Genomic DNA, 72,089 nt, shown 5'->3' on the forward strand with positions numbered 1-72,089 from the left:
TAAGTTTAAGGTGTACAGCATGATGATTTGACTTCCATACATCATGAAATGATTCCCATGATGTTTAATGAATATCCATCATCTCATATAGATATAAAATAAAAGAAAAAAATTTTTCCTGTGATAAGAACTCAGGATTTACTCTCTTAACAAGTTTTATATGTAATATACAGCTGTGTTAATTATACTAATCATGTATATTGTACATTACATCCCTAGTACTTATTTATCTTATAACTAGAAGATTGCAACTTTTGGCCACTTGTCATCATGTGTGGACACAAATGTGCTGCTTAATAAGCAATATGGGTGGAGTGACTCAATATTAATTTTACTAAGTTTAAGTTTTTATTATAACTAATGATGTGATCTTTTAAAAAATCCATTTTAATAATATTGGATGGACTTCCAATTTACATTATGGATTTACGTAGGGGGAATTTTATCATTAAAACTAATAATCCAAAAAGATTTGAAAGTGAATATGGAGAAAATAAAGCTGAAGTAGGAAATGGATTGTTTTTGTTTACTTCAGAGAATAAAGGTTTACATAAAGTAAAAATAATAAAGAGCAAATAGGATAGAAATAGTTAATGGCTAACATTTATTAGCTTATTAAATTGATAATATTAACTAACATTCTGAGTGCTTACTATGGGCCAAGTAACAGACATGCATTAATTCATTTACTCCTCGCAACAATGACATGAGATGAGTTCTAGCATTATTCCTATTTTACAGATGAGGAAAAAGAATTAGACAAGTTGCATAATTTACCTTAGGTCATCCAGGCTAATACGTAACAGAAACAGATATGTGGTATGAAACCATGTCTGTGTGACTTCAGAGCCAGCCCTCAATCTTTATGCTGTCACTTTATTTTCTGAGGAGTTTCCTCTAGAAAGATCATCAGTCATAGGGTTTAAGATTATGAGACATCAGAGTGGCCATCCAGTATGAGGACACAGAGAATATGATGCCAATCACTGATGAGGTCATTATTTTAGGCTAGATAATACAATTTAATACTAGTATAAAGATTGAGAAAGGTCATAAATAGTTTTCTGCTATAAAAAGCACAAGAACATTATCTATAGAGTGACCAACCTGAAACAATTCATCACATTATGCTCAGGCTATGTTGAGGCAATGATGTGAAGATAACTGATGCAAACAAATGTAATTATAACAGATATTTCACACAAAAAAAGATGGCTAGTACTTTTCATGACTCTGCCACTATTTCATAGAACATATGTTTTTTAGTTGGATAAAGTACAAAACTAGATCTCTCTCCTTGCAGTTGGAATTAAGTTTTAACAAGACTTATATTCTCAGGACTATTATATTTCTTTAGTGCATCACTAGATCATGAGTACAAAGGATTAACAGAAGCAGTGTTGTAAAATGATAAAATCCTTTCAGAAACTTGACAATAACTTGGCAAAATTCAAAAGCATTAAAAGTTTTCATACCCAGCTTCCTTACTACATACCAAAAATCTACCAAAAAAAAGGAAAAGAAAAAAAAAGATTAAAATCTAAAATGCAGAAAAAAAATTGTGAACAAAGAATTTCATCAAAATATTTATAATGTTGGAAACATACTACATTTGCAATATCAGAGGAATATAGCTAAGTGAATCACATACCCAAATAATTTAATAAAATACAGCCATTTATAATTTATCTTTTAATGTTTTTAATGATGTAAGGAAATCTTTATGCTATATCCAGAATAACAAAACAAAAAAACAAAAAAGTCTACACACATACATAAGATCACAACTATATACATGCATATACAGAGACTGGAGAGAAATATAGTATAATCTTCTTCATGAATATTTAAGAATAGTAATGATATATTATTTAAATATTCCTTAAAACTCTTAACTTTCCAAATTTTTGACAAGTATAGTAGACATGTCTGTCACTTACTTTCCTAGACACTCATTTTCTAGAATCTACTGTAACCATAGACCCTTGAAAGGCAGACCTTACAACCTTTTCACTCACCTCCTCATGTCCAACCATGGATAATCATCTATCCCAAAGCCAGTCAAGGCACACTGGCAGCCCAACGCTAAATATTTCATGAAATGAACTGAGACAAAGAGATCAAAATCAATTACTAATAAGAATAGATGCTGAGCAGTCATAATTTAGAGTTGTCGCTGGTGGTTCTAATGGGCATTGAACAATAAGAGTAAGAAGGTGGTAAGAGATAAAGAGAAACCGAGTAGCACAACAGCAGATAGAAAGGTAGAAAGCAGATTTTAGAGTTCATAGGGCTTCTGAAAATAACAGAGTGGTCTCAGTTCCCGACATCCCAAATCCAAATTCCATGAAGCCCAACATTAATTATTTTCATTCTTTGGAATCCTGAGACATCTGTGGATTTATAATAAACAACTTTTTACTTGACCTAGTTTAAGTTGGTTTCTGTACCTTGAAACCAAAAGAATTTGACAGAATAAATGAAAGAAAATGTAGCAGAACATCTTAATATACTTCCCTTCTTATGAAAAAATGGAATGGGAGTATCAACTGGAAAACTACAAGTTTCAATTGTGTCCCTGTGAATACAAAATTCAATTGTATTTTGCGTTGCAGAGTTAACATGTTTCCTTTTATATGACTAGTTGAAGTTTCATTTAAAAGCAGAAAAATGAGTCAGAGAGACTGACAGAAGGGGAAGTCCAAGAGATTCCAAGCATGAGAAGTATTCAAAACACTGATGCTGGTTCTGATATGTAGAAGAAAAAATTCCTCTACCTAATAGCTAATGTCAACCCCCAGCTGACAGGAAATGAGGACCTCTGCCCTGCAACCATAAGGAATTAGACTCTGCCAACAGCCTGAATGAGCTTGGAAGTGGATTCTCCCTAGAGCCTTCTCATAAGAACTCAGCTACCCAGCACATTGATTTTGTTCCTTATGAAATCCAGAGCAGAGAAACGAGCTGAGTAAATTTAGACTTCTGACCTATGGAATTGTGCGATAATAAATTTGTGTATTTTAAGCCTCTAAGTCTGTAGTAATTTATTATGGTAGCAATAGAAAACTAATATACTATCTTAGATCATCTGTACCCAGTTGAGCATTCAGATGACTACAGACGCATAAGAATCACAGCTGAGCCTAGCTCAATTGCTGATCCACACAAGTGTTTGATGTTTTAACCCACCAAATTTTTGGATGATTTGTTAGGTAGTAAATAATTGATATAGAAATAAGTACTGCTGTATTAAAAGTCAAAGCAAATGGCATTGACTTGGAGACTGGGTGAAGAGTGGAGCCTTGAAAAGTAGAGAGTAAATTGTTAGTAAAGGCTGAATATATGGTGATGAAACTGCAACAGGAAGCTAGAAGTAGAAATCAGGTGCCTGATAATATATTACAGTAAGAGTATGGATAGTGAGAAGAGCATAGTTAGATCCCTGGGAAACAGAAACACTTAAGGGATTCGGAGAAAAAGAGGCTATCAGTAAAGGAGATTGACAAGTAGTGTTTGAGGAAATAGGCAGAGAACCAGAAAAGAGTGATTCAAGCAAACTGATAATGATGGAGGGGCCAGAAAATTGTTTGTGTATATTAATGTGTGTGTGTGTATCAGAAAAAAAATCTATAAGTAATACAGTGAAATGGTAATGGTAATCATCTTTGAATAATAGAATTACTATTGATTTTTTTCTCCTTTTTATTAACATTTTCTAATTTTCCTATTAAAAATATGTGTAAGCCAAGGGTTTTCTTTTTTTTCACTTTAACATTAATGAAGGTATCTTCCTCTACAAAGAATGCTCAGAAATACTAAAATTCCACAGAGAAATAAATAAAAAGGAAAAAGAAGTGTTCACTTGATCTGGCTATTAATAGATTTTTCACAATTTAAAAACCATTTCATTTATCAACAGAGGAATGGATAAAGAAGATGTGGTACATATATACAATGGAACATTAGCCATAAAAAAAATGAAATAATGCCATTTGCAGCAACATGGATGGACCTAGAGATTGTCACACTGAGTTAAGTCAGAACGATAAATATCATACGATATTGCTTATATGTGGAATCTAAAAAAATGGGTACAAATGAACTTATCTACAAAAGAGAAATAGAGCTACAGATGTAGAAAACAATCTTATGGCTACCAGGGGGTATGGGAGAGGAAGGACAAATTGCAAGATTGGGATTGACATATACACACTACTATATATAAAATAGATAACTAATAAGGACCTCCTGTATAGCACAGGGAACTCTACTCAATACTTTGTAATGGCCTATATGGGAAAAAAATCTAAAAAAGATTGGTTGTATACATATATGTATAACTGATTCACTTTGCTGAATCACCTGAAACTAATACAACATTGTAAATCAACTATACTTCAATAAAAATTAAAAATAAAAAAAGGAAGAAAAAAAATTTTTTTAAGTAAAAAAAACATTTCATTTGAATTTGGAAGATGAATGGAGGTTGAGGAATGAATGGGAGCATCCACTTCCCAGAGATGTCATAAGCAATAAACAAGAAAAAGTGGGTAAAGAGCTTGACCAGTGCCTTAAACATATTAACAGAGTAAGCACTCCATTAGTGAACACCAGTTAACAATTTTAGGGAAGGATGACAATACCTATATCATGGTGGACATGTTTTGGATATAGGTTACCTTCAGTAAATCCTTTGGCCTCTTTTAATCTCAGTTTCCTCATCTATAAATTGAAAATAGGGATATCTACATATATTTCCTCAGACAGTTAAGAATTTGATAACATGTGCAAAGTTCAAGCTCTAAGCTTTGGCTTAGAAATATTTCTGAATTACTGAATAAAGAGGTGGAGAGAGCAAGCCTGTAACAACCCTTGCAGGAAGTCTGGCTATGAAATAAAGGAGTGATTGTGATCAAGGTACACAGAGCTAAGGGAGAGTGTTTCAAGATAGGAGAAATTAAGTATATATATTTATTTTCAGAAGAGAAGGAAATAGTGAAGAGTGGTAAGATGAAGCTATGAAAAAAGAACCGATGATTAATTTGTAAAACAATATTTTTGAAGAAATGGGACTGGATGGGCTCTAAAGCATGGGAAAGGCATTTATCTCAGTGATCTTTCCTGTGACACAAAATGTAAGGATAGGTATCAATATGGAGAACCCAAATCTAGGAAAATATTTTTTTGGTGTGTCCCAGCATGAGTGGGCTTCCACCTGAAGCTTGGAGAATATTCATTTTTGACCCCACAAGTTTGAAAACAATAACAAAAATAATAATTTCCTTGTTTTCCTTGGTGTATTATAAAAGCATCCCTTCCCCCACAAAAAAAGGGAAATTTAGAAAGGTATTTTATTGAATAAAAAAATTGAGAGAAATATATTGACTTACTTGAGTAGTGCCTTATATAAACACCTTACCCAAAAATTATTGCTAGGTCCCAGATATCTTTATACAATTAAGCCTCAGTAATTTGAATTCCCACTTCATATACACACTGGTTGACACAAGGTACGTGCTTGTTCCCTTAGTACGCTGAATTAACATTTTGAACACTTAATTTTGGGGGTTCTGTAAAAGGAATGTTTTTAAGGTATTTTTGGCAGGTGCTTTGGCTAGCTTCACTGAATCTATTCATTAGTACAAGGGAGCATTTTCCACTAGTTACAGACCAAACCTAAGGTAAAGCTTTACTGGGTAAACATTCCTGTTTACTTGTCATGGTAAATTATTTGATTTATGGTTGAACTAGTCTGCTATACACAATAGTTTTGCTTGATAAATTAATAAATAAAATATAGGGGCCAAGACAGATGGCTGGTAATATGTTAAGGACAATATAACACTGTGACGTTTTAAATAAAGTGAATGATAATATAATTTGTATAGCTATATTGCAATTATCATCACCATCATCTTACTTTCATGTGGAGCTGAAGTTTCTCCTAGACAATGAATATGAACATAATTCATATTTAGTAACTATTTTGGTTATGCCTTTGTATTGGCCAGGGTTTTCCCTGAATATATGAAGAGATTTGTTTTAAGAAATCGGCTTACCTAATTATGGAGGTTAACAAGTCCAAAATATGCAGGGTGGGCTAGGAGGTTGGAGACTCAGGGAAGAGTCAATGCTGCAGTTCAAGTCGAAGGCAGAATTCCCTCTTACTTCGGGGAGGTCTGTCTTTTGTTCTATTCAAGCCTTCAGCTGACTGGATGAGACCCATCCACATTATGAAGGGTAATCTGTTTTACTCAAAGTTCACCAATTTAAATATTAATCTCATCTAAAAACACCCTCACAGAAACATCTAAAATAATATTTGACCACATATTTAGGCACCATAGCCCAGCCAAATTGACACATAAAATTAGTCACTTTGCCCATTCTTAATTGTAGTCAAGTTTAATGCAACTTTTAAAATTGAGCTAGAAGGATACATACCTGTCAGAAATAGAGTTGAGTGTAATAAATCACTACCAGGGAGAAAGCTGTCAGATGCCCATACTCACCTCAATCACTTCTGCTATTCCAGATAAATAAATTGTCCACAATAAATTGACTGTCTCTGATCTCCACCCCTGCTTCCCAACCCCTACACCTACTGGAAGAGCCACCAATGTTAGTCTTACATCAGGCTTATTCAAAATGCAAGGAGGCAGTAAGTAGCCTGTTCTGTTTCTCCCCTCCTCTCACTCCCCGTCTCCTTTCCTCTGCTTCCCTCCTCTCCCCTCTTCTCTTTGGCAGCCTCTAAGCCCAGAGATTTGGGATCACTGGCTCTGGAGAGATGTGTTTGACATCTAATACCTTACACAGAAAGGAATGCAGACATGACAACTGGCCCAGTCAGGCAAGGGCAATAATAGCACCAAACTCTTAAGATGGTCATTCCTAGACAGGAGAGTGCAGAGGGTAAAATTTCTGATTTCTTACTCAATGCACAAGTGCATTAACATACATATATTTTGTAATTTTTAAAAATATGTAAAAATGTAGGCCATCTAATTGCAATAACTCAGATGAACAGGATATGCATATTTATGATACACATGTCAAATACACTATTACCAATGGCACAAACAAGACAGAAATTTATTCTCACACAAGTTAAAGGCCGATGCTGGTATGGCAGTTGTACTATACAAATTAATCACAGGGTCAGCTTCCTTCTATCTTGTGGTTTGCCCACATATAGGTTCCTAGATGATTCACTACCACCTATACAAGAGTAAAGAGGAAAGAGGGAAGGAAAGATATTTCCCTTTTCTTTAAGGGTATTACTTACAGGAGGCAGAGATTATGTCTGTTTACATGCCATTGCCTAGTACACAAACATACCTTGCTTGAAGGGAGACTGGGAATCTTTAGTCTAGATGACCTTATCGGTACTATAAGAAGAAGGAAAATGGATAATAGGGCGTAAATAACCAGCAGTGTTGACCACATATCTAAACATTAGCTTAATTATATACATGTGTATATATATATATAATTATATATATTTATATTATTTATATATAATTATATTATTTATATATAATATATATAATTATATATTTTATATTATATATAAATATATGTAAACTATATATAAATATATAATATAAATTATATATATATATATATATAATTAGGAGCTTTGCTTTAGCCTAATTATCCTTTTCACAGTGGTCAAAAGATACAAGTAAAAAATATATATATATATATATGCATGTGTGTATTTGTGCATGTATACATATATACATATCTAGAGGAAAAAATTGTATGATTCATAGCTTGAAATTAATTAAAATTATAAATACTCATCTGCTATTATGGTGATATAACATAACTCTGTCAATAAGAATTTGCTTTATGTCATGAGGCATACTAGATTCATTTTGATTGATTTTGAAAATTTATAAGCACTAGAAAATTTCTCTGTGGGTATAAAATAAACTGTGAGGTTTATTCATTAACTATTCACATGAAAAAATCTCTTCATAAATAAGTACCAACCATTGCCACAATTGGGCTTGTAACAAACCATCCCACAACCCTGATCTACAAAATAACAATCATTTATTCTTGCTCACACATCTGTGTGCTGGCTGGAAGTTGGCTGACTTAAACTGAACTTGGCTCCAAGCTATAAGTTAGGTCCAAGTCTGCTCCATATGTCTTTCTTGGATCAGTGGGACTAGTGGGCTACCTGGGACATGTTCTTCACGTGACAATAAAAGAAGCACAAGAGGGCAAACTCAACTGCTGCATTATTTTTTTAGGCCTCACTGTGTCATGTGTGCTTAACAGTTCATTGGCATTGCTAGTCAAATGATCATGACCAAAATTAAGGGCTGATGAAATACATTCTGCCCACCTTAAGGCATGGCAAGGGTGTGGATATATATTACTATTAATAGGAGGCAAAAATTGGGACCACTCAATCAATCTACCATAAGATGTTATTTTGTACCATTCCAAAGTGGATGTAATTTCACTTTGTGTATTAGACTTATTTCTATAAACTAATTCATTTATTAAATCCTTACTTGACTGCTATTATATATGAGGCACAGACTTTTTTCAGAAACAATTGAAGATACATCTCGTGCTTTATAGAAAATCAGTCTGGTGAAATATTATAACAAAATCAACAGAATTATAGCATAATGTGGTAAGTTCAGTGATAAAGATATGGAGAAGATAATACACAAACATGAGGAGAGGCATCTCTTTCAGCCTAGAGAAAAGGGAAGAGTATTGAGAAGATTTCCCGGAAGAGATGTTTTAAAAAGCCCTGTGGAAAACAAGGGAATTAAATTCTATCAGTTATCTTTTGATGTATTAAAACTTCCCAGAAAACTCTCAGAGGAATTTTACTCACGTCTTTGGGTTTGCTGGGGTGGTTCTGCTTACGTATTCTCCATTCTCCGTTTGGAGCCAGTAGCTAGCCAGGGTATATTCTTCTCATGATGATGGCAAAGAGCTAGAGAGACAGCATAAACACATGGTGTTCCACCTTCTAAAATTCCATTGTCGAAAACAAGTCACATGAGTGAGCTCAACATCGAGGGGTAGGGAAGGAAGTGTACTCCTTTTTTGTGTGTGCTGGTAGAAATTGAGAGGTTGCAGGGCAAATGATTACAGGGAGGGGGGAAAGAATTGAAGCAAATAATTCAACCTACCAGACAAGTAAAAAACTCACCCCAAATCCAATTTCCTATAAATACTGACCTAGCTAGCTAGCTATCTTACAATAAATAAAAAAATAAATATATAAAAGACATAAATACATAAAAATAGGTATTTAGTCCATATCATGTGATTTAGTCCATATAATGTGATAGGCACTATATGTTTGGACATTAACAAATATTTATTATTAATATGCACCACACTAATTCTTATAGCATTGGGAATTCTCATTGATTCCATGGTCCATAATGACAACATTGATTTAATATTTAGTTATAATTTTTATATCATTTTTCTATATTTTCACAGAATTAATTTGTAAGATAAATATATAGATACATCAATTAAAACTTTTATTAGGGCTTCCCAGGTGGCGCAGTTGTTGAGAGTCCGCCTGCCTATGCAGGGGAAACGGGTTCGTGCCCCGGTCCGGGAAGATCCCACATGCCGCGGAGCAGCTGGGCCCGTGAGCCATGGCCGCTGGGCCTGCGCGTCCGGAGCCTGTGCGGGAGAGGCCACAACGGAGAGAGGCCCGCATACCGCGAAAAAAAAAAAAATTTATTAAATTCTCAGGACAAATTTTCATAGTGTTTTTTTTTTAATTTTGTTAAACATAGTAACCTAGGACTCAATTTTGTAAATTGTCTTTATTAAAGTGAAGTACAGTGACCATTAACAGCTAGCATGCATTGAGCTCTTACAGGCACTTTATATACATTAATTCATTAAATGCTCACAGAAATTCTTGAGCTTGATATTAAAATTATTTTACAGATGAGGTTCAGAGAAGTGAAGTTCCTCATGATCACAAAACTAATAATAAAAGTTTTTCCTTACCCATTTATGCCTATCTGTAGTTTAATATCTTAAACATAAATCTGCTTTTCTTTAATTATCAAATATTTCTGGCAACAATAATCCAGATTTTTTTCCTACTAAATTATAATGCCCTTAATTATTTTATTCATTTATTCATTAGATGTTAATTGAACAGTTACAATGTGCAAGAAATTACCATAGGAATTGGGGACAAAGACATTAAAAGGATGATATAGTCCATTACCCTCATGAATCTTTTAGTCTAAAAGGTTTAACAAACATGCACTGACTGAATGGCTGACTAATGACTGTGGGCCTGCCCATCTTTCCCCTTCAAATTTTGTTTTCTCCACTATTTGCCTGAAAACCACAAAATGGAGAGTTTTCAAATTGTTCATAAACTAAAGATATGTATCTGAAATAAGAACTAAATAAATCACCTATAAATAAACTAAATCAATCAGTTAGAATTCTTTTGATTGTGACAGGAAATGCAATAAAGTTGGAAGCCGCAAAAAAGGAGGGGATACTGGCTAACATACAGAAAAAACATACAGTGTTAGATCTATCTTCAGGTCAGAAACAAAACTGCACCAGGATCAATTCTCAGGCTTTACTCCCTTTGGAGGCCCTGATCTTATGCCATGCCCCTCCAATTAACAAAAATGCTTCACTATTTCCAAGCCACTCATAATCATAACTAGTGTTGAAGAGAGGATCTGCTCTGGCATTCACAGCAAAAGTCTTGAAGTATACTTTAATTCGACCAGTACTTCTGCTCACCCCTGAAATTAGCTCAGTGACTAGATCAGGATTGCTTCAAGCCAATGAGTTTAGCCCTGAAACAGAGAGGGGTAACTCAACTGAAACCTCATGGCTGAGAAATGCAAGTTCCCCATATGAGTGTTAAGAGACTTTTGCAAATATTTTTTGAGGGGTGGCTAAGCTTTATTTTACATAGAATAGGTTGCCAATTTGCTTCAGTTGAGGTATTATTGAATAATTCTACTGACCACAATCATTCATTTAGCAAATGTTGACTAAATGCCAGACTTCTATTAGTTAGGTATACCATAAAATTACCCAGAAGAGAATAAGATATTGGTTTTGATCTTAAAAAATATATATTTTCTCTGACTTAATAAACTGTAATAAACAATCTAGATAAAACTATCTAGAAGTATCTACTGATAAAAATAAATAAATCTTTTTAAAACTTGATAGGATAGAAGCAGAAGAAATCTTTAAGTTAGCCTTTCCTTTTTTCTATAAGTGGAGAAAAATTACCTGGACTTTTGATTATAAAAATGTAAAGCAAAGGTTTTATTCTGGAATGAAAAGTTTAAAAAGAGGTGCTGTATTAATGTTTATTGTTTCCTTCATGAAAATGGATCTTTGGTAAACTTGGATTAAGACAATGTTTCTCTGAAAACTATTTGGGGAAGATGTGATATCCATGTGTCTGTCTATCCTTATTCAAACAGTTACTCATAAGGGATAGATAAAACCAAGACACTAGATAAAGGCAAGAAGGAAAAAATTGACCTCAAGCACATGGGGCAGGACCAAGAGTTCTGCAGTCCAACCTGGATAGTTCACCTGTAACTTTCTCACATGTTATTATTCCACACTGGGAAACTTAACAATGTAGAATGATCATTGTCAGACAATGTTTTAGTTTGAGAGTGAGGCGTTAGGTTCATGGGTGTTCATTTTATTATTATTAGGCTGTAAAACATTTATGTCACATATATTCTTTCATAACCATCTAATACTGTATTTTAAGATACAATAAAGGCAAATAATAAAGAAATTGGTAAAATCAATGCATTGGGATCCTATAAAACATGATTTGAAGAACAATGTATCATCACACAAAAATAAGTCTGCAATACATTACTAAAAATTACAAACTCATATGAATCATAATATTCAATTTTTACAAATACATGTGTATAATATAGGTAGATAAAGGAGTAGAGGGAATTATACAAAAAATGCTAATATAAATTATTAATAGTTGATGGGGTTACACTTTTTCTTTCTTTCATTTGCAAATCAGTATAGAATTTCAACAATAAATATATACTACCTTTGGAAAATAGTAATATATTAATCTGAACTAAGTTATAGTTGTTTCTAAAAATGTAAGTTCTTAGATTGACTAAATCTAAGATATTTATAAGACAATAATATATTTGGAAAATTTACTTGGAGGATGCCTTCTCACTAAAATAGGTCAACTCATAAATCCTCTCTTAAGTTGAATGTAAAACAGTTTTATGAGTCTGGTTTGCAAGAGAAGTTGGGAATGGGGTAGAGGGAATAGAGAGGTGGTCTAAGTCAATGCAAGACTTGGAATTTATACTGTTAAGTCTTCCCAAGGTATAGGAAATCACCATCACTGAATGTTTTTTTCCACTTTGAACCATTTAACCTGAGAAAGACTATCAGTATATCTGAACCTCTACCAACATTGCTAATTGTTGCTAACGAAGATCTGGGTTAACTTGGAAAAAAATGTTAACAATTAAATAATTTATATTCTTTTCATTTTAAGTCATTCTAGTCAAGTAGAGAATTAAGCAATAATTACCTTTCTTACTAAGTAGAGAGAAGGAAGGAAAAAATCTTTCCTTTAGCAGTTGAAAGAAAATTAACAAATTTTCTGTCTTTTGGCCAATAATATGTCACATAAAGGCACAAAGGGAAAAGATTATAAAGAAATAAATTATTATTTATAATTATTATTTATAAGTTTTTACAAAAGTCAACTTTTTTCAGTAGTTAATTTTTTCAAAAAATAAACAAGAAAATAATTATACTGTCTAAATATTACTATAATGAAAACTTTTTCTACTGTCTCAAAGTACTATTATTCATTTTTACATGTCCACATTTTTCATTTATTTTGGTAAATTTAATTTACCAAAGAATATGCATACATTTAATCAATTTAATTAATTGATATTTATAAAATTAATTTCCAGAATTCCCCGCAAAATTGATCGTTCAGAAGTTGACTATCTAATTTGTAGGCTTTCAATACTTTCTTTTCTACCAGGTCCTTATTGATAATTTTGCTAAACAAAGGTAAAGTTAGACAAAGCATAATAGCATTGAACCTAACTTGTTCTTTCCCCAAGATGGTACACTAACTGGAGAGATCAAAAATGGTATTGGGAAAACTAGACAGCTACATGCAAAAGAATCAAACTGGACTACTTTCTTGCACCATGTATAAAAAGAAACTCAAAATAGATTAAAGACTTAAATGTAAGACCAGAAATCATAAAACTCTTAGAAGAAAACATAGACGGTATGTTCTTTGACATGTTTTAGCAATATTTTTTGGATATGTCTTCTCAGGCAAGGGCAACACAAGCAAAAATAAACAATGGAACTACATTAAACTAAAAATCTTTTGCACAGCGAAGGAAACTATCAACAAAATGAAAAGGTAACCTACTGAATGGGAGAAGATATTTGCAAACAATATATCTGATAAGAGGTTAATATACAAGACATAAAAAAAAACTTAACATCAAAAAAAAGAAACAACCCAATTAAAAAATGGGCAGAGGACCTGAGAAGACATGTAGATGACCAAAAGACATATGAAAAAATGTTCAACATCACTAATCATCAGGGAAATGCAAATCAAAGCCACAATGAGATATCACCTCGCACGTGTCAAAATGGTTATTACCAATAACAAGTGTTGGCCAGAATGTGGAGAAAATGGAATCCTTGAAATTGATGGTGGGAATGCAAATTGGTGCAGTCACTATGGAAAACAGTATGAAGTTTCCTCAGAAAATTAAAAATAGAACTATTATACGATCCAGCAATTCTACTTCTGGGTATTTACCCAAAGAAAAAGAAAACACTAATGCAAAAAGATATATGCAAGCCTACGTTTACTGCATAATTATTCACAATAGCCAATATATGGCAGCAACCTAAGTCCCATCAACAGATGAAGGAATAAAGAAGCTGTGATACACACACACACACACACACACACACACACAATGGAATATTACTGAGTCATAAAAGAATGAAATCTTGCCATTTGCAACACACGGATATACCTAGAGGGCATTATGCTAAGTGAAATAAGCCAGACAGAGAAAGACAAACACTGTATAATTTTACTTATTGTGGATTCTAAAAAGCAAAACAAATGAACAAACATGACAAAACAGAAACAGAGTCATAGATACAGAGAACAAATAGGTGGGTGCCAGAGGGGAGAGGGGTGGTGAGATGAATGAAATAGGTGAGGAAAATTAAGAGGCATAAAGTTCCAGTTACAAAATAAATGAGTCACAGGGATAAAAAGTAACATTGTGGGGAATATAGTCATAATAATATAACATCTTTGTATGGTGACAGATGGCAACTAGACTTATTGTGGTGATCATTTCGTAATGTATAGAAATATCGAATCACTGTGCTGTGCACCAGGAACTAACATGGTGTCGGATGTCAATTATACTTCAACAAAAGAACAAACTCATAGAAAAATGATCAGATTTTTGGTTACCAACAGCCGGGGGTTGAGGAAGGGGGAATTGAATGAAGGTGGTCAAAAGATACAAACTTCCAGTTATAAGATAAATAAGTGTACTAGGGATGTAACGTTCAACATGATGAATATAATTAACACTGATGTATGTTATATATGAAAGTTGCTAAGAGAGTAAATTCTAACAGTTTTTATCACAAGAAAAAAAGTTCTTTTTTCTTTCTCTTTTATTTTGTACCTATATGAGATGACGGATGGTCACTAAACTTATTGTGGTAATGATTTCATGAAGTATGTAATTCAATTCATTATGTTGTATACCTTAAACTTATACAGAACTGTATGTCAATTATATCTTAATAAAACTCAGAGAAAAAAATAATAAATTTATATACTTAAAAAAGACATGTGCTTCCCATGAATGTTGAGTGACCAATAATCAGAAAAAAAATAAATAAATGAAAGACTTGTTCAAGAATGAGGACTAGAGGATATAAGATATAGAGAAACTTATGTCCCAGCCAAAATCATAAGATTTTGAAAACAGCAGGTAAAGGGTTTGAGGTTGAAAAAATTAGGGAACTCTTGTTAATAATGAATAGTATAAGAAACCTTTTTAAACATTGTTTTTAACAGAAATTATGAATATAATAAGAGGTCAGTGGAATGACAGAAACGCTAAAATGCATTATTATGCAAAAGATGAGCTTGTCAGAAGGGTAGAAATGAAGCAGAATAAAAACAGGCAATTTTTATTTTATGCTTAAACTTTCATCTTCCTATATCATCTCACCAACCTAAGAAACACATATGTGACATTTCCCCCTACCTTGCACCCTCATTCTTCAGTTTGATGGTTTAACGCAAACACTTGCCTTGCCTAGGACAAGCTTGCCATCTAGTGACAATGACTTGTAACTACAGAATATGGGAACGCACTTAGTGCACACAAACATGCATGCATTGCCTCAAAACTTCAACCATTCTTTTTTTTTCCCCCAATAAACATTTATACAGTTCCTATTATGAGCTGGGATGTGGAGATACAATGATTGGAAAAAAATTAATGTGCTTCCTAAAACTGTAGCGGGAAAGATAGAAATTATTCAAATAATCACCAATTAAATATAAAAATAACAAATATAACCACTTCTATAGCACCGACTCTGTGCAGAATAATTCATTTAATACTTATAACAATGCTATGATAAAGACATTATCTTCATTTTACATATCAGAAAACTGAAGAAGAGAGGTTAAGTAACTTCCCCTAGGTGTGAGAGTAGAGCAGGATTATAAAACTCAAGACTGTTTCACTCCCAAATCTGTGCTTTTAATTGCCTCTGAATGTAAAACTGAAACTGTGATATATGCAAGCAAGATAATATTAGGACTGGACAACATTCAATCATTCAACAAATATCTACCAAACTCCTACAATGTACCAGATAGTATGTTTGGCCTGTAGATAAAGAAGCAAATAAAACAAAGACGAGATAGACACTCTAATGTCATGGAGCTTATATTATAAACACATACAGGCGTGAACACACAAACACACATAAGAATTAATATATAATTTCTAGGCTGTTATATGCCAAGAAATTAGTAAGGCAAGTAAGTGATTAGTGATAGGTAGGTGAAGAGGCATGCTATTTCCAGAGCAGTGGCAAAGTCCTCTCTGAGGAAATCTGTAGTGAGTCCACTACAGATTTCCTTAGAGAAGGGTATAAGCTTAGAAGTGAGATTAGTATTTTAATTGGACTGAATGATGATAAATAATGGTTTGTTTTTAAAATCAAAATGAGTAGGAAAGTTAAGGAACAGGTCAGGGAAGGGAGATCCAATAAAACATGTTTGAAGCTGTAAAATATACATATACTTGTTGCTGTGATTTATATTTTGAAGAAATTGAAGGTAAAATTTATTTAGAACTGTGTTATGTCACTGAACTGGGATTACGGTAGATTTACATGTTATGAGCAGATGTCAGTACCCACATATTCATAATACAAAGATAGATGATTATATCAGCCAAAGGTTTTGCAAAAATAGATCATGGTTTTTCTGTTTTTTTGGTTTTTGGTTTTTTTTTGCGGTACGCGGGCCTCTCACTGTTGTGGCCTCTCCCGTTGTGGAGCACAGGCTCGGGACGCGCAGGCTCAGCGGCCATGGCTCACGGGCCCAGCCGCTCCGCGGCATGTGGGATCTTCCCGGACCGGGGCACGAACCCGTGTCCCCTGCATTGGCAGGCGGACTCTCAACCACTGCGCCACCAGGGAAGCCCTCATGAATATATTTTTAAGTGACAGTTTTATTCCACATTACTTCCAGAGACTTGAACTCATTTATCCTAAAAGAGAAATATTAAATCCATAAAGGGACTGGTAGAATTATGTATGCATAAGGTTCATGTGCAGAAAGCTAGCTTACTTACCACCGAGTCAACTCAGCTGTAGAGTGACAGGTATAAGTTGTTAGGTCTCAAAGGAAAGCTTGATTTGGGTCTTAGGGAAAAAAATCAAATTAATTAAAAATCAAAAAAAAAAAAGAAAAAAATATATTTGGTAGCTCCATGAGATTTCAGTAAGTTAAACCAATGAGCCAGCTGTTTACATACAAATGTTTTTATTTCTATAAGGTAATTCTGCTGTGGACTAAATTATGCTCCCTCAAATTTCATATGTTAAAGATCTAACACCCAACGTGGTGGTATTTGTAGATGGGGCCTTTGGGAGGTAATTAGGTTTAGATGAGATCATGTGGGTGGGGCCCTCATGATGGAATTAATGCCCTTATAACAGTTACTCCAGCACATTCTCTCTCTCTCTCTCTCTCTCTCTCTCTCTCTCTCTCCTCTACCATGTGAGGACACAGCAGCAAGGCGAGCCAGGAAGAGAGCTATCACAAGAACCTGACAATGCTGACACTCTGATCTTGGACTTTGAGCCTCTAGAACTATGAGAAAATAAATTTCTATTGTGTAACCCACTCAGTTTATGGTATTTGTTATGGCAGCACCAGCTGTCTCACACAGATTCTGAAAATTGAATTGCTGGGTTAAAAGGCAGGTTTACATGTTATTTAAACAAATATATATATATATATATATATATATTTTTTTTTTACCGTACGCGGACCTCTCACTGTTGTGGCCTCTCCCTTTGCGGAGCACAGGCTCCCGACACGCAGGCTCAGCGGCCATGGCTCACGGACCAAGCCGCTCTGCGGCATGTGGGATTTTCCCGGACCGGGGCACGAACCCGTGTCCCCTGCATCGGCAGGTGGACTCTCAACCACTGCGTCACCAGGGAAGCCCTAAACAAATATTAAGGATTATTTTTCTGAAAGCTGATGACAAAAATTTGCCCTCATATGCACACCAACATAAGATTTCATGGCTATGTAAATTGTTTATTTTACACAGGGAGTAAATCTACAAATGACTATCCGTGAGATCCACACATAATCATCACTCAGTAAGTAACACAGAATAATACTGACATTTTGTCTTTGACCAGTATGATAATTTTTCAGTGAACTCTTTAGCCTGGTTTCTTAAAGTCATCATGCAAATCAATGAGTATGCAATCGCTAGTTGCCAGGAGGATATATTTTAGTTTTTTGTGAGTAATATTAATTTACATGTTTTAACATTCAGTGACTACTAATACTTCTCAGGCACTATGTTAATCCTTGGAGGATACAGAGATGAATACAGCAATTCTTATCTTCAAGGAGCTTACCAGTAATAAGGAAACTATATACGCACTCAAATTTATATATGATGATTTCTAGTATAAAAATAAATGTAACGAAGACATAAATTCTGCCTTGAGAAAAGGAAAAGTCTTTGATAGTGGTTGTATTAAACTACAAAGTTTTGGGGTGATTACACAGCAATAGACAACAAAAATAATGAAAAATCTAGTTTCCTGTGTTTCAGCCGCTGCAACACAGAGAACAGAACAGAAGAGGCAGAGATGGTGTTGACTGACAACGAACAATTTAGTTAAAAGGTAACATTTGAGCACCTGAAGAAAGGGAGCCAGAATGCAGATATCTGTGGGAAAAGCATGTTTTCAAAGTTTTAGCAAGTACTACAAAGATCTGAGTCATGTGTCTGAAGAGTTCAAGAACAGCTAGATTAGTATGTCTATAGAGAAGTGTGAAGGAGGGGGAAAGAATAAATGAAGCCAAAAAAGTAATACATTGGCGGAGCCAGATCATATAAGCTCTTAGAAATCAAAGGAAGAATTTTAGCTTTTAGTCTAAGTGAGAGGAAAAGCCACTGGAGAGTTCTGAGGGCATAATAGAATCACTCTGGCTGTGATAATAAAAACATATTGAAGAATATATTATATATAGTATTACACATGTATAATAAACTAAAAATTTATAAATAAAAATAAATAACATTTTAATTTATGTATATAATTTTTATACATGAATCAATTTAAATAAAAGTATATTTAATATTTATTATATTTATATTTTATAAAAACAAAATATAAAATATTATATACTTATACATTAAAATATCATGTATTTATTTATACATGTATATATTTATTTATATACTTTTAAAGTATAAATATATATATATAAATAAAAGGGTATTTATCATGAGGAATTGGCTCATGTGATTATGGAGCCTGAAAAGTCCCATGATCTGCCATCTGCAAGCTGGAGATCCAGGAAAGCTGGTTGTGTAATTCAGCCTCAGTTTGAAAGCCTGAGAACCAAGGGGAATTCATGGTGTAGAACCCAGTCTGATTGTGGAAGATGAGATGAGATGTCTCAGCCTAATCAGTGAGGCAGGAAAAGAAGGGTGATTCTTCCTTTCTCTACCTTTTGTAGTATTCTGGCCCTCAATGGATATATGATGCCCACCCACATAGGAAAGGGCAATTTACTTTACTGAGTTCAACAGTTCAAATGCTAATCTCATCCAGAAACACTCTCAGAGACACACTCAGAAATAATGTTTAATCTGGGTACCTTGTGGCCAGTCAAATTGACACATAAAATGAACCATCAGAGTGTATTTTTACTGGTGAAAGAATGGGCCTTGCTATGGTAAAAAAATAAAATTGAAAAAATAAAAAGAATTAACCCTAAACTATCAGTGTATTCACATAATAAAAGCTAATAAAAGTTATTTCTTACTTATGCAAGGTTTGGAGGGGGTCAAGCACTTTTGTAGGGAAGTTGTCATTGATGTGGTGACCAGGTATTCTATGCAGTGTTTACCTCACAGCTCTTTGACCTCAATATGTGGCCTCCAGGATCACTGCTTTCACACCCCCTCTTCTGTACTATAGTCTGGAATTGACACATGTTGCCTTCGTAACAGCCCACTGACCGGAATGAATCGCACGGTTGCACCTCACATGGGAGTTGGAAAAAGTAGAGGAATATATGGAATAATTGCTGAACCTTACTGAGTCAGCCCAGGTGGCAGTGCCTCTTAAAAATCAAGGGGTAACAGGAAACAAGGTGGCACCTAGGGATGCTGTGAAAAAAATTACTGAGACAATAAGGGCACCAGGAGCTGAGAAAGTTTGGGAACCTCTGGGCTATACCAAGAAAAGGAAATGAGAAAAATGCAACTCAAAGCAGACCACACCCACTTCCACTTAAACATGGCAGAGATGAAAGCAATTACATCTTCTTCCTATCCCTCAGGTCAAGCCTTATATGAGGGGAGGGTAAAAAGCATGACCTTATTAGAGTTTGAAGTTGACATTTCAAATCGACTTGGACTGTTAGTAACTGAAAATGACCAAGACATTTTGAAATCTGCCTGAGCTATTGTCAAGGGAAGGATAAGGCAGATTTAATTGAGTACAACTAAAAGTAATTAAGATAAAATAAAATTCTCTCATGTTCCTATTTCACTGAGCTGTGATATCTCAATTATAGTAAAGACCACTAAACTTACCTTGATGACCCATGTAGCAATTCTTGACCATAGGTGGCAGTGGTAATATTAAAGTTAATCCATTCATGTATTCATTCATTGAACAAATATTTATATATGTCTACTATATGCTAATCATACATAATAATAACTATAAGAGATGCAGGGAAAAGCCTGTAAAGGAGTGTTTAAAGTAGCATGCCCTCTCCAATCAGTTTATCCCTCTACCCTGGGTCTATTTTTGTCTTTTTTTCCCCTCAAAGCACTTATTTACTCTCCAAAAGGAACTCATTTACTTACTTATCTACATGTTTTAGTCTGTCTTTATTACTACAGTGTAAGTGCCAAGAGAAAAAGTATTACCTTGTTCTTCCTCCTCTCAATTTCTCAACACTGGCATGCCCCATGGATCAATACTGGTCCCCTTTCTCTCTACCTACACTCTTGTACCTTGGATATAAATATTATATGTGTTGATGTTACATATGTATCTAGTGTTGATGTTTCTCCAAAATGCCATAATTACACATCCAACTGCTTACTTGAAACATTGGATACTGAATAGATACTTTAAATTTAATGTGTTCCTTCCTCCCCTACAGTCTCTAATCTAGCTACACTTTAGTTAACTCTTCTCATGCTCAGTAAATAGCATCATCATCCACCTAGATGGTGGACAGTTGGGGTTCAAGCCAAAACCTCAAAATTTATCCTTAATTACTCTTCTTCATCTGCAAGTCTATCAATTCTACTTCCAAAATACATCTCAATTCCACTTCCAAAATACATCTCAATTCCACTTCCAAAATACATCTCAATTCCTGTTCCTTTTCTCCATGTCTACTGTTACCTAACTATTTCTAGCAGTGTCTTGCCTGGGCTACTGCAATAGCCCAACTGGTCTTCCTGCTTCTACTCCATTTTCCACACTGCAACCAGAGAAATTTTCATACCTAAAATTTAATCATTACATACATATACACATACACACAGACCTCTACTAAAAATTCTGTCAGTTTCCAATTGCTCTTTGGTTTAATCAAGACTTCAAAGTAACCCACAGAGCCCTCATGGTCTAGCTCTATATACATGACATTTTGTGGAGGGGTTCTCCATAGTTTTTCAAGTTTTTATTAATGTCTGTCCCTCTCTTGTTCCCCAACCCGTCTTCCATGGGAGCCAAACTTTGATATGTTGTTTACTGCGATACAGTTACCATCTAATCAAGTAGCAAATAAAAAGAGCAGTTAAGAGGCACCTTGGGCCTCCAGACTGTAGTAGCTGCACCTAAAATAATACCTCTATCCAGAATCCTCAATGCCCTCTTTGTATGGAATAAGGAAGACTTCTCTGCCTCGCTCCATTCAGAAACGGGTTAGAATAGTGTAAAGGCCAGTCACACTAGCAGGGTCAAATCCCAGTTCGGTCATTTAATAGCTGTGTGACTTACACCTCCCTGTATTGTACATCAGAGTGCTCAACTGTAAAATGGGGAGGAGTACCTACACCTTAGAGTTGTTGATGGGGTTTATACTAGGGCATCTCTTCCTAGAGGCCGCTAATTCCGTGAGAAGGAACCACGGCCAGACCGTATCAGGCTGCTGCTACGTGTCCGATGATTCAAGAAAACAAGTGTCTGTCTCAACTTTTTGTTCCTTAAAACTGAGTTCGCCTGCCTACGTGAAGGCTACTGAGCCAAAGAAAGAATGTGCAATCCTTAGGCATTATCATCCCGAATGTAGACACAGAACCGGTATTCCCACACCAAATCCCAGCCAGCCAATCAGACGCACTTTGCAATCTCCCAGGATTAGAAACCCGGCTATCGCAACTCCAAACCTCCCTGGCGCCACGCCCAGACCCGCTCCCAGCTAGCACATGCGCAGCAGTGACTCCATCCGGCCTTGGGGTTACTTCCTCTTTCGTGAACGCGGCTTAAGTCTCTCACGCGTTGACAGTTTTTTAAAATCCTTACACCTATCTCGAGGGAATTTTTGTTTTTAATGCCGTCATCAACTACCTGAAATTTGAATCGTTTTGCTTTCCCATCACCGTGGAACCTTGCCCTTCACTCTGAGGTACGTGTCTCCGAAGAGTTGGCACCCGTCCGTGGTGCAGGTCTCGCGAGAAGGCGACAGCTCTCGCGTTACTTCCTTGTTTCCAGAATCCTTAGCGCGAAGTGGGAAAACACTTACTTAGCTCAGCTTTTTATGATCACTGCGGTTTCTTTAGTGGCTTCCCTGTTGGTTCTCCGTGACAAATGGCGGCTTCGGAACAGCCGCTGCCGTTGTCGAGAGGATGTCAGAGCTCTGCTTCGCTTTCTCCGCCGCGGGGCGACCGAACCCTTCTAGTGAGGCACCTGCCAGCCGAGCTGACTGCTGAGGAGAAAGAGGACTTACTGAAGTATTTCGGGGCGCAGTCCGTGCGCATCCTGTCCGATAAGGGGCGACTGGTAAGGGCGCGCCAGTCCCGAGCCTCCGGGGAAGGCCCTTGGCTGTTGACCTGGGGAGGGGGAGTTCTGACAGAAGGAAGAAGACAGAAAAGAGTGAGGGAAATGTGCTTGTGTAGTGGGGGCTTCCCAGTCTTTCCTCCTTCATATCAAAATAGTCCCAAGTCAGGTTTTAATTGGCTCGAGCCTAGGTTAGTCGCCGCGCTGCGGAAAAGGGCAAGTGAGAAAGGCAAAGAAGAAAAAATGAAAAGAGAAGCTTAGTTATGTTCCATTTTCCCATCCTGGGAATCTCGAAACTCCTCTGAATTTGGAGGTATTTCTCTTAGGCTCAAGAGTACTCTCAGAAATATGTAGCGAAGGACTGTTTAAAAATCTTGGTACTTATAAGCCAGCGTTAAGACATTCATCAAAATAGAGGAGAAGCTACAGTAGTCGGTAACTTGAGTAAACTAGTTACAGGATTTCTACTAAGTTTTTGACGAGGATGTTATTCATAAAAAATTTCCAACGGAATCCTTCAGGGAGCAATATTTTAAGACTGTTCAAAGTCCAACACTGGGATGTACACAATTACTTTATTCTCCTTTATACCTGAAGATGTTTTAGATGAGTTCTCTCCATTAAAATAGCAGTGGTGATGTTAAGTTTCTGCCAGATGGCCTGTGATGGGGCAAAACATCAGTGGTTGAAGTCTCCCCACGTGTTTCTAATAATGCAGCCAGGGTTGAGAATTACTGAGTTAGGAGAAAGACCAATTTAAACTTTGCATTTGGCTATATAAAGGAAGGTTTAGATCGTAGATGCGTTATACATGGAAGATATTTTATATGTTTGGATGGTTTAAGGGTGGTCCTCTGTGTATAGTAAGGGTTTTTAAACTTATGGACTGTCGAACTACTTGAAAATATATGTAAAACATGCTGTGTGTGTGTGCCCCTTTATATGAGAAAATCTTTCATCTCAAAGAAGTTTGATCCTAAACTGATTCAAAAGCAGTGTACTGAATTTAGTAATCAGGTAAATGATCTGGATTTTCTGTCCTTTTCTGTGATTTTATTAATGTGTCAAATCACTGTCAGCTGGTAAAATATCAGACTTCCTTATGAGAAATTATATTTGAAATAATTTGTACCTTCTTTTTCAGAAACATACAGCTTTTGCTACTTTCCCTAATGAAAAAGCAGCTATAAAGGTATGACTTTTTCTTTTCTATTATTAACAATTTTCTGTTATCCAGTTTTAAAAAATGGAGCATAATTTTAAACTATAGTTTTTAAAAGCAAAAGGGTTTGTATTTTCAAATACAAAAAGGGTTTGTATTTCCATAGGCTACATTTGGTTTGTCATTTGGCAGATTTTGCCCAGTGTTTGGACATAAGACTTGTAGATTAACTGGAACATGAATTAAAATTGAATTGTAATCTCATATGTAATTAAAAGTGACAAATTCTAAAGGATGCAAACATTGATAACTATCTCTGTAACTGTTGCAAGACAAGATGTTTTAAGCATTATATGGAAAATATATATATTTAAAAAAATTTGCAAAGGAGGTGACCTTTGAGGTAGACCTTTAATGATTAGTTAGATTTTGAGAAGAAAACAAAGGGAGTTGGACCTTCCAGGTTTAGAGAACACTAAATAAAGCTGTGGGGCATGGAAAGTCCTAAGTGGAGCAAAAACTAAGGGTTGAAATTGAAATAGGACTTGGAAGATAGGTTGAGTCTAAATTTGGGTGGAAGGGAGGGAGGGATTGAATTTTGTTTAGTAGTTATTCTTAAGGCACTTGATATATTTGAGCTGACCAGTAGTATGGTCAGATCTGTGAAAGACATCTGGTAGAGTTCATGTAATGGATTGGATATGGAAAAAGATTAGAGTTAGAAAGACCAAATGGAAAGCAAAGACAAGAGAAATGTTATAATGGCTAAGGCAAGAGAAAGGATCTGAATAAGGCAGTAAGAAGACAAAGGAAGAAGTAGATACAAATTTGGTAGAGATTGTGTTTTTTGGTCCTGTGATCCCTGTAGATGTAGTGGTTGAGAGAGAGGGAATACTTGGAAATTTTTGGACTGAGTTATTGGGTTATTACATTAGTTGACAGGGGCAGGATTCAGAGGATGTTTGCAAAGGTAGGTAATGAATTCACATATTATCTATTAATTTTGTGGAGTTTGTGGGCTACTTCTGTGGAAATATTTTAAAAACAATTAAAAATATGGACCTAGAGCTGAGGCAGGGTTAAAAATAGAGTTTCCTCAACAAGGTAAATGGATATGGTTGCCCAAAGGGAGAAGAGCCAGCAAAGAAGACTGGGAGGGAGAAGATAAAAAGGAAGTAGAACTAGAAAATAAATTTTCATGGATGCAAGGAGAAGAGAGTTTTAAGAAGATAAGATCCTGTGATGACACAAGGTGAAGAACGAACACAGTCTATTAGTAAAGTATTTTTATTGTGAAACTATAGAAATGACCCAAATTCTTATCAATAAGAGGGAAGGATACTTTAAATTGTAGTATATCCATACACTGGACTACAACCCTCAGAGAATGAGCTCAAATGAATATGTATTAATAAGGAATGTAGCCCAGATAGAGTACATGAATAAAGTTGCAAAACATATAATATGTAACCTTGGAATTTTGGAAAACTAGTATCAATACTGTGTATGTTAGTTTATGCATAGAACAAAATGTAGCAGAGCTATACACCAAATTGAATAATAAATGTCTTTCTCCAAGGATGGGATTACAGAGGACTTTCACATTATATGTATTAAAGTATAGGAAAAATTTTTTTTCAGAAAAGACCTTTTGAAATATCGCATAAAAAGTGTTTAGTATAATATGGTAATGAAAACCACCTTGTTTTAGAGTCAAGATTAACTTGGAGGAGAGGGCATGGAACCAGTCATTGTCTAACATTAAAACTTAAAAGCCATAACTTTGAAAAGAATGTGTGACATAGATTTTGAGAGGAAGAAACTTAAAGCAATTCAGCTGTATTTCAGATAATCAAAGGCTCACTGATAGTAAGAGGTCTAGGCTGATTTAAGGACTTGAAAATTATTGAAACGTATAGAAACTTGCTTTGTATAATGGAGTCGAATAAGGATGCATAAAGATGGTAGAATAAAATTATAGTCCCTGTTGGGCTTCCCTGGTGGAGCAGTGGTTGAGAGTCCGCCTGCCGATGCAGGGGACACGGGTTTGTGCCCCGGTCCGGGAAGATCCCACATGCCGGGGAGCGGCTAGGCCTGTGAGCCATGGCTGCTGAGCCTGCGCGTCCGGAGCCTGTGCTCCGCAACTGAAGAAGCCACAACAGTGAAAGGCCTGCGTACCGCAAAAAAAAAATTATAGTCCCTGTTAAGGCCTAACGTTCCATTTGTTCAAAAAATATTGAGTGCCTGCTATGTGCTAGATAGTGCTTTAGGTCTTGGGATATATCAGTGAATAAAACACAGATTTATGCCCTCATCGGAGCTCACATTCTCAAAGGGGAGACAGACCATAAATAATAAACTTAATGAGTTTAATATTTTAGAAAATGATAAATACTATAAAAAAAAGAACGATAGGATCAGGAGTGCTGGGTTGGGAGGATTAAGCTACAGTTAAGGTAGTTATGGTCATATTTGAGCAACACTTCAAAGGAAGTGAAGGAAGTTAGCTAAGGGAATTTTGGGGAAGTGCATTCTAGTAAGAGGAATAGCTGGCATGCACTAGCTTGTGGCTAAAGCAAAAAACATGAGGGGAGATATTGAATTTGAGGTCAGAGAAGTAAGAGGGCCATATCATGTAGGTACTGTAAGGACCATAGATGTTACTCTGAGTAAAATTGGGAGCCATTGTAGTATTGTGAGCAAAGCAGTAACATAATTCACCTTATATTTAAAAGTATCACTTTGTGTTGAGAGTAGATAGAAGGCAGGGAAGAGTAGAAACAGGGAAATCTCTTAAAAGGTTATACTGTTAATTCGGTCCAGAGATGATGGTCGCTTGGACCATGATGGTAGCAATGGAGATGGTAGGAAATAGTCAGATTCTGGATATATTTTGTAGGTAGAAGCAAACAGAATTTCTCAGTGGCTTGGATATGCAATGTGGGAAAGAGGTGTTAAGGATGGTTCCAAGATTTTTGACATGAGTAAGTGAAAGAAGGGGGTTACCATTGGAAGGTTCCCTATGGAGACCATTTGAGGGGGGATGGGGAGAGAAGATTCAATTCCTGAAGTCTTAATTTTAAAATATTTAAAATTAAGAGAAGCTTTCCAGTAGTTTGGATATATGTTCCTGGATTTAAGGACAGAGGTTTGGGCTGAAATTATAAATTGTGAAATCATCAGCATAGAGATGGTTTTTTAAATTAGGGTGCTGGATTAGATAGAGAGGACCAATAATAGACCTCTGGAGCATGACAGCATTAAGAGTTTGAGATGGCATAAGCCACCGTGATTGAGAAGTAGAAACAAATGAGCTGGGAAGAAACCTGTAGGAAATTATAGTGTCTAGACACCAAGTGAAGAACATGTATGAAGGAGGGAGTGGAGTGATTGCATTAAATGCAGTAAAATGAAGATTGAGAATTGACAATTGTTGTGGCAGTACAGAATTTGTTGTTTATGACAAGCAGTGTCAGTGGACTGATTAAGGCATGAACCTGATTGGAGTGAGTGTGAGACTGGATGGGCAGGGAGGAATTTTAGATAGAGGGCATAGATAATTCTTGAGTTTTACTGCAAGAGTAATTTAAAGCGAAGTGAGGGTGGGGGCGGGTGGGCGAGAGTGATAAGTTGGATCAACAGATGAAGAAAAAATATTTTTTAGGATGGGAGAAATCAGACTATGTTTGTATGCTGATGTCGATGATCCAATAGAGGACAGAAAATTAGCAATGTAGGTAGGAACACACCCTGTACAGTTCCAGAGAGCATAAGAGAGGCTGGGATTTAGTATACAAGTAAAACAACTAGATTTAAATAAAAACATGGATTGTTAACATGTGATGACAGATAGAAGATAGAATATGTGGATGCAGAAGCTGGTAGATGGAAACTTATGGTGGGAAATCTGAAGTTCTCATCTTGTTGCTTCAGTTTTCTCAAAGTAGGAAGCAGTATCCTAGGCTAAAATAATGTGACAGGAGTATTGTGAGGTTGAGGAAGAAGGAAATAGTACAAAATATTGTCTTAGAGATTGGTAGAAAAAATGAACTAATATATTTGACTGTGGCTTCCTTAAGGGTCATCCTCAGATTTGTGGTTATGAATTTAAAGTGAGACTAGCCCAATTCATTATGTTGGTTTTTCTAACCATTTTCAGCTGCCTGGGTATAGGCAGCATTGTATTTAACCAGATCTTAGTTTTCCTAAGTGATTGGAAGCAGTTGCTTAATAAGTAATGAAGTCTTGGCAGCCTGAGATGAGAAATGGGTAAGAAATAGCCAAGGAAATGTTACGAGCGTTAACAAAAAACATGTATAAATTATTTATATATGGCCTCTAACAAATAATTTTGGTACAGTTATTAATTTTTTTTTTTTACTCTTCCAACTGAAGGCATTGACAAGACTTCATCAACTGAAGCTTTTAGGTCATACTTTAGTTGTTGAATTTGCAAAAGAGCAAGATCAGGTTCATTCACCATGTCCTTCTTCAAGCACTGAAAAAAAGAAAAGGTATGTAGATAGGTTTTCGTACATTTTAAAAGTGTTTTTTTTAATCCGTTGTATTGCTCTTGGATTGTTTTCAGACTAGCAGGTAAATAATTTGAAACAGTAAATGGTTATATCTCCCTACTGAATCTAGTACATTAAAGCAATGTATTTGTTCATTCCTAATTGTGCATTAGGAACCTGAGTATTGATTTAATATTAGGAATTAATCAATGTGAAGTGGGAAAAGAGTAGGGGGAAAAGCATTCAACTTTAAGTGGAGGGAAGGTAACTAGTATAAAGTCCTTGTGTTAGATATAGCAAGGTGTCGTGAATAGGCGTGGCCTGGTATTTGGGTCCCAGCTGTTAATTCTTTGTAGTTATACAACCTTTATAAATTTGCTTTACACCAGTGGCTCTCAAAGTATAATCCCTGTACCAGCTACATCGTCTAGGATCTTGACTGGAAGAAAGATTCTTAGGCCTTAACCTCGTCCTACTGAATCAGAAATTTGGGGTATTGGGGGTGGGGAGGAGGATAGGCCCCAGCAGTCTGAGTTTTAACAGACCCTCATTGATGTACATTGAGGAAATTTGTGTGCCACTGATTTATACCATGTGAACTTCAGTTTTGGTGGGGTGGGGGTGTCAGTGAGATTTATCATACCATCTTCATAGGGTTGCTGTGAAGAGTAAATGAAAATGTGCCATGCCTTCTATAATATCTGGAATAGATACTCTTTTTTATTGGTGTTTACTTAACAAATAGTTGAAAGTTTTACTTATGGAACTGTTTTCATAATGCCCTGTTTAAAAAGATAATATGTCATTTTTGTATGCAATTTTTCATTCTATTTCTAAAGGTAAGATCAACTTTGATTCTGTATTTCTTAGGTCTGATGATACTGTGGAAGATGATAAAGAAAAGAAAGAACTTGATTGTTTAACCATAGAAAATGGAATTGCACCAAACCATGGGTTAGCATTTTTTGTTTGTATTTCATTATTCTTTTGGTTTTGTTTTGGATAGGTGGTATATGTGGGGGATGTGTGTGTATTGCAAATAAGATAATTTTTTAAAGAACATTTTATTATATATCGTGCATATTTTTAATGTGTTGATTAAACATACTGAGCTCTAAGAGTTTGTCACTGAATTTGGTTCCATTAAAATGTTCAAAGTTGTAAGATATTCTCTGATAAGAAATGCCGTATTGTTCTATAATGCAATCAGAAGGCAAGTTTCTTTTTAAATGTAATCAATTGGATCTTTTAGGAACAGAGTACTCTTACTGAATCATTTGAGCAATTTGTATGTTATTAGGTTACCTAAAATGAGTTATTGATATGAAACTTATTAAAACACAATAAGCATTTTTAAATATTTTTTTTAGGCTGACTTTTCCTCTAAATTCATGCCTCAAGTATATGTACCCACCACCTTCAAGCACAATTCTAGCAAACATAGTAAATGCTTTGGCAAGTGTGCCTAAGTTCTACGTACAGGTAAGTAGAATAAAACGTTCCTCAAAGTAAATACTTGTATAACCTTATATGTTACTTTTCATGCTAATTCTCAAACTTTTTTTAATAATAGTATTACACTAATTCCTGTAGGGACAATGATGTTTCAGTATTTTAAAGGTGTCTTAGTTTGTCCTGCTATAACTAAGTACCATAGCCTGGGTGGCTTTTAAATAATAAAAAATTATTTTTCACAGTCTAGAGGCTAGAAGTTGGAGATCAGTGTGCCAGCACGGTTAGGTTCTGGTGAGGGCCCTCTTCTGGGTTACAGATGGCCGTTTTCTCTTTGTATCCTCATGTAGCTGAAAGAGGGTGAGAGAGCTCTCTCTTGTGCTTTTTATAAGGGACGCTAATCCCATTTATGGGGGTTCTACCCTTATGACCTAATTACTTCCCAAAGGCCTTATGTCCTAATGCCATCCCATTGTGGATTAGGATTCAACATAAGAATTTTGGAGGGGGACACAAACATTCAGTCCATTGCAAAAGGTAATAAAAAATTACTACATTCAAGTAAAGGCTTTTATAAACTATAGCTTAAAAATACTAACATGTTTAGTATTAATAATACTAATAAACATAAGCTAATTTGGGAAATATAATTTCTGGTAATTCTTCGTTACTTTAGCATACACCTTTTCCTTTCTTAAAGGAAAGGACATAGAGGACCCCTCAGCAAATGCTTGAAAGTACTGACAATAAAACGTACTTTTAAGTACAAAATATAGATGATACTTATCTTCTTTGTTGTACTTCTCTGTGTTTCATAATTTCACAATAATCAAGGGAAAAAAAACAGTTCAGTAAATTTTTATGTTGTAAGAACATGACATTTTTAATAATGAGAATAATTGTATTTGTAGAATTGACAAATATTTTAGGAAGGCTAATCTTCTGAGATACACCAGTGCCTGAGATATACTAGTTTAGCCCTGTCCTGGGATTATAAAGGCAAGAGGTGGTCTTTCCTTTGCACTAAAGTAATGAATAGTGTTATTGCAAAGTTTTTAAGTACATAAAATATCAGATATGAGTTGAATCATCATTTTTCTATTTTATTTTAAATGTTTTACCACTTTTATTAAGGTGCTTCATCTTATGAATAAAATGAATTTGCCCACACCTTTTGGACCAATTACTGCAAGGCCTCCCATGGTAAGAAAGCTCTTAGAATTTTCAAGATTCAAAATTTCTCTTCTTGAGGTGAAATTATTGAGGCTAAATTTTACAAATGTTGTGTCAGTGACCTCTAATGTGTATTGAAAATGAACAAGTGTAAAGTTAACATAATAATAGTCCAGTGGAGAATTGAAAGTGGGAGAAAGCCAGAACATTAAAGAGATGCTTTAATTTATGCATCATTTCTGCCAGTGTTGTTGTTCAGGCCTTTGACCTAGGATGTTGTGCTATCCTATAGGACAGTTACATTTAACATACTGAATTGTCTAGAATTTCTATCTTTCTGGTTTTATTTAAAAGGTTGATGAATTTTTATTAGAATTTACTGTGCAGATCTATCAATAATTTCAATGGTAGGCTATGTCTGCTCTTGAATAATTTTAGTTATTATTGGGTTGGCCAAAAAGTGCCTTCAATTTTTAAGTAAAATAAAAGACACATTTTTCATTTTCACCAAGAACTTTATTGAACAGTGTATTTACCGTTTTGTTCCACTACCTTCTGCCATATTTCAGGCAACTTCATAATTCCATCTTCCCAAAACTTTTTATCTTTTTGAGCAGAGAACTGTTTGTTCCAGATGCCTTTTACAGTCTTCCAGGGAATTGAAATTTTTTCCATTAAGAGAATTTTGTAAAGACCAAAATAAATGGAAATTGAAGGTGCAATGTCTGGTGAATACGGTAGATGAATCAGAACTTCCCAGCCAAGCTGTAATAGTTTTTGCCTGGTCATCAAAGAAACATGTGGTCTTGCGTTATCCTGATAGAAGGTTATGCATTTTCTGTTGACTAATTTCGGGTGCTTTTCGTCAAGTGCTGCTTTCAGTTGGTCTAACTGGGAGCAGTACTTGTTGGAATTAATCATTTGGTTTTCTGGAAGGAGCTCATGATAGAGGACTCCCTTCCAATCCCACCATATATACAGCATCACCTTCTTTGGATGAAAACCGGCCTTTGGTATAGTTGGTGGTGGTTCATTTTGCTTGCCCCACGATCTCTTTCGTTCCACATTATGGTACAGTATCCACTTTTCATTGCCCATCACAATTTGTTTTTAAAACGGAACGATTTCATTACGTTTAAGTAGAGAATCGCATGCGGAGATATGATCAAGAAGGATTTTTTTTCACTGAACTTAGGTGGAACCGAAACATCAATGCGATTAACATAACCAAGCTGGTGCAGATGATTTTCATTGCCCGATTTGGATATTTGGGGTATGTCGGCTACTTCCCGCGTGCTATGACATTGATTGTTCTCAATTAATGTCTCGATTTGATTGCTGTCAACGTCAACTGGTCTATCCGACTATGGAGCATCGTCCAGCAAAACTTTGCAAACCACTTTTGACACATTTGACCAGTCACAGCACCTTCTCCGTACATTGCACAAATCTTTTTTTGCATTTCAGTTGCGTTTTTACCTTTCTTGAAATAATAAAATATAATATGCTGAAAATGTTGCTTTTTTTCTTCCATCGATATTAAAATGGCCACACAAAAATTCACCAGTTTTGATATATTTTTTTTTTAAATGTACGTTGATATGACAAGCTGTCACAAACAAAATGGTTTCAAATGAAGTTAAAGACAGCTAACCGCTAATAGAGCCATCTTACGGAAAAAAACGAACGAACCTTTTGGCCAACCTAATATTTTGCTATAGTACTCTTAGTACTTTTTTATTTATTTATTTTTTATTAATTGGAGTATAGTTGATTTACAATGTTGTGTTAGTTTCAGGTGTATACAACAAAGTGAATCAGTTATACATATGCATATATCCACTCTTCTTTAGATTCTTTTCCCATATAGGCCATTACAGAGTATTGAGTTTCCTGTACTATACAATAGGTTCTTATTAGTTATCAATTTTATATATAGTAGTGTGTATATGTCAACCCCAATCTCCCAATTTATCACTTCCCCCCTGTTGGTGATAAATTTGTTTTCTACATCTGTGACTCTTTCTGTTTTGTAAATAAATTCATTTCTAACATTTTTTTAGATTCCACTTATAAGTGATACCATATGATATTTATCTTTCTCTGACTTACCTTCACTCAGTATGACAGTCTCTGGGTCCATCCATGTTGCTGCAAATGGCATTACATCGTTCTTTTTTAATGGCTGAGTAATATTCCATTATATATATATGTACCCTTAGTACTTTTTTTTTTTTTTTTTTTTGTGGTACGCAGGCCTCTCACTGCTGTGGCCTCTCCCGTTGCGGAGCACAGGCTCCGGACGTGCAGGCTCAGCGGCCATGGCTCACGGGCCTAGCCGCTCCGCAGCATGTGGGATCTTCCTGGACTGGGGCAGGAACCCACGTCCCCTGCATCCACAGGCAGACTCTCAACCACTGCGCCACCAGGGAAGCCCGAGAGCTAACATTTAAATAGAAAATTTGCTTTTGTATTGTGTATTGGTTGCTTTTCTAATGTGTATACTATTAGCTGCATAATTTTTCTTTATAACCCCAACACCTCAATTCCTGGCACATTGCAAAGATTATGCTAGCTGCTATTAACAAATAAAACTCAAATCTTAGTAATTTAACACAATACAAGTTATTTTTTGCTCGTGCCAAGTTCATTCCAAAAGTAGGGTAGAATGGTGTTCTCCTTTACTGAGTCACTTAAAAGATAAGTTATCTTCATTATTTGCATTCCCAAGTTGGTGAGGACATCACCATGCAGCCTGCAGATCAAGAAGAAAGAGAGAATTATATGTGTGGGAGTTTTTTATGCTAACATTTCATTGACTAAAATTCAGGGGAAATCTAACTGCAAAGGAGGTTTGGAAATTTAGTCCAGCTAAGTGCCAAGAAAGAAGAAACAAGTTTTGTGATCAGCTAAAGGCTGCTAAGACAAGTATTTCATCAATATATGTTGAATGTGTAGAAGAAAATCATGAGGTAGAGAGATGTGAGAATCATGTATCTGAATGGAAATGGTTTTCTAAACATCATAGATTACCATAGTATTTTTGCTTTGTTCTTTTAATTAGTATGAGGACTATATGCCACTACATGCTCCTCTTCCACCTGCATCTCCTCAGCCACCGGAGGAACCTCCTTTGCCAGATGAGGATGAGGAGTTATCTAGTAAAGAATCAGAATATGAAAGCAGTGATGATGAAGACCGTCAAAGGTTTGCAATGTCAAATAATATTTGTTTAGATTCTAAGAAACATAGAATATGGGAGAGAGATTCTCTTGCTCTTCTTAAGTTTTGCATACACTTTTTCATAATTCGGGGTCTTTAGAATTTGTCCATCCCCAACTCCCCATCATGCTATAGATTAAGACCTGAAACTAGATATCAAGACTTACGGGAACATTTTTGTATTATGAGTAATTTTTTGGATTGATGATTATGGTATACAGTTGATCCTTTATTTATTTATGACTTCAGCATCAATAATTACAGTGCTTTTATGGTCTTCTGAAGACAGCATGTGCAGAATGGTGAAAAATTTGAGTCTCTTGACATGCACATTCCTAGATGAGGTAGAACAAGGTGACATTCTGCCTTCTTGCTTCAGCTCTCATACCGTAAACAAGTGTCTTTTTCACTGTCTATTTGTACCATGTTTTGCACATTTTTGTGCTGTTTGTTGTTGATTTTGCTGTTTAAAATGGTCTCCAAGCATAGTGTTGAAGTGCTGTCTAGTGTATCCAAGATCAGGAAGGTTGTGATGTGCTTTATGGAGAAAATGCTGTGTGTTAGATAAACTTTGTTCAGGCCTGAGTTATAGCACTATTGACTGTGAGTTCAATGTTAATGAATCAACAATATATATTAAATAAGGTGTTCTTAAACAGAAACACGCGTAAAACTAGGTATGTATTGATCAACTGATGTGAGCACATGCTTGCAGGAACATCAGTGCCCTAGGGGCAGTGATCCATTATTTACTAATTCAGTGTTTGTGGAGACTTTACAGAACAAAATTAAGTTGTATTTCTGTTTTTGTCAGCTTATTCCCCTGGACTTTATTCACCTCAGAATAATTTCTAGAGCAATTCTATAGGATTTTATACAAAAACATTCACAAAAATTACTGCAAATGAATTATTCTTTTATTAGTTATTCTTGATGATCTACATATATTTTGTTTAAAGATTCTGGCAAAGAGCAGTAAATTGTTAATAATATTCAGGTATATAATCCACAGCATAGCCTAAAACAGGAATTGCTAAACATTTTCTGTATAGAGCCAAAGAGTTCTGTTGTAGTGGAAAGCAGCCATAGATGATACCTAAATAATTGGATGTTGCTATCTTCCAATAAAACTTTTTATTTAAGAAAAACAGACACTGACTAGATTTGGTCCTTTGGCTGTAATTTGTCAACCCCTAGCCTAAAATACCTGTGTAGGCCAATGATGGGAATCTTAGGCAGATATGCACAGAAGCAACCAGATACAGAAGGAGTGGTTGACAGGAGTCAAAATCCAAGCAGAGAATCTAAGCAACATATACAAGTAATCAGCAGCAATTTGATTATTACTGAGGCAACATCCACTTGAGTAGTGGCTCCATATATTTTCTCTTTCTTAAGGAAGGAGTTATGTTGGAACTACTAAAATAGGAGTGAATAGAGTATCTGTCTTGAATAGAGACAATAAGGAAGGCTGGCAGTTCTTAATAGACTAACTTGTTAAATAAAGAATGTAGAACATTGCAATGGGCTAATTACTTAACCTGTAAATTTTATTTTCTTTATAAAAATAATGATAGTAATGAGAAATGCTTTAATAGGCTAGCTAAAACCATTTTTGTTTTTGTTTATTTAGGTTTCCATTTAGGGATGTAGTGAGGAATTCTGCTAATTCATCTTGAGTCATGAGAACAAAGCCTTTGCATGAACTAACCTCTGGTTTCATGCTTCTCTGTTATCTTCTGGAAATATTATAAAATATGCCACTATGTATTTGTCAGCAGATGTCTATTGATTAGTTACTTAACATATGCCTTGCACTGTGTAGAGCCTTAGTATACTTTGGGTGAGCAATCTATGAATATAGACATATATTTTGTATAACTGGATTTATTCATAAAAGTTTTGGTAAACTGTGATTGTTAAGAGGCTTTAAAAATTTATAACATGTTTTCATTTTTCCTCGCTTAAGGAAAAAAGGTTTAAAACTTATTTTAACCAAATTCTTCTTCACTACATTTTACTGTGCTTGTTTTGCTTTCAAATTTCGCAAACTTAACTCTGGAGAAGTAGAGCTGTGACTAGTGGTTTTTGAACTTGCTCTGTGGAAGCACTATATCTGATCCTGTGGAAGATCCAAGAAAGCCTAGACAAGATCTATTCTAAATATTATTCATAACCATAATGGAGATAAGCTTTGTATAAGGTATCAATTGTCACCCCTTGATTGATTAAGCTACTTCAGAGTATAGTATTTGAAAACTGTTCTCAAGTATCTTTTTTATATAATGATGCTTTCCAACAATTATGTACAAAATATTTTTAAGTAAAAGTACTTAAGTCCAGTTCTCTTTAATAATTAGAATATGAATCAAAATAATTTTACTACGTTCGTAAGGTCTTTTGAATATTAGTCAAGAAAAGAGCAATAAAGTTACAGAGATTATATTTAGTGTATTTTGTTTAACTTTTTGGCATCAAAGTTCAGTCATTTGGGTAACTAATAATTTTTTTAGTAAAACATATCTTTAAAAATTGCAATTAAGGAAATTCCAAATTTATTCAAACAAAGGTGAAAGTTGAGCAAGGAGATTTGTAACTTGAGCTTTTGTCAGATTGATTATATCTTATTTGATGGCTTAGAAATTATACTTATGCCATGTAAATCATTTTATAATTTATAAGCTCAATACAAATTTGTTTAACAAAAGCAGTTGTGGCTAGCTATGCTTCTACACAAAGAAATCTTTTCTACTTTTCTTTCCTCCAATGTAGAATGACCAAACTAATGGAACTAGCAAATCTTCAGCCCAAAAGACCAAAAACAATAAAGCAGCACCACGTGAGAAAAAAGAGAAAAATAAAGGATATGTTGAATATACCATCATCTGCTTCACACGGGTAATTTTGTTTTGGATTGTTTTGTTTTGGATAAGGGTTTTGTATGTACTTTGTCTGATTGCTTAACTCAAATCATACCTCACTCTGACTTTTATTTCATCAGTCCACTGGTTTACCAGTGACTGCTTATTTGCCAAATTCACAAGTATCCCTAATTCTCAAAGTTGACCAGCATTTGATACTATTGACTACCCCAGGTTTCAAAATTGTCCACCCTTAATTTTACATTCTCTTTTTTTATTTCTCATCTTACTTCCTCTCTTCCTTCCTACTTTTTTCTTTTGTGACTTTCTCTTACTCACTTGCTTTTTTTTTAAATACTGGATTCCATATACTCCTGTCCATTGTCATTTTCTGTTCATATATTTATACTCCTTATTAATATCATTAATTTTTTTATGGTTCACCTGTTGCAGCTAATAGATTCCAAATCTCCATCTCTAGATTTAACCTCCTGAGATCTAAAATCTTCATTTCCAGCTTCCTATTTGCATACTCAGAGTGTCTTGTAGGCACTTAAGGTATTATCCAAAACAAAATTCATTTACTTTCATTATCTCTTTCTCCTCCTGCATTCACAGTTTTGATGATGGCATCCATCACCAATGTGTTTATATGAAATTTTGTTAATTTCTCCTAACTCCACTACCTGATATCAAACATTTTTTTTACTTCGAAGTACCCTACCTGGTAAAAGTTCACATGACTTAGCACACAGGACCCACCTTTAAATATTTATCAAATATGTGATACGTTCTCTGCTAAATATTATGGGGTTTGGATCACTCTTCCAAAGCTCAATGCTATCTTTTCAAACAGTGAGTTAATAGTCTTATGGGTAAGTAAGCCATATGCACAGATGACTGTTGCATTAGCAATTATAATAAATGACATAAGAAGAAGATGTAATTAAGAATGAAGTATTGTGAGGAAGGAAATGTCACAGCCAGTCAGGAAATCTGGAAAGACTTTAAGAGAGAGGAGACATTTGAGCTGGGCTTGAAGGATGAGAGGCAAAACTTAGGCAGGGAAGAGATATCCAGTGTGAATGAAAAAGTGAGTTTCCAGAGGTAGGAAAATTTGGTGCGTAGGAATAGAAATGATGAAAGGGAAAGCTGGAAGGATGTGGAGAGATCTGCCTTAAATGTTAAGTTATGGTGTTTGAATACATTGAGGGAGCCATTGTAATGCCACTGATATTAAAAACAATTAAGAATTTCTTTCAGATTTTGTCACCTTGTAATAAATTTTCCAGGAAAACTATGTAGATGTTGGGTGATGGTCAGGGCTATGGGTACGAGAGAATTTTATTAGGTATAAATTAACTTCTGACTATGTCTTAAACTTTCAGTTAGAGTAGAGAAATTGCCAGTGAAATAGTATTTATTACTGTGTATTTAGTTTGAAATACACTGTCCTTTTTTTCCTTTTTCACCGATTATCTGACATTTTACTTAATAAATTTTCTTTGAAATTATGGCAGAAATTTTACTTGCCTTTTTGCCATGCAATTCTATGTATTTTAATATCTTAATCAGATGAAAATTGCCATTAATTGCAATTTTAATTTCATTCAGCTTTTCTACAATGTAAATTTCCCTTGAACTTGTAAGTAACTTTATAAATAGAGGAAGAAGTTTGTTAAAATGATCTTTTTACATTTTTAAAGGAATGGGTCTTTGGGTTTTTTAAAATTATTATTTCATGTTAAGTATACATAATATGATGCATATTTCCCACCTATGTATGGTTTGACACCACAGTCCCATGCTTTTGATCTGTAGCAGCACCAAACAATTAAAAATTAATACAGTTGACCCTTCAACAGCACGGGTTTGAACTGTGTGGGTCCACTTATATGCAGACTTTTTCTAAATAAATACTACAGTACTACATGATTTGAGGTTGGTTGAATCCCTAGATATGGATCCACAGATATAGAGGAACCATGGATATGGAAGGCTGATGAAGTTATATACAGCTTTTCAACTGCTGCAGGGTTGGGGCCCTTAACCCCTAAGTTGTTCAAGGGTCAGCTGTAATGTGAACCAATTAAATTTTCCAATAGCCACATTAAAAGATAAAATTAATTTTAATAATATATTTTATCCAACTGATTATATCTGAAATGTTATTTTAACATATAATTAATATAAAACGTTATTAAAACGTTTTATATTTCTTTTTTCACACAAAGTTGTTAAACTCTGGCGTATATTTTGTACTTAGAGCATAAGTACAGCAACATTTCAGATGCTTATTAGCCACGTGTGGCTTGTGGCTACTGCATTGACCTGCATAGGTTTATTATATATAGTATATAGAATACAGTGCATAAAATGCTTACATTAAACATAGAATGAACTTTTTTGCTTATTGGTAAATATCCTGAAGTTTAGAATCAATAGTCCTAAAGTCCTATCTCTGTCATTTACTGAGTGACTTTATGCAATTTCTTAACACCCTTTAGCCTCAAACTCCTTATCTGTCTAAACTAGGAATTTAATAATACCTATATGAGAACATTTGTTAGGATTTATTGAAGTTAAATGTAAGTTACTTTGTTCAATGCCTATAGTGTGTTTTATCAGTGTTAGCTTTTTAAATTTAAAGTAAATATGAAATGTTTTACTCAAAATTTTATTTGCAATTACAAAGTAATGCTGTGATTGTTTGTAAACAGCAGTTTACATCCAGTGTTGTTACCTTCGGATGTATTTGACCAACCACAACCTGTAGGTAATAAAAAAATCGAATTCCATATATCTACCGACATGTCAGCTGCATTTAAGAAAGATTTAGAAAAAGAACAAAATTGTGAAGAACAAAATTTTGGTAAGTGTATTCTAGTTCTTTAACATGCTATGTAAAAATTCTTCTCAGTTTTTTTTTGTATTAAAATTAAATTTTATATGTTTCTGTTTTTTTAGTATTTGTGAATATATTTAAAATATGCAATTAGGTCTTTGTTAGTGTCTTAGAATACTATCCATTTTAAACTTTTTTATATAACTAAAATTGGAGCTTAGTGGTAAGATTGTCACAGTTACCTTTTGCTAGTAATGAACTCTAGGGTGAGGCTTACTCTCATTTTTGCTGATGTTTACACTAAAAATATGATAAAAGAGTTTCTTGTATTGATCTGTTTTTTCATTGCTTATTATATGTGATGCTCTGGTTTTATTAGTACAGTTGTATTATTGGTTAGGAAAACAAACAGTGTGATTATTTTTTGAGTTGTAGATTTCATGTAAATTTTTTTTTTAATCCAAAAGACATGGAAGCTTATTTACAAGATACTATTCGTTAAGTTTGAAGATAATGTATTGAAATTACAGATTTTTTTTCTGCTTATTTTAAACATTAATTTGATCTTATACTACAGTGGCATTTCCTTGTTCTTTAATTTTTAAATTTCAGAAATAATACCAGCTTATAGAAAATATAATCAAAACAGGAGCATATAAAGTTTTAAAATGTTAACACCTCAAACCCCACTGTTCCCTATCCCAATACTTAGAGATAACCATTGTTAATAATTCGGTATGAAAATAGTCCTTCCAGATCTTATCCTACACTTGTGTATAAACATTTTTTTTCCCTTCTTTTTTTAAGTAGCCATCATGGGTTATGTTTTTATGGCTGCATAGCACTCCATAGTATAGTTATAACAATCTTTATTTAATTATACTCTATTATAGAAGTTGAGGTTGTTTCCATTTTCTTTATTATTACAGCAAATTCTGGAATTTACATTTTTGTACATGTATCTTTGAGCACTTGTGTGAATATAGGATAGAATTCTAATAAGTATTGCAAATGTACTGCATGATAAACTGTAACTGGTTTTAATTCCTGTCTCTCTGATGGTTAGTGAGAATGCATTGCCTTTTCAGATAGCTCCTTTTTTGTTTGTTTCAGTATTTATATTTTTGTATGGTTTTCTTTCTTATCTCATGACTAGTCACCCCTTGACACAAATTTTTATTTTTTTAAGTTTAATTTACTCAAGGACTTAGACCTTTGTGAGGTGGGGACAATTGTCCCATTCTGCATCAACATAGAGTAATGCTGAATTAACAGTAAAAACAGTTTTAAAAGTGTTTTTTCTTACTGATGCCTTCAGACCACAGGAGGTCTGTTGGGACGATGGCTTTTCTATGTTATGAGGAGACTTTTATAATCCTAAACATGGCATGTTATTTGCATCATTTTCAGAGCTTTTTTAGGGTTTTGTTTGTTTTTTTAGGTAGTATAACTGGAATTTTTCTACTGAATGTTTAATCCTGTCCTTCCCAACCCTCTCCCTCAAGTCAGTTTAATTTTTGCTGAAGCTAAGATTCATGTTTTCTGAATGCAATCCATTATGTTGCTATGTTGTAAATTTAAAATTTATAATGGTTTTTAATTTTCCTAATTGAATAATTAAGTGTGCAAATACTTCTTTTTCCTGACTTTGATTAGGATTGGCTCCTTTTTTTTTCCCTGGTGGGAAGTATAATGGATGTTTTTTTAGTACCCTCAAATGGAAATGTCTTCTTTTATGATTTTCATGTTCTAGTGGCAGAGTTGAGTAGTCATGATAGAAACCATATGGCCTGCAAAGCCTAAAGTATTTACTGTTTGAACCTTTATAGAAAAAGTTTGCTTATCCTTGTTTCAGAGTATTGAGAAAAACACCAAAGAGTTTTAGTGCTAGAATATATCTTAAAAATTAAAAATGGAAAAGAAAAACTGTTTTGAAGGGAGGGATTTTTAATGGCTGATGTCAATGTTAACTCTTAGACTTACCTGCTTCTGAAGTTGATGCATCCAATATAGGATTTGGAAAAATCTTCCCAAAACCAAATTTGAGCATCGCAGAGGAGATTAAAGAAGACTCTGATGAAATGCCATCAGAATGTATTTCTAGAAGGGAGTTGGAAAAGGGCAGAATTTCTAGAGAAGGTAATTTTCATGAAATAAATGAGCATTTATTCCATTTTACATTTATTTGGCCCTTCAGAAGCAAACCAAATCTCTTCATGTTGTTTACTTTATTCAAAGCACATGCTTCAAAACATCTCTCCAGTTAATGTTTTTGTTTGTTTGTTTTTTGTCTATACATGTATTTTTTATTTTTTTATTTATTTTTTAACATCTTTATTGGGGTATAATTGCTTTACAGTGGTGTGTAAGTTTCTGCTTTATAACAAAGTGAATCAGTTATACATATACATATGTTCCCATATCTCTTCCCTCTTGCATCTTCCTCTCTCCCACCCTCCCTATCCCACCCCTCCAGGCGGTCACAAAGCACCGAGCTGATATCACTGTGCTATGTGGCTGCTTCCCACTAGCTATCTACCTTACGTTTTGTAGTGTATATATGTCCATGCCTCTCTCTCGCTTTGTCACAGCTCACCCTTCCCCCTCCCCATATCCTCAAGTCCGTTCTCCAGTAGGTCTGTGTCTTTATTCCTGTCTTACCCCTAGGTTCTTCATGACATTTTTTTTTCTCTTAAATTCCATATATATGTGTTAGCATACAGTATTTGTCTTTTTCATTCTGACTGACTTCATTCTGTATGACAGACTCTAGGTCTATCCACCTCATTACAAATAGCTCAATTTCATTTCTTTTTATGGCTAAGTAATATTCCATTGTATATGTGTGCCACATCTTCTTTATCCATTCATCCGATGATGGGCACTTAGGTTGTTTCCATCTCCGGGCTATTGTAAATAGAGCTGCAATGAACATTTTGGTACATGACTCTTTTTGAATTATGGTTTTCTCAGGGTATATGCCCAGTAGTGGGATTGCTGGGTCATATGGTAGTTCTATTTGTAGTTTTTTAAGGAACCTCCATATTGTTCTCCATAGTGGCTGTACCAATTCACATTCCCACCAGCAGTGCAGGAGTGTTCCCTTTTCTCCACACCCTCTCCAGCATTTATTGTTTCTAGATTTTTTGATGATGGCCATTCTGACTGGTGTGAGATGATATCTCATTGTAGTTTTGATTTGCATTTCCCTAATGATTAATGATGTTGAGCATTCTTTCATGTGTTTGCTGGCAGTCTGTATATCTTCTTTGGAGAAATGTCTATTTAGGTCTTCTGCCCATTTTTGGATTGGGTTGTTTGTTTTTTTGTTATTGAGCTGCATGAGCTGCTTGTAAATTTTGGAAATTAATCCTTTGTCAGTTGCTTCATTTGCAAATATTTTCTCCCATTCTGAGGGTTGTCTTTTGGTCTTGTTTATGGTTTCCTTTGCTGTGCAAAAGCGTTGAAGTTTCATTAGGTCCCATTTATTTTTGTTTTTATTTCCATTACTCTAGGAGGTGGGTCAGAAAGGATCTTGCTGTGATTTATGTCATAGAGTGTTCTGCCTATGTTTCCCTCTAAGAGTTTGATAGTTTCTGGCCTTATATTTAGGTCTTTAATCCATTTTGAGCTAATTTTTGTGTATGGTGTTAGGGAGTGATCTAATCTCATACTTTTACATGTACCTGTCCAGTTTTCCCAGCACCACCTATTAAAGAAGCTGTCCTTTCTCCATTGTACATTCCTCCCTCCTTTATCAAAGATAAGGTGACCTTATGTGCGTGGATTCATCTCTGGGCTTTCTATCCTGTTCCATTGATCTATCTTTCTGTTTTTGTGCCAGGACCATACTGTCTTGATTACTGTAGCTTTGTAGTATAGTCTGAAGTCAGGGACCCTGATTCCTCCAGCTCCGTTTTTCGTTCTCAAGATTCCTTTGGCTATTCGGGGTCTTCTGTGTTTCCATACAAATTGTGAAATTTTTTGTTCTAGTTCTGTGGAAAATGCCAGTGGTAGTTTGATAGGGATTGCATTGAATCTGTAGATTGCTTTGTGTAGTAGAGTCATTTTCACAATGTTGATCTTCCAATCCAAGAACATGGTATATCTCTCCATCTATTTATATCATCTTTAATTTCTTTCATCAGTGTCATATAATTTTCTGCATATAGGTCTTTTGTCTCCTTAGGTAGGTTTATTCCTAGGTATTTTATTCTTTTTGTCGCAGTGGTAAATGGGAATGTTTTCTTGATTTCACTTTCAGATTTTTCAACATTAGTGTATAGGAACGCAAGAGGTTTCTGTGCATTAATTTTGTATCCTGCAACTTTACCAAATTCATTGATTAGGTCTAGTAGTTTTCTGATAGCATCTTTAGGGTTCTTTATGTATAGTATCATGTCATCTGCAAACAGTGACAGCTTTACTTCTTCTTTTCCGATTTGGATTCCTTTTATTTCCTTTTCTTCTCTGATTGCTGTGGCTAAAACTTCCAAAACTATATTGAGTAAGAGTGGTGAAAGTGGGCAACATTGTTTTGTTCCTGATCTTAGTGGAAATGCTTTCAGTTTTTCACCATTGAGGATGATGTTGGCTGTGGGTTTGTCATATATGGCCTTTATTATGTTGAGGAAAGTTCCCTCTATGCCTACTTTCTGCAGGGTTTTTATCATAAATGGGTGTTGAATTCTGTCAAAAGCTTTCTCTGCATCTATTGAGATGATCATATGTTTTTTCTCCTTCAATTTGTTAATATGGTTTATCACATTGATTGATTTGCGTATATTGAAGAATCCTTGCATTCCTGGAATAAACCCCACTTGATCATGGTGTATGATCCTTTTAATGTGCTGTTGGATTCTGTTTGCTAGTATTTTGTTGAGGATTTTTGCATCTATGTTCATCAGTGATATTGGCCTGTAGTTTTCTTTCTTTATGACATCCTTGTCTGGTTTTGGTATCAAGGTGATGGTGGCCTCGTAGAATGAATTTGGGAGTGTCCCTCCCTCTGCTATATTTTGGAAGAGTTTGAGAAGAATAGGTGTTAGCTGTTCTCTAAATGTTTGATAGAATTCACCTGTGAAGCCATCTGGTCCTGGGCTTTTGTTCGTTGGAAGAGTTTTAATCACAGTTTCAATTTCAGTGCTTGTGATTGATCTGTTCATATTTTCTATTTCTTCCTGATTCAGTCTTGTCAGGTTGTGCATTTCTAAGAATTTGTCTATTTCTTCCAGGTTGTCCATTTTATTGGCATGGAGTTGCTTGTAGTAATCTCTCATGATCTTTTGTATTTCTGCAGTGTCAGTTGTTACTTCTCCTTTTTCATTCCTAATTCTATTGATTTGAGTCTTCTCCCTTTTTTCTTGATGAGTCTGGCTAATGATTTATCTATTTTGTTTATCTTCTCAAAGAACCAGCTTTTAGTTTTATTGATCTTTGCTATTGTTTCCTTCATTTCTTTTTCATTTATTTCTGATCTGACTTTTATGATTTCTTTCCTTCTGCTAACTTTGGGTTTTGTTTGTTCTTTGTCTGATTCCTTTAGGTGCAAGGCTAGGTTGTTTATTCGAGATGTTTCCTGTTTCTTAAGGTGGGCTTGTATTGCTATAAACTTCCCTCTTAGAACTGCTTTTGCTGCATCCCATAGGTTTTGGTTCGTCGTGTCTCCATTGTCATTTGTTCCTAGGTACTTTTTATTTCCTCTTTGATTTCTTCAGTGATCACCTCATTATTAAGTAGTGTATTGTTTAGCCTCCATGTGTTTGTATTTTTTACAGATCTTTTCCTGTAATTGATATCTAGTCTTATGGCGTTGTGGTTGGAAAAGATACTTGATACAATTTCAATTTTCTTAAATTTGGCAAGGCTTGATTTGTGACCCAAGATATGATCTATCCTGGAGAATGTTCCATGAGCACTTGAAAAAAATGTGTATTCTGTTGTTTTTGGATAGAGTGTCCTATAAATATCAATTAAGTCCATCTTGTTTAATGTATCATTTAAAGCTTGTGTTTCCTTATTTATTTTCATTTTGGATGATCTGTCCATTGGTGAAAGTGGGGTGTTAAAATCCCCTACTGTGAATGTGTTACTGTCGATTTTCCCTTTTATGGCTGTTAGTATTTGCCTTATGTATTGAGGTGCTCCTATGTTGGGTGCATAAATATTTACAATTGTTATATCTTCTTCTTGGATCGATCCCTTGATCATTATGTAGTGTCCTTCTTTGTTTCTTCTAATAGACTTTATTTTAAAGTCTATTTTGTCTGATATGAGAATTGCTACTCCAGCTTTCTTTTGGTTTCCATTTGCATGGAATATCTTTTTCCATCCCCTTACTTTCAATCTGTATGTGTCTCTAGGTCTGAAGTGGGTCTCTTGTAGACAGCATATATATGGGTCTTGTTTTTGTATCCATTCAGCCAATCTGTGTTTTTTGGTGGGAGCGTTTAGTCCATTTACATTTAAGGTAATTATCGATATGTTTGTTTCTGTTCCCATTTTCTAAATTGTTTTGAGTTCGTTATTGTAGGTCTTTTCCTTCTCTTGTGTTTCTTGTCTACAGAAGTTCCTTTAGCGTTTGTTGTAAAGCTGGTTTGGTGGTGCTGAACTCTCTCAGCTTTTGCTTGTCTGTAAAGGTTTTAATTTCTCCATCAAATCTGAATGAGATCCTTGCTGGGTAGAGTAATCTTGGTTGCAGGTTTTTCTCCTTCGTCACTTTCCGTATGTCCTGCCACTCCCTTCTGGCTTGCAGAGTTTCTGCTGAGATACCAGCTGTTAACCTTATGGGGATTCCCTTGTGTGTTATTTGTTGGTTTTCCCTTGCTGCTTTTAATATGCTTTCTATTTAATTTTTGACAGTTTGATTAATATGTGTCTTGGCGTATTTCTCCTTGGATTTATCCTGTATGGGACTCTCTGTGCTTCCTGGACTTGATTGACTATTTCCTTTCCTATATTAGGGAAGTTTTCAACTATAATCTCTTCAAATATTTTCTCAGTCCCTTTCTTTTTCTCTTCTTCTGGAACCCCTATAATTCGAATGTTGGTGCATTTAATATTGTCCCAGAAGTCTCTGAGTCTGTCCTCAGTTCTTTTCATTCTTTTTTCTTTATTCTGCTCTGCAGTAGTTATTTCCACTATTTTATCTTCCAGGTCACTTATCCTTTCTTCTGCCTCAGTTATTCTGCTATTGATCCCATCTAGAGTATTTTTCATTTCATTTATTGTGTTGTTCATCATTGTTTGTTTCATCTTTAGTTCTTCTAGGTCCTTGTTAAATGTTTCTTGCATTTTGTCTATTCTATTTCCAAGATTTTGGATCATCTTTACTATCATTATTCTGAATTCTTTTTCAGGTAGACTGCCTATTTCCTTTTCATTTGTTACGTCTGATGCATTTTTATCTTGCTCCTTCATCTGCTGTGTGTTTTTCTGACTTCTCATTTTGCTTATCTTACTGTGTTTGGGGTCTCCTTTTTGGAGGCTGCATGTTCGTAGTTCCTGTTGTTTTTGATGTCTGTCCCCAGTGGCTAAGGTTGGTTCAGTGGGTTGTGTAGGCTTCCTGGTGGAGGGGACTAGTGCCTGTGTTCTGGTGGATGAGGCTGGATCTTGTCTCTCTGGTGGGCAGATCCACGTCTGTTGGTGTGTTTTGAAGTGTCTGTGGCCTTATTATGATTTTAGGCAGCCTCTCTGCTAATGGGTGGGGTTGTGTTCCTTTCTTGCTAGTTGTTTGACTTAGGGTGTCCAGCACTGTAGCTTGCTGGTCGTTGAGTGAAGCTGGACGCTGGTGTTGAGATGGAGATCTCTGGGAGATTTCCACCTTTTGGTACTATGTGGAGGTGGGAGGTCTCTTGTTGACCAGCGTCCTGAAGTTGTCTCTCCCACCTCAGAGGCACAGCACTGACTCCTGGCTGCAGCACCAAGAGTCTTTCATCTGCATGGCTCAGAATAAAAGGGAGAAAAAGTAGAGAGTAAGAATTAGTAGAATTAGGAAGAAAGAAAGAAAGAGAGAGAGAGAGTGAGAGAGGGAGGGAGGGAGGAGGGAAGGAAGGGAGAGAGGGAGGAAGGAAAGAAAAGGAAGGAAAGAAAGAAAGGGAGGGAGGGAGGGATGGTGGGAGGAAGGAAGGAAGGAGGGAAGGAAGGAAAAAAGAAGATAAAGTAAAATTAAAGTAAAATATAATAAAGTTATTAAATTAAAAAATAATTATTAAGAAAAAAATTAAAACAAAAAAACGGATGGCTAGAACCTTAGGACAAATGGTGGAAGCAAAGCTATACAGACAAAATCTCACACAGAAGCATACACATACACACAGAAAGAGGAAAAGGAAAGAATCATAAATCTTGCTCTCAAAGTCCACCTCCTCAATTTGGGATGATTCGTTGTCTAAAGGAGGGAGGGAGGTAGGGAGGGATGGAGGTAGGGAGGGATGGAGGGAGGGAGGGAAGGAAGGAAGGAAAAGAAAAGAAAAGAAAGGTTAAAGTAAACTAAAATAAAGTTATTAAAATTCATTATTAAGAAAAAAAATTAAAAAAAAAAAACAACGGATGGATAGAACCCTAGGACAAATGGTGGAAGCAAAGCTATACAGATACACACTCACAAAAAGAGGAAAAGGGGAAAAAATCATAAATCTTGCTCTCAAAGTCCACCTCCTCAATTTGGGATGATTCGTTGTCTATTCATGTATCCCACAGATGCAGGGTACATCAAGTTGATTGTGGAGCTTTAATCTGCTGCTTCTGAGGCTGCTGGGAGAGATTTCCCTTTCTCTTCTTTGTTGTCACAGCTCCCGGGGCTCAGGTTTGGATTTGGCCCCGCCTCTGTGTGTAGGTCGCCGGAGGGCGTCTGTTCTTCGCTCAGACACGACGGGGTTAAAGGAGCCGCTGATTCGGGGGCTCTGGCTCACTCAGGCCGGGGGGAAGGAGGGGTGCAGATTGCGGGGCGAGCCTGCGGCGGCAGAGGCCGGCATGACGTTGCACCAGCCTGAGGCCCACCGTGCGTTCTTATGGGGAAGTTGTCCCTGGATCCTGGGAACCTGGCTGTGGCGGGCTGCACAGGCTCCCCGGAAGAGGGGCGTGGATAGTGACCTGTGCTTGCACACAGGTACCTTGGTGGCGGCAGCAGCTGCCTTAGCGTCTCATGCCCATCTCTGGGGTCCGCGCTTTTAGCCGCAGCTTGCACCCGTCTCTGGGGTCCGCGCATTTAGCCGTGGCTCTCTGGCGTTTCTTTAAGCAGCGTTCTTAATCCGCTCTCCTCGCGCACCAGGAAACAAAGAGGGAAGAAAAAGTATCTTGCCTCTTTGGCAGCTCCAGACCTTTTCCTGGACTCCCTCCCGGCTAGCCGTGGTGCACTAACCCCTTGAAGCTGTGTTCACGCAGCCAACCCCAGTCCTCTCCCGGTGCTCTGACCAAAGCCCGAGCCTCAGCTCGCAGCCCTGCCCGTCCCGGCGGGTGAGCAGACAAGCCTCTCGGGCTGGTGAGTGCCGGTCGGCACCGATCCTCTGTGCGGGAATCTCCCCGCTTTGCCCTCCGCACCTCTGTTGCTGTGCTGTCCTCCGCGGCTCCGAAGTTCCCCCCTCCGCCATCCACAGTTTCCACCCGCGAAGGGGCTTCCTAGTGTGTGGAAACGTTTCCTCCTTCACAGCTCCCTCCCACTGGTGCAGGTGCCGTCCCTATTCTTTTGTCTCTGTTTTTTCTTTTTTTCTTTTGCCCTACCCAGGTACGTGGGGAGTTTCTTGCCTTTTGGGAGGTCTGAGGTCTTCTGCCAGCATTCAGTAGGTGTTCTGTAGGAGTTGTTCCACGTGTAGATGTATTTCTGGTATATCTGTGGGGAGGAAGATGATCACCGTGGCTTACTCTTCCGCCATCTTCAGAACACCCTCCAGTTAATGTTTTTAATCACCACTTTTGGTTTTTAGTACTCATACTTTATACGGAGGAAAAGTATCTCTCAGTATAATGTTTCCAGTCTATATTTATTTGGAAGAATGTTTTCATTCCTGAAACTTATATGACATGTTAAATCAGTGTGGCCCACAGTCTGGAATTCTGTATTCTGGATACAGCTGATAGACCAACACAGTACTGTGTCTGAGATGTATGCAGAGCAATTATTTGTCAAAAAAAAAAAATAGTTTTAACTATTTGGTGATTAAAAGCCTGTGTTTATGAATTTTATATTCTAATGTGATAGTTTTTTACTTCTTAATGGAGTTTTCTTGTTTTAGTATATTTTAGGAGAATATTTAGGGGTTTTAGATTGACATGTAACACATTATAATTTTTCCCATAATGGAAACAGACTTCCAACTGACATATTTTTGCCTAGAACATCTAGTTGTCAGGAAAGATGGTTATTGTCACTAAATAGGAGTAGCTGTATAGAGATTCATAAGCCACAGTTTGCCTGAAATACTTGATTATTACATATGAGTACTTTATTTTTACATTTGAATATATTGGTGCTGGTAGTTTGGGAGATTGACTTTAAGCAAAATAATTACACAAATATTTGGTAGCATCTTTATTTGCTTTAGTTTTTTTAATAAAGTAACTGATCTTACAGTTAAGCTTTACAGAGTATTAACAGAAATATTTTATTGGATAAATTTTAGTTATTCTAGATGCCTGAAAGTTTTAAACTTTTTGTCATATTACTACTTTAGATTTTTAATGGGTATTTTTATCCCATTAGTAACATTGCCATTAATTTGTATGGTTTTAACATTTTCTTAATGCTTATTTTGTCTATTTAACAGATATATTTGAATGCCACTATACTTTTTCTTTGAAAAATTGATGAAACTGTCTTAATTTTATATCCTTGTTTTGTTTTTATATAAGAAATGGAAACACTTTCAGTTTTTAGAAGTTATGAACCTGGTGAACCAAACTGTAGAATTTATGTAAAGAATTTAGCTAAACAAGTTCAAGAAAAGGTAAGTTGAAATTTATAAATTGGTTTTATTATTTTACATGTTTTTCCCCTGGCTTTCCTTATTAGTCTTTTCCTTGTTGAAATTCTAGGACCTTAAATTTATTTTTGGAAGATACGTTGACTTTTCGTCAGAAACACAACGCATAATGTAAGTGTCATGTATATTCTCAAATTGTGTTTTGTTTTTAATGTTAGAAATTAGCCCTTTTGTAAACATTTCCCCTTTAGAGATTAAAATTATATGAAGAAATTGCTCTTATCTTTTAGACATCTAGAGCAAGAGTCAGCAAACATCTTTTTAAATTGACAGTAAAAATTTAATATTTTTATACTAAAATATTATGGTGTCTGTTGCAACTACTCAGTTTTGTCTTTGTGGCATTAAAGCAGCTGTAAACAATACATAAATGAATGTTAATGGCTGTGTTCCAGTAAAGCATTATTTATAGAAACAGGCCTCAATCCCTAGCTCTAAAGCAGTGGTTCTCAAACTTTAACCTGTGTAAGAGCTTATTAAAACCATGTCCTTGATCTATCCCTAGACTGATATTCCAGGTTGAGATAGGGCCCATGAATTTGTGTTTCTAAAATGTGTATGGATGATGACTAAGCTGCTGGTCCAAAGATTACATTTTGAAAACTAGCATTTTAATGACTCATCCAGGAATATATAGCAGTCAGGCAGAGTTTTTTAGATTCTTACCATGGCAGTAACTTCTCTTCGTTCAGTTGGGAAGGCTTCCAGTTTTATGAGTGCAAAAGAGAGGATATGATTTGTAAATGATATAAAAGCTAATGTTTGGAGTTAGAATTTCATTCTTTAAAATTTTATAATTGGTTAACTCTAAAGTATGTAAGACCTTGGCCATATAAATTAGAAGTAAAGAAAATTAGAAAAGATAAGGAGAGAGACTTTTGAATGGAGGTAAATTAGAGAAATGACTGTAGTTAATTTTGCTTTAATTTTCATGTGAAACTAAATTTTTTTTTCTTGGCGGTACGCGGGCCTCTCACTGTCGTGGCCTCTCCCGTCGTGGAGCACAGGCTCCGGACGCGCAGACCCAGCGTCCATGGCTCACGGGCCCAGCCGCTCCGCCGCATGTGGGATCCTCCCGGACCGGGGCACGAACCCATGTCCCCTGCATCAGCAGGCGGACTCCCAACCACTGCGCCACCAGGGAAGCCCGAAACTAATATTTTTAAAGTCTTATCTGGGCTATGTACCTTTTTATATAGGCATGCACAGTGAGCACCATGTCTTAACAACCATGTCCATATTATATTCATTAGTGACAGATATATCTTATCAGGATACCAAAAGTTTGTGTTGCTGGCCATGCAAAATACTGGCCCTTTTTCTCGTTGCCGCCTTTGAATCATGATTGTAAGGGGAAAAAATTTAAAAATAGATAATATGTGTGTGTGTGTGTATATATATAAATATATGTATGTGTCACATAGATATATATAAGTATATGTATTGTGTCTGTGTATATATATATGTGCGCACATATATATATATCATGTATATACTTTCTATTTCCAGTATTGCCTGCCATTGGAATTTGAAGGGAAGAGAAAATTCTATATTGAGAAAGCTGTACACATCAAAATGATAAATTGATAATTGTCTCCTGTGGGACTAGTCATGTGAATTCGTTAAAAAGGAATTTACCTGCATTTTTTGATACTTTAAACATTCTTTATATGCTTTTGCTAGTCTCATAGACTAAATGGTAGGCAGTACTTTAGTTATAAGTTAGTCTGTTTTTTTAAGTAGTTTTGAGTATAGTTTCCTCCCCCAAAATGTTGAAAAATGAATACAGTAGGAGAATAGAAGACTACACTTGGAATACAAATTCTGGTTTGTGTTTTTGGCTTTAAGTTTAGCGATCGGTGTGACCTTGAAGAAGTCACTCCGTCTCTACACATCATCTGTAAAATGGGGTTTTTGACTACATGATCAGTGAAGTCCCTTCCTACTCTGAAATTCCAGGTTACTTTTCCATAGTTCCTGTCAGCCCTTTTATTCTTGGTCGTATAGTTGTTTTTTTTAATTGAGTAAATATCAGTAGTATTAAGTTGGCTGAATAAAACTGTTTAAAAATAGAGATATGAAAGAAAAACTGTGCTTTTATAGTTGCTAGTAATATAATTTTTAAATTCCATATATTTATAACAGCTAAAAAAAGATAAGCACATCATCAAAATAATTCTGTAAGTATTACCTACTTACAGAATCAATTTTAGAACAGAATATAAAATACAATTTTAGAAAGCCTGAGTAATGTGCTAATCAGATAGTATAGTCATTTTTATTCTGAAATAGCAAATTTTTAAATTGTTCAATGCATTCCCATTGACTTCGTCAGAATTCTTTGACAATTCTTTGAGTCAAAACCATTTTTTCTTCCATGACTTCTAGGTTTGATATACGCTTGATGAAAGAAGGTCGCATGAAAGGACAAGCTTTCATTGGACTTCCAAATGAAAAAGCAGCAGCAAAAGCATTAAAGGAAGCTAATGGATACATTCTTTTTGGAAAACCTATGGTGGTTGTATCCTTCAAATCTGTCTGTTCCAAGACTTATGGATCAATAGTTTTTAGGAGTAAGGGTATAATTGAAACCAGTTTTTATATTATCCTTCATCTCAACAGCTGGCATTCTAGCTTGAGAATACTCAGTTATAAATATACTTAGTTGAGTTAAATGACAATGTTATTTAAATTTTTATTGGAAAATAAGCATCATGAGGTTATTAAAATCCAGCCAAGTCTAAACATTTTACTTAATACAGCTTAAAATATACATACTCATGCTAAGCCTAAGATACTATGGTATCCAGAAGTACATTTGGAATCGTTAAAGATATGATTTGTTGTAGTTTTATTATCTTATATTTTATTGTATTATAATTCATATTTATGTTTGAGAATTTTAATAACAAAATATATCATTGACTTATCATCCTACTTTCAGTAGTTAATGCAGTTTCAAACTAGAAATCAGTGGGATAAATGAAGGAGCAAAGGTCTAGGTGTAAAAAATGACTAAAAGAAAAGATAAATTATTTACTTCTTCCCCAGATCATGGACAGCTAGGAGGCAGTCAACAAATATTTGATGAATGACTGAGTAGGAAGACAAATATAGAGATAAATTAAAAACTGTACTCCTACCCTACATTAGGAAGTTCTTGAAAATTCTTTAGAAAAGATTACTTTCATGTTTGTGAACAAAACCTTAATTTTTAAATATTAGCAGTTTGCTCGATCTGCTAGACCAAAACAAGATTCTAAAGAAGGAAAAAGAAAGTGTTAAAAATTAGTAAAGGTAAGTGTGGAGATAACGTAATAAAAGGACAAGACTTTCTTGAGATTAAAATTAAGGAAGGATAAAAGCCTGAGAGAATAGTAATTTGTGTACCTTCTAACGTTTTTAAAGGATCCTCCCTCTGATTCTTTCTGTCTATGCAGTTAATTTCCATTAAACTTCACAATTAAAACTATGGAATAAAACCTATTTGTATGTAAAAATTAAAATTGGGGAATGAATTTCATAAGGGTAGTGTATCTTTATTAGTCTTTATTTACTTTTTCTTCATAGAGTAAAGCAGTAGTTCTTAAATTTTAACATGTATTATAATCACCTAGAGGGTCTGATAAAACACAGATTACTGGGTTTCCCTTCACCCCCACCCAGAGTTTCTGATTCAGTCGGTCTGCAAGGGGGTTGGGCCTTGGGCAGTCAATCATCCCTAGTTTTCCTGTGAGTAAGGGGTTTTCCAGGATACTGGACTTTTTAATGCTAACACTGGGAAAGTGTCTGCCACGCCAGGACAAGTTGGTTACCCTTGGTGGGACCTGACAATTTGCATTGCTAATTACTAATTGTACACCTCACAGAAATATGTACATATTTTTTTGGAATGAAGTATTTCATCTTTCAAATAAGTAATTTTAATTCATACTTAAGTAATTTAATGATTAAAAATGGTAGAATTAAGCATTTTATATTACATTGATTTAAGAAAGATGAGTAGAAATATATTCCTTTTGTTTTTTATTATTTTAAATCTTTCTGCCTTAGTATACTGGAAGAACATGAAGTAAGTGAGCCAGAATTACTGAGGGTTAAGCTGAAAAAATTATATAAAGAAAATTTTGCCTAATGTTTATTCCTTTTGGGAGGCACCTTGAATATTTGAATTTTGTTGTAAAGTGTCTATACTAGTATAGCCAGAAGTCTTACAAATACCGTAGAAGAAAAGATAAAAATTAACCATTTTCAGTGTATGTTTAAAAAAATCATTTTATTTGTAAATCTAACATGAAAAATAAGAAAAAATTAAATTGCATTCTGCTGTTCTTCTTTAGAAGCATTCCTGCGTAAATACTGCTGTAATACTGTCATACAAAGTGTATCCTTTCTTGTCGTATCCTTTTTGGGGCAGTGTTTTTTTGATTTTCCTGCAAATGTTTTGTCTCTCCCCAACCCATTGATCCAGTTTAAGCAGTAATTTTTTTACAATGTATTGAAATGAAGTATTTTAAAAATTACCTGTGTTGATTGAACAAATCTTTTATGTGGTTTTTAGATTTGTTGCTTAATTTCCTGTGCTATCCTTTAGGTTATGTAGTTTTTCCAGGGAAAGTTAGTGAATCAGGTCAGCTTTTTACTTGGACAATGTATACATTTGCTTTAACACAAATTTTATTCTTGTTTCTTCTATTTTGTATTTTCTAAACCTAATTCAGTAACATATATGTTTTCTTTTTCATGATGTATCTGGTTTAGGTGTTCTATATATATAATGTGTTGTAAAATTTGATTGGTTTTTTTTTTTTTCCTATTAAAAAGTACATTTGTTAAAAATTTAAATAACTAGATTTCAATGTAAATTCCAAATAAGAGTAGCAGACCTTACATCTGAGGTTTTATTATTGAGATAGCAAGTAGAAGTATCTTTTTTCCTCTTTCTTTTTCTAAGCAAAGTAAAACAAAAGGAATAAGAAAAGAGTAACAGAGAGGAGAATACATAATGTTGACTCAGGGTAGCTCAATAAGTGGAAAGAAAAATTCTGGTAGGTATGTAAGAGGAGACTAGTTGATAACCAGAACCACCCAAACAGTGGTTCTCAGTTTTAGCTGCATACTGGAATGACTTGTGGAACTTTTTCAAAAAATACTGACTAAAGAAAACTATAATAATAAACTAAAAAATATACAGATGCCTGGGTTTCTCCCCCAGAGTTTTGATTCAGTGGTCTGGATTGCAGCATACATATTAGGATTTTCAGATTTCCCAAAGTATTGGTTCTAATGTGCAACTAAGGTTGAGAACTACTGAGGATGGATTTTTACACATAAAGATTCCTGGACTCTGCCCTAGAGCTAATAAATCAGAATCTCTGGAATTGGGACCAAGAATCTAATTTAAAAAGGTCCCTTAGTAGTTCTAAGGACTGACCAGTTTGGATTCTACTTGTTAGATTAAAATGTCAAGGTGGATCCGAGACACCAACCTAACCATCTAAACTTTTATAAGTAGGAAAATAAGCACTGAAGGCTTTACACTTCTTTCTTGCAAATCCTGCTATAAATAGTACTATGAAACCAATGAAAAGTTCTGTTAATCATTGTCACTCTGAGTACAAAAAGTTAAGAGATACTGAAATTGCTGTTACTTTTTTCTATTGGCACAGTTAAAATGTTTTATTTTTTAATGTTATAAATCAGTTTCTGTGTAAGCTGTTTATTTAGACAATTAAAATTTTGTACTGACATGATTCACTAATTTTCTAAATATAAATGTTTTAGCTTTTAGTTATTTTAAAACTAGTGAACTGTTTTATAATCATGATTACTTTTAATGAATTTCTATGGTATTTTAGGTTCCATTTGAATTTTTCATATATCTCAAGTGCTTTCCAACTTTGTGGAGACGAAATTGACCACCTGGACTATGGAACTGTGCGTAACAGCTTTTAAAGTGTATTTAAAAATTAAAACTATATGCATTTAAATCAGTTTATTAGAGATATATCACATGTATTTTCATCATCTTCCTCATATATAATAAATTATTTTCTTTCCAATAAAATAATCTTAATTTTTCTTTATGTTTTATACATCAAAGAAAGTATAATTTGATAATTACATAAATTTTTTATTAAGTGGCTTTATATTAAATATAAATTTTCTTTTATGATTACAAATATTGCCCTTTTTTCATTCTTACCTGGATACTGATGCACTTAACATTTTTTTTTTATAGTAATCTTATTTCTTGTAATTATTCTAGGAGTGGTTTTGATTGGCTATGAGTTTTGATGATTCTTTTTGTTGTCGATTTTGTTTTTGTGTTTTATTAGTAGTGGGGGATTTTTCACAGTTTAGGGAATTTGTATCCTTGCCCTAACTTAGTCTTCCAGTTTTGTGTCCCCCAATCTATCAGAATGTCACTCAGTGGTGTAAATGTTTCTCATATAAAATTATTCTGTTCCCTTAGTGAAATTAATTTCAGCTCTCTGTTAAGTATGAAACCTTGATATGTTTTATTTAATTTGCTCTGATTGATACTCTCCTGTGAGTATGTAATAACAGTTTTACCTTAGAGTCACATCTTTGTTGGAATGATGTTGTGAATCATAGCTTCTTCCCTTTTACTCATAGCTTTGTGAAATAAGGCAAATGAGAAACTTAAAGATAGGAATTAGAAGAATGAGAATGTGAACCCTGGAACATATTAACATTTAGATGTCAAGTGGTAAGAAAACATCAAAGAAGAATGACTAGGAATAGGTAGAGCCAAATGAAGAAAAAAATCTCAACTAGGAAGGAATGATTAAACATGTCAGGTCTGTTAATGATGCAAGAAAGATGAGTTCTGAAGACAACTCTATTAAGTCTTACTCTCTAGGGAAGTAGAGAAAGGGTCTGTTATTATAGGGGGGTATGGTATCAAGGTTTTTGTTTTTATTTTATTTTATAAAGATTGAAGATATAGCAGATTTATGTGTTAATAGGACTAAGCTAGTAGAGAACATGATGGAAGAAGGAGAGGAATATTGCTGGAGCCATAGATACGGTGTACAAATAGAAGGGTTAGTTTTAAAGATGGGTGTGTAAACAGCTCATTAATAGCAGTGGAAGGAAGGACAGATTATGTATGTCTAGGTATTTGCAGTTTAGTACATATAGTGGGAGCATATAAAAGTTTTGTTACATTTTGTCAGTGAAATAGGAAGCAAGGTCATGAAGTAGAGGGAAGAAGTGTTGGGGAAAAATGGATTGAGGAAAGAAAAGAAGATGTAAAATAGATGTTTAGGAAAGTGAGAGAATGAATAGACTCTTAGAAGAATTGCTAGACGTTACTTAAAATGCATACTTGAAGTCCATGGTTATTAATTTAAGTGAGATCAGTCAACATAGTTTTGTGTTTTTCTCCAGTTAAGTTTAGCCTTGGTCCTATCATTGAGTAGACACAGAGTCAAATGATTAAAGTTGGAATTTTCCCAGGTGAATACAACAAAAAGGGAGAAAGGGAAGGGTGCTGCTATAATCAAGAGAATGATGATGAAGGAGGGACATGGAAAGTAATCTGGTAATGAGCAGATTAATAAAAGGAAGGAGTTTGAGGCACAGTGGAGAAATGGTATGATCCATTGAGATTGCAGTGTGGTTGAGGATGAGCAAATTAATGAGCAAATTAATAATGAGCAAATTAATAAAAGGAAGAAGTTTGAGGCACAGTGGAGAAATGGTATGATCCATTGAGATTGCAGTGTGGTTGAGGATGTGTTGTAGTTAATTTCTAGAGGTAGGAAATTTGGGAGGTTGAAATAAGAGAAAGGGACTGAAATTGACAGTATTAGAGTGCAGTAATGAGTGACTAAGTTCACATTCTAGAACGTGAACATGGTAGTTGAATGCAAGTGGGGTCATGGAAAGAGATGAATTGAAGAAATTGAGAAACTCAGGTATTGAAAGGATCATCTAAGTGGATTTTGAAATTATCAAAAATTACGACAGGAGTAGTGAATCAAAAGCTAAAAAAATTATTCCTTAGAACATTTAGATCTGTCAGGTATGCCAAAAACTAATATTTTTAAAAATCAACCTAAATAAAACTCTGGAGTCCCTATCCTTCCACAGTGACAGGAATTTCAGCCTAACTAGTTTACTGAGAAATAGTGTATTAAAGTGGTTTTACAGGTATAGGTTCGAAATTCAAATCTTGTGTGTATAGCTTAATTGCTTTATGGCGTTGGGCAAGTTCTGTACCTTTTTTTCCGTTTCCATGGGGATAGTAAAAATACCTACCTCAGGGTTGTAAAGATGATCAGATGAATATAAAATACTTAAACCTGGTGTGTGTGTGTGTATATATATATATATATATATATATATATATATATATATATATATATATATATAAAATACATATAATACATAAAATCTGGTATTTATATTTCATATATATATAAAATCTGGTATTTATATATTATATATGTAATCAAGTTTTCAATAAACATTAGCTGTCATGGTGGTGGTTGTGATGGTTCTCAACTCACCTGGTCCTGAAGGTGATGTAAAAATTCCGAGGTCTTAGATAAAACTTTAGTCATCTTTCCACCATGATCATCACTGAGATGCCCAGATTCTTCCTTGCCACACTTAGGGAACATGAGACTATTTTGATAAGTTTAGGATCTTTGGTGTCTATGAATTAACCTTTTTATGGATAACGCACATTCCAACCCCATGACTACTTCATAAACTGAGCATGTGCCTCAAGTAAGTAAAATTAGAAAGATTTCTAGGACTTGTACAGAAACTGCCCCCAACCCATGAGTTTTTTAAAAAGTCGTCATGGAATTGGAGAATTACTTATAATTTGATCCCACAGCAAAAGCCCTAATAGCTAGTCTGTCATTGAATTTTTCAGTTACTTTAAACAGTAAGTACCTTTTTCTTTTTGCTGGAGGGATTTGGCACACTGGTCAAGTGTGGGTCAAATATGTCACCTCTGAGGTGAGAAGTGAAGTTTCATATAAACCACATGAAAGGAGAGTTGGGAATGGACTTGTTCTCTAAAGGAAAAGCAAAGCACTGTGAAATCAAAAGAGAAACTTAGGTATTAGGCAGGCAAAAGCAAATGTTTTACTACAATATACAGTATATAAAACTCTTACTGCCATGTGGTTGTTTTCCATTTATGCCTTTTACAAGGGCAGGGACTAGTGTATAGGGAGCGAGGCTCCTAGGGTGTAAAATTTAAGGAGGCATATGCTCTCAGAGTAACTTCACCCTAGTCATGAACAGCATCAGCATAATCCTGATTAGGTAAATCACCAAATAAAAAGTAGTAGCATACAAGTTGCTGTTTTAGAGGATTTGGAAGGTATTTTCTGTTCAAATGAGACTCCTTCAAAAATCAATGTTGAGAGAGATTAAGTCTTTGAAAGGAAGTAAGGGAAAGGAATCAATACCTATTAAGTATCCAAAATTCAAAAAGCATAGTACTGAGTGCTTAGGTATAGTAATTTGATCTTTACCACCCTGTAAGAAGAGAACACTTGCCTTTGTGAGTAATGGAGAAGTTTAATAAAATTAGTAAGATACTTTGTTACATTTAATTTCCTTTACTAATGCATGTAAAATGAAAAATAGAGACTTCAGTAGGACTGTTCAGTAGATGAGAGCTAACTACATGTGTTAGGCACGTAAAAGATAGAACTGATGATTCTCAGAAATAGAATTCCCACCCCAAGAACTTAAACTACTATATATTCTACTCTGGCATTTCCTGAACGCAAACTGTAGTAGAGATACAGCAGTCACACAAAGGCCAGTATAGGGAATCTAAAATAAACAACAAAGACTCACCGAATACGGAAAAAGTACCAGGAAAGAGAGATCCTTTACATAGTAAGCATAAGCTTTAATGCCATGGGGAAAAACTGGGAGATCAAATGAGGTATCTATGATTTAATATACAAAGATTTAAAGGGATTATATTCTTTTAAAAATATATGTGTATATTTATACATATCAGAAATGAGTAAAAGGTATTTGACTACACAGGAAATTTTATTTTTTTAAGTTATGGTATAGTATCAATATACCACTTTTATACTACTTATATACCAGGATCTTTGAAAATCTAAGAATTCCAGAAGAAAATCTGAGCAACTGATTAATTTCTTTATTGTTTAAATCTTTTCAGAGCTTAATAAGGTACACAAAATATTATATATTATTTATGAAGACTGACTATCTTGCTATGGAAGAAAAAGGTGGAAGGGAAAGAGATTGAAGTTTGGGTAGTTCTGTATATATTGGATTTTTCTTTAAAAAAGATATCTGAAGACTATTTTGTCTAAATGTTAACATCTGTTAAATCTGGGGCTTGGGATATGGGGTCTGTTATATTTTTTTTACACTTTTCTGTATGACAAATATATCACATCTTAAATGAAAAATAAAATAGTCAAACACCTCTAATCTAGTGTTTCTTAGCCATTTTTTGCCCCCCCCCCCATCCAGGAGGATTTTTAGACTTTTTTTTTTCCTAATCATCATTTATGAAATTGTAATACCACAATATGATGTTATGTCTCTTTTTGAACTGTGTGTATCCATCCTTTTGTTTAAAAAGAGTAAGATTTTTCCTCCTACCCAACCCCAAGAACTAAACAACAGTGAATACTTTAGAAGACAAATGATTCGGTATCACAAAACATTAAACATTAATAAGTTCAGAACTTTAAATCATACAATGTACATTCTCTGATTTTAGCTGATTAAAACCAGATATTGGTAAAAGAAATATCTGAAAAAATGTTCAAGTTCCTAGATATTAAATAACATTTCTAAATTATATATGGATCAAAGCAGACTTTTTTATAAGAAAAATTAGGAAATATTTGAATGTAAATGAAAATACAACATCAGAATTTGGGGGATACAGCTAAGAGGAGGGTTTAAAGAGAATTTGGCTATATTAGGTATATTAGAAAAGAAGAAAAATAATAGGTTTAACCTTCTACCTTAAGGAACTAGAAAAAAGTAAATTAAGCACATAGCATGCAGAGCAAGGAAATAATAAAAGTAATCATAAATCAATAGACATAAATCAATAGAACTTATAGACAGAAAACCGTTGAAAATATCATTGGAAACAGAACTAGTTCCTGAGAAGATGAATAAAGTGGAAAAAGTTCTAGCGTTGCTGCCAAGGAAAACAACCCCTCCTCCCCCTCAAATTGTAAGAAGATGATATTGGAGTATTTTTAGCAAATTTATTTCCATAAATTTGACAACTTTGATGAAATGGGTCAATGAAAGTGTTAAACTACCAAACCTTTTTTAAGTAGGTAGCCTGAACAATTCTATATCTAATAAATTTACTTTGTAGTTAAAAATCTCCCTGGAGGGCTGAATAGCTTCACTGGTGAATTCTGCCAAACGTTAAATGAAAAAAACAACAATACTATACAACAGAACACTTCCAAATTCATATTAAGAGGCCTGCATTATCCTGGTGGTAAAAAAAGTTACAGGAAAACTACATATTCCTATTTCTCATATAGATGCACAAGTCCTCAACAAAATATGAGCAAGTTGAATCAAGATATACATTAAAAGGATTTAAATCATGACCAAGAGAAGTTTATCTTAGAAAATGCAGGCTATTGAATCTTTGGAAATCAGTAAATATAATTTATCCTATCAATAGACTAAAGAAGAAAAAGCATATGATCATCTTAATAAGTGAAAGAAAAGCATTTGACAAAATTAAATATCCATTCTTAATAAAAACTCAGTAAACTAGGAAAAGAGCTTCCTTAAGCTGAAAAGTGTTTGCACAGCCTCCAGCTATCCTGATACTCCATGGTTAAAGGCTAAATGTTTTTTCCCTAAGGAAAGGGCAAGCAAGGCAAGGAAGGGCACCCTCACTACTCCTATTCAAAATCTCACTGGCAGCCAGTGCTTAAAATGAGAAAGAGAAGAGCTAAGCAGATTGGAAATTAAACTATTCCTATACAGAGATGATATGATTGTTTATGTAGAAAATCCCAAAGAATCAAAAAGCTCCTGTAGTCAAGTTAAACAAGATTGTAAGATTAAAAGTAAATATGTAGAAATCAGTTATACTTCTGTACATTAGCAATGAGCAGTTAGACATTGAAATTTTTTTCTACAATTACCATTTGCAGTAGTTTCAGAATGAAATAATTAGGTATAAATCTACCAAAATGTGTACTAGACCTGTATGTTGAAGACCTTCCACCAAATTTTGATAAAAAAATAAAGAAGACCTAAATAAACGGAGAGATACACTGTGTACATGTTTCGTAAGACTCATGATTATTTTGTCACCTCTTCTCAGATACATAGATTCATTTCAGATTGAAAATTCTAGCAGGATATTTGTGTTGATATTGCTAAGCTGACTTTCAAATTTCTTTGGAAAAGCAACAACTAGAATAGCCAGCACAATTTTGAAAAACAGTTGTATGACTTGGATTACATACTTCTAAGACTTATTATAAAGCTAGAATAAGTAACATAGTATTTGGCAGAAGGATAGACACATAGATCACTGGAACAGAAAAGTCCAGAAATAGACCCACATGTATAGTAAATTAATTTTAGACAAAAATGAGAAGACAATTCAGTGGAGAAAGGTAGTCATTTAAATATAAGATGCTAGAATAATTGGACACCTGTATGTGCCCCCACCCCGAAAAAAGATGAACCTTAATTTCTTTCACACAAAAATTTATTCAAAATCATAGACCAAAATGTAAAACTATAAAACTTCTAGCAAAATCATCTGTGTGACTTTGCTTACACAAGGAGTTCTTAAATACAACACCAGAAGTTTGATCCATTAAAAAACTAAATAGGACTTTGTCCAATAAAAATCTTGTTTGTTTAGAAGACACTATGAAGAATGAAAAGGCAGGCACAGACTAGGAAAAGTCTTTGGGAAACATATATTTGACAAAGGAGTGTATCCAGAATATATAAAGAACTTTAAAAGCTCAGTAAGAACAAAACAAAAACAAAAATGAACAATAAATTTGAAGACACTTCACCAAAGATTTGCAGATGGCAAGCACATGAAATGATGCTAAACATGATTAGCCATTAGACAAATGCAAAATACAACCATAATAAGATGGGACCACACACCTATTAGAAAGGCTTAAGATAAATTCTGATAGTACTAAGAGTAGTCAAGAATGTGGAGCAACTACAGCTCGCATACATTGCTGGTGGAAGTATAAAATGGTACACCTGCTTTGCAAAACAGTTTGGGGAAGTTTGTAATAAAGTTAACATACACTTACATGTGACCTATCCACAACACTTCTAAGTATTTACCCAAGAAGAACAACAAAAAAAAACTATGTTCACATGAAAATCTATACCTAAGAGGTTTCTGGGAAGATGGTGGAGTAGGAAGTACCAGGATTCCATCTCCCCACGTAGACAGCTGCACCAGCAGAATCTGCCTGATGTCACTATTTTGGAACTCTGGAGTCTATTAAAAGTTTGCAACTTCCAGGGTAAGCCTTGGACAATAAATTGTAGTTAATTTAGGTTAATTTCAGCTCATAGTAGCGGCTACCAATCCCCCAACCCCAACCATGTGGCAGGCAGCCATGTATGTATCCTGGAACACCTTGCATGCAGCTGGTAGGAGTCAGGGTGGGCAAAAGGACCCTGAACTCTAAATACTGGGGAATCTATGCTCTAATTGTTAATTGCTGCTTTTGATCACAGAGGTACAAAGAGGTTGGCAGCCATGGTGGTTGTACCTCCTCCCATTTTTGTAAGCTGTCCCTTCTATCTGCTGCCCCATTGAAGTGACTTACAGGGGAATAGCAAGGCAGGCACCCCCTTTTCCCCTCCCTCTTTATTTTTCCTTTTCCCCTTTGGGGAGCCAGACATGCTTAAAAACTAGGATATTCAAAAACAACTGCACATATGGGGAAAATTAGAAATTGCCCACTAATCCCAGGGAAAGGCGCAAAAGTCTGAGAAGACCTTGGGTTTTACACATCAGGCTGGTCCTTAACACAGATACACCATACAATAATCAAAGAACCAAAAACAATAAAAAAAGAGCAAACCATATGGAAGAGGGAGAATATGGATTTCAGTTTCCGTAATGTTAAATTCAAATGTCTAGTTTTCAGGCTTCCCTGGTGGCGCAGTGGTGAGAGTCCGCCTGCTGATGCAGGGGACACAGGTTCGTGCCCCGGTCCAAGAGGATCCCACATGCCGCAGAGCGGCTGGGCCCATGAGCCATGGCCGCTGAGCCTGCACGTCCGGAGCCTGTGCTCCGCAACGGGAGAGGCCACAACAGTGAGAGGCCCGCATACCGAAAAAAAAAAGTCTAGTTTTCAAAGAAAAAACTTACAAGACATACAAAGGAACAGGAAAATATGGGTGGTTCAAAGAGAAGTAAATAAATGGACAGAAACTATCCCTGAAGAAGACCTGATGGCAGCTATACTTAGACAAAGACTAAAATAACTGTTCTAAAGATGCTTGAGGGACTAATAGAAGATGTGGAGAAAGTAAAAGCAAAACAACTTATGAATAAAATGGAAATATCAATTGATAGGAAATCTAAAATAAAACCAAAAATTTCTGGAGCTGGGAAAGTACAATAACTGAAATGAGAAATACACTAGAGGAGCTCCAAGGAAGATTTGAGTATGCAGAAGGAATCAGTGAACATAGGACAATGAAAATAGGACAATGGAAATTATCAAGTTTGAGGAACAGACAAAAGATTGAACAAAAATGAACATAGCATAAGAGTCCTATGGGAAACCATCAAGCAGACCAACATGCACCCTGTGGGAGTACCAGAAGAGAGGAGGAAAGAGACAGAATATTTGAAGAAATAATAGCTGACAACTTCCCATGTCTGATGAAAGTCATGAATATAAATATCCAAGAAGTTCAACGAATTCCAAGTAAGATTGACTCAAAGATCCACATCAAGACATAATAAAACTTATAAAAACAAAGACAGAGAAGTGAATTTTCACATACAAGGGATTCTCAATAAGATTATCAGCAGATTTTTCATTAGAATCTTTGGAGGCCAGAAGGAGTGGACTGACATATACAAAGTGCTAAAGGAAGAAAAATTCAACCAGGAATCCTATATCTGGCAAAACCATTTTTCAACAGTGAGGGAGAAATTGACATTCCTAAATAAAGCAGTAGAGTTTGTTACCACTAGACCTGCCTGTGAGAAATGCTCAAGGGACTCTTTCAAGAGTCAAATGAAAGGACACTAGACCATAACTCAAAGCCATATGGAGAAATACGGATCTTAACAAAGGGAAATACATGAACAATTATAAAAGTTAGTATTATTGTAACAGTGGTTTGTTACTACACTTGTTATCTACATGATTTAACAGACTAATACATTGAATAGACAATTGTTAGCCTATAAGCTAGTATTGATATTATTTTAACTGTGGTCTAATTCTACATGTTTTCAACATAATTTAAGGGACTAATACATTTAAAAATAGTTATGTTTGGGGCATACAATGTATAAAGATGTAATTTGGGGGAGAAAGGACTGGAGACAGAACTGTAAAGGCACTTCTTGTATGTTACTGAAGTTAAGCTAGTATGAATTCAAATTAGAATGTTATAACTTTAGGATGGTAAATGTAAACCCCATGGTAACCACAAGGAAAAGAGCTACAGAATATACACAAAAGAAAGTGAGAAAGTATTTTAAACATTTTACTACCAAAAGAATCAACTAAACATAAAAGACAGTTAAGGTGGAAATGAGAGACCAAAAATAAAAACAAAAACCTATAAGGCATATAAAAGACAAGCAAAATGACAGAAGTAAGTCCCTCCTTTTCAGTAATTACTTTGAGTATAGATGAATTAAACCTCCAGGCCAAACACCAAGATTGAGAAAATGGATTAAAACACTTGATCCAACTGTATACTATCTGCAAGAGTCACTTTGGATCCAAAGACCAAATAGATTGAAAGTGTTGAAAAAGATATTCAGTGCAAATAATAACCAAAAGAGAGCAGGGGTGGCTATACTAATATCAGATAAAATAATACACTAAATCAAAAAAAGGTTAAAAGAGACAAAGAAAAACATATTAATGAAAGTTTCAATAGAGCAAAATGATATAATAGTTATAAACATTTACAAACCTAATGACACATCATCAAAATATATGAAGCAAAAACTGACAGAGTTCAAGGGAGAAATAGACAATTCTACAATAATAGTTGGAAACTTCAGGACCCTAATAATGATAATGGATAGTTCAGTCAAACAGAAGTAAGGAAATAGAGGACTTAATAACTGTCTAACAGACATATACAGAACACTGTAGCCAACAATGGCATACATATTTATCTCAAGTGCACGAGAAACATTTTCCAGAATGGACCCTATGTCAGGCCACAAATTAAGTTTCAGTGAAAAGAGATATACAAAGTGTCTTCTCCAACTACAATGGGATTGTTAGAAATGAATAACAGAAGGAAAAGTGGAAAATTCACACTATTGTTGAAATTAAATGACACACTCTTGAACAACCGGTGGGTCAAAGAAGTTACATGGGAAATTAGAAAAGAAAATACTTAAAAAAAATAAAAACAAAAACACAACATACCAAAACTATGGGATGCATCAAATGTGTTCTAAGAGGAGGATTTATAGTTACAATCACTAACATTAACAAAGATTTCAAATCAGCAAGCTAGGTTTACAACTTTTAAAGGACTCAAAGAAGAAGAGCAAACTAAACCCAAAGATAGCAGAGGAAGAAGATTAGAGATAAATGAAATAGAGAATAAAAAATAGAGAAAATCAATAAAATCAAAAGTTGATTGCTCAGAAAGACCAACAAAACTGACAAACCTATAGCTCCAGGGATTAAGAAAAAGACTTAAATTACTAAAATCAGAAATGAAGGTGGGGACAAACTACAGACTTTACAGAAATAAAAAGGATTATAAGAGTACTGTAACAGTTTTCCATTAACAAATTGTATAACGAGATAAAAAACAAATTGTATAACGAGACAAATTGTATAACTAGAAATACAAACCTACTAAAGACTAAACTACAAAGAAATAGACATTCTGAATAGACCTGTAACTAGTAGGGAGATTGAATCAGTGATCAGAATAAAGACAAGTCCTGAACCCGATAGCTTCACTATTGATTTCTAGCAAACATTTAAGGAAGAATTAAAACCAGTTTTTCTTAAACTTTTCACAGAAGTTGAAGAGGAAGGAAAACTTCCTGACTGATTTCTTGGGGCCAATATTACCCTGATATCAAAGCCAGACAAAGACACTGCAAGAAAAGAAGACTACAAGCCAATATCCCTTATGTTCAACACTGATACAAAACTCCTCAACAAAACACTAGCAAACCAAATTCAGGAGCATATTAAAAGGATTATACATCATGACTATGAGAGATCTATATTGGAATGCAACGATGGTTCGACATATGAAAATCTATCAAATCTAAATGAAGGACAAAGACTACACAATCATCTTAATTGACACAGAAAAGCATTTGACATAATTCAACATCTTTTCATGATAAAAACATTCAACAAACTGGGAACAGAAGGAAACTAGCTCAATATAATAATATCCTTATATGAAAAACTCATAGTGAACATCATACTCCATACTGAAAGGCTGAAAGCATTTCCTCTAAGATCAGAAACAACTCAAGGATGTCCACTTTTGCCACTTCTGTTCAACACAGTGCTGGAAGTTCTAACCAGAGCAATCAGGCAAGAAAAAAATAAAAAGCATTCAAATTGAAAAAGAAGAAGTAAAAGTATCTCTGTTCACAGATAATATGATTTTTTTTCAGCTTTATTGAGATATAATTGACAAAATTCTAAGATAATGTATACAACATGGTGATTTGATATATGTATACACTGTGAAGGGAATTTCCACATTGATTTAATTAACATCCATCATATCACATTTTTTTGTTTTATCTTGTTTTGGTGAGAACATTTACATACTACTCTCAGCAAATTTCAATTATACAATACAGTGTTACCAACTATAGTCATCATGTTATACATTATGTCCTCAGTCCTTATTCATTTTATAACTGAAAGTCTGTACTTTTTTTTACCAGTGTTTCTCTGTTTCCCCCCCGCCATCCAGCCCCTGCAACCACTTTTCCTACTTTCTGCATATGAGTTCAACTTTTTTTTTTTTTTCGATATAGAAATGATACAGTGATACAATGCAGTATTTGGTCTTTTTCTGTCTGGTTTCTTTAATACCCCCAAGCTCATTCACACACCATGGAATATTATGTATGTGTATGTATGTGTGTGTGTGTTTATGCACATATATACATATATCACATTTTCTTGATCCATTGATTTTTTAATGGCCATTTTGGTTCTACTGCAATCAACATAGGAGTACAGATACCTCTTCTAGATAATGGTTTTGTTTACTTTGAATACATAGCCAGAAGTGGGATTAGTAGACCATATAGTAGATGTATTTAATCTTTTGAGGAACTTTCATACTGTTCTTCATAGTGACTACCAGTTTACATTTCTACCTACAGTGTATGAGCCTTCTCTTTTCTTCACATTCTTGCTAGCATTTATTATCTCTTGTCTTTTTAACGATAGCCATTCTAACAGGTGTAAAGTGGGTGATCTCATTGTGGTTTTGATTTGCATTTTTCTGGTGATTAGTGATATTGAGCACCTTTTCATGTAACTGTTGCCCATTTGTATGTCTTCTTTGAAAAAATGTCTCTTCAGGTCCTTTGCCTATTTTGAAATTGGGTTATTTGTTTTTTTCCTATTAAGTTGTAGATATGATCTTACTTAGAAAACCCTAAAGATTTCACACACACACACACACACACAAAACTGTCAGAAGTAATAAATTTAGCAAAGTAGCAGGATAAAATAATCAACATACAAAAATCAGTGGCATTTTTTTTACATCTTTATTGGAGTATAATTGCTTTACAATGTTGTGTTAGTTTCTGCTGTACAACAAAGTGAACCAGTTCAGTTGCATTTCTATACACTAATAATGAACAATCTGAAAAGGAAATTAGGAAAACAATTTAATTTACAGTAGCATGAAAAGAATAAAATACTTAGGAATTAACAAAGGAGATGAGAGACTTGTACAATGATAACTACAAAACATTGCTGAAAGAAATTAAAGAAGACAAATAAATTGAAACACATCACATGTTCATGAATTGGAAGATTTAATGGTGTTGAAATGTAAATTCTATGGAAAGTGATCTACAGACTCAATGCAATTCCTATCAAAATCCCAATGACTTTTTTTGAGAAATAGAAAAACCCATCCTAAAATTCATATGGAATCTTAAGGGGTCTCAAATAGCCAAAACAATCTTTTGAAAGAAGAACAAAACTGGAGTACCCACACTTCCTGATTTCAAAACCTACTACAAACCTACAGTAATCAAAACAGTGTGATAATGTCATACAAACAGACATATAAACCAATGAAGTAAAATAGGGAGCCCAGAAATGAACATGTTACATATATGGTTAAATAGTTTTTGACAAGGTTGCCAAGACCATTCAATGGGCAAAGATTCTTTTTAACAAATGGTGCTGGAAAAACTGGATAGCCACACATAAAAGAATGAATTTGGACACCTACCTAACACTATATACAAAAATTATCTCCAAATGGATCAAAGACCTAAATTTAAGAGCTAAAACAATGAAACCTTAGAAGAAAATATAGGACAAAAACTTCACAATGGGGGATCCCCTGATGGTGCAGTGGTTGATGAGTCTGCCTGCCGATGCAGGGGACATGGGTTCGTGCCCCGGTCCGGTAAGATCCCACGTGCCACGGAGCTGCTGGGCCCGTGGGCCATGGCTGCTAAGCCTGCTCTGCAACGGGAGAGGCCACAGCGGTGAGAGGCCCACGTACAAAAAAAAAAAAAAAAAAAAAAAAAAAAACTTCACAATTTTTTTTTGGCAATGATTTCTTAGATGTGGCACAGGTAACAAAAAACAGGCAAATTGGACTTCATGAAAATGTTTGAAATTTGTACATCAAAAGATACTATCAATAGAGGAAAAATCCATCTACATAATGGGAGAAAATATTTGCAAGTCATGTATCTAATAAAGGATTAATATCCAAAGTACATAGAGAACTACTAAAACTCAACAACAAACAGCAACCCAATTGAAAGATGGGTAAAGGATTAAATAGACTTTTCTCCAAAGAAGACAGCCCATAATTTATGCATGTGAAATGATGCTTAACATCACTAATCATTAGGAAAATGCAAATCAAAACAAGAATGAGATACCACCTCACACTAAGATGGCTACTATCAAAAAAACAGAAAACAGCAAGTGTCGATAAGGATGTGAAGAAATTGAACCTTGTGCTCTGCTGGTGGGAATCTAAAATGGTATAGCCATTGTGGAAAACAGTATGGCAGTTCCTAAAAAAAATTATAAGTAGAATTATCATGCCATCCAGCAATTCCATTTCTGGGTGAATATCCAAAAAATTGAAAGCAGGATCTCAAAGTGATATTTGTACACCCATGTTCATAGCAGCAATATTCACAACAGCCAAAAGGTGGAAGAGGGCTTCCCTGGTGGTGCAGTGGTTGAGAGTCCGCCTGCTGATGCAGGGGACACGGGTTCGTGCTCCAGTCTGGGAGGATCCCACATGCCACAGAGTGTCTGGGCCTGTGAGCCATGGCCGCTGAGCCTGCGTGTCCAGAGCCTGTGCTCCAAACGGGAGAGGTCACAACAGTGAGAGGCCTGCATACCGCAAAAAAAAAAAAAAAAAAAAAAAAAAAAAAAGGTGGAAGAAACACAAGTGTCAATTGACAGATGAATGAATAAGAATCATATGGTATACACATACAATGGAATATTATTCAGCCTTAAAAAGTGAGGA

At 34.9% G+C, this 72,089-nt stretch overlaps 1 protein-coding gene and 1 long non-coding RNA gene across 5 annotated transcripts; one reads left to right on the forward strand and one right to left on the reverse strand.

Annotated features, from left to right (window-relative positions):
* Positions 1 to 7,220: 7,220 nt before the first annotated feature.
* LOC132434811 (uncharacterized) lies at positions 7,221 to 22,546 on the reverse strand. Its single transcript, XR_009521421.1, has 3 exons — positions 22,471 to 22,546; positions 8,867 to 8,968; positions 7,221 to 7,388 (listed from the first exon to the last, which is right to left on the reverse strand). It is a non-coding gene; the product is annotated as an uncharacterized lncRNA (long non-coding RNA).
* RNPC3 (RNA binding region (RNP1, RRM) containing 3) lies at positions 22,302 to 57,189 on the forward strand. 4 transcript variants are annotated; one of them, XM_060026372.1, is made up of 16 exons: positions 22,302 to 22,528; positions 22,683 to 22,902; positions 24,044 to 24,091; positions 28,457 to 28,575; positions 29,446 to 29,529; positions 29,946 to 30,057; positions 31,162 to 31,230; positions 34,265 to 34,407; positions 37,195 to 37,320; positions 40,004 to 40,155; positions 42,106 to 42,267; positions 50,977 to 51,071; positions 51,160 to 51,218; positions 53,496 to 53,628; positions 54,333 to 54,404; positions 56,966 to 57,189. In XM_060026372.1, exons 2-15 carry the CDS (start codon positions 22,711 to 22,713, stop codon positions 54,390 to 54,392), a joined length of 1,554 nt encoding a protein of 517 aa, XP_059882355.1. In that variant the 5' UTR covers positions 22,302 to 22,528; positions 22,683 to 22,710; the 3' UTR covers positions 54,393 to 54,404; positions 56,966 to 57,189. The 4 variants fall into 4 exon arrangements, with proteins under 4 accessions (XP_059882355.1, XP_059882348.1, XP_059882363.1 ...); XM_060026365.1 differs by lacking the exon at positions 22,302 to 22,528 and having other exon boundaries at positions 22,630 to 22,902; positions 55,448 to 57,189; XM_060026380.1 differs by lacking the exon at positions 22,302 to 22,528 and having other exon boundaries at positions 22,630 to 22,902; positions 40,007 to 40,155.
* The last annotated feature ends 14,900 nt before the right edge of the window (positions 57,190 to 72,089 follow it).

This window comes from Delphinus delphis, chromosome 1 (genome assembly GCF_949987515.2).
Source record: "Delphinus delphis chromosome 1, mDelDel1.2, whole genome shotgun sequence".
Lineage (NCBI taxonomy): Eukaryota > Metazoa > Chordata > Mammalia > Artiodactyla > Delphinidae > Delphinus > Delphinus delphis.

Bases quoted from the DNA above. Each gene is read 5' to 3' on its own strand.
- RNPC3 (XM_060026372.1), top strand. From the start codon at position 22,711: ATGGCGGCTTCGGAACAGCCGCTGCCGTTGTCGAGAGGATGTCAGAGC. The intron at 24,092-28,456 runs GTATGACTTTTT...TTCCAACTGAAG, and splicing joins ATGAAAAAGCAGCTATAAAG to GCATTGACAAGACTTCATCA. The intron at 31,231-34,264 runs GTAAGAAAGCTC...TCTTTTAATTAG, and splicing joins TTACTGCAAGGCCTCCCATG to TATGAGGACTATATGCCACT.